The 72,089-nt window shown below is 48.2% G+C and overlaps 2 protein-coding genes across 3 annotated transcripts; both read left to right on the forward strand.

Annotated features, from left to right (window-relative positions):
• The first annotated feature begins 2,600 nt into the window (after positions 1-2,600).
• Positions 2,601-9,727, forward strand: LOC119453567 (protein TsetseEP-like). Of its 2 annotated transcripts, none has more exons than XM_037715615.2 (3): positions 2,601-2,732; positions 5,447-5,635; positions 9,492-9,727. In XM_037715615.2, the coding sequence occupies exons 1-3, from the start codon at positions 2,666-2,668 to the stop codon at positions 9,650-9,652; spliced, it is 417 nt and encodes a 138-aa protein (XP_037571543.1). In that variant the 5' UTR covers positions 2,601-2,665; the 3' UTR covers positions 9,653-9,727. The 2 variants fall into 2 exon arrangements, with proteins under 2 accessions (XP_037571543.1, XP_049524206.1); XM_049668249.1 differs by having other exon boundaries at positions 2,605-2,732; positions 5,450-5,635.
• A 7,703-nt stretch (positions 9,728-17,430) lies between these two features.
• LOC125945883 (uncharacterized) lies at positions 17,431-56,780 on the forward strand. Its single transcript, XM_049668247.1, has 3 exons — positions 17,431-17,681; positions 52,710-54,597; positions 56,360-56,780. Exons 2-3 carry the CDS (start codon positions 52,763-52,765, stop codon positions 56,664-56,666), a joined length of 2,142 nt encoding a protein of 713 aa, XP_049524204.1. The 5' UTR covers positions 17,431-17,681; positions 52,710-52,762; the 3' UTR covers positions 56,667-56,780.
• Positions 56,781-72,089: the final 15,309 nt, after the last annotated feature.

Genomic DNA, 72,089 nt, shown 5'->3' on the forward strand with positions numbered 1-72,089 from the left:
TCAGATGATAAGTTAATTATGGAGCAGGAAAGCTGCTTATTCACAGCAATAAAAACACCTCCCGCCCTCCCCCCCTCCCCCTAGACCCCTGCCTATCTTTGGGGAACACGTCAAAATAAGGAAGGTCAGCAAGAATTTCTGCGACAGAAACGTCGTAAAAAAGCCATGTTTCGGTGAGTACCAGAAGATTGCTTTCAGAGGAGGAGAGAAGGTTTGATATGATATTACGTTTAGGAAGAAAACTGCGTATGTTAGAAAAATAACTGATAAAGAAAAGGGCGGTTTAGGAAACGGTGTAGAACTTGTAACTCGGTGTTGGCTGTTACGTGGTAGCTATAATTATTTAACTTCTTGCGACGAATCATCGAAGAAGAATCGCCAAACTCCGGTATGTAATGCTCTATACCGAAGTTAAAAAGGCACAGATTTGCCTTTATCGTGTGTGATAGGATGCCTGCGCGCGCCCTTCGTCGTTCTATCGACGTCATTCCTTCTTCGTCACTGCATCGTAACCTTGCTGTCGTCAATAATAGCGATTGTTCCGGCGTTGCCATGTCATCGTCATCATTGCGTTGTCGTCATACAGACATCGTTATGCAATCCCTATTGACAAATCTGTATGCCCCATAACTCCAATATCCGATAGTCCGATATGAAACATACAGGATTCCATACAGAAACTCGTTTTTCCCATAAGTCATATGATGTTATGGGATAAAGGAGTTAGGGGAATACGGTGTTCTTTTACAGTAGGAATGGTTCTCATAACGTCGTTATTATGCCACCATATTCGTTCGATCGTCGTCACTCAAGCTTCGCCATATGATTCCTGTCGTATCGTCATCGACAGGACATTGTCGTCATATAGTCGCTGTCATACAGTCGTCGCCATCGTAGAGTCGTCGTCATCCTATTGTCCCCATGCGGTCACCTCAGGCTGTCATCATCGTAATACTGTCTTCACCATTTCGCAATCGTCATCCCATTCTCATGCCGTCTCTGTCATAGCGTCTTCGGCTGCTCCAGTGTATGCTTATAAAGCTGGCGAGTGTTCGATCACCATATCGATGAGTGCAGCAGTTTAATCTAGAATGCTATATTTTGAGCATTTTAGAATGACCATTTTGAGTTTTCCAGAATTTAAAAAAAATGTCCTATGGCAAAGAGCATAATTCTTGTCCATGAACTGGGTCATTCGAAGCGGTGGACCTTACTAGCACGAGAAATTAAAACACATATTCAACTAATTGCCGAAAAATTGAGGAAATTGATTCGAAGTGGATAAGTCTTGCAAACTCTTGCAATTGATTGCTTCATTTACGTGTAAACCATTGTTTCTGTTTAACATTTCACCACAGCTCAGTCCGCTTGTTTCCTTATGTCCGTACTTGTTAAAACTCTGCCCCTTGGCTACATTTCACTTCCCCTGATTTGTTTTGTTTTGAATTCATTACAAGATATAATTGTGTACACCGTTATGCCATGTTTTCAGTTTACTTGTTTTCCTGCATTAATACATGTTAACAATTCTACCTCTTCGTTGCATTTGCATTAACTTGAATTGCTTTGTTACTTTTTATTTGTTAAAAGCGTAATTCTGTATACTATTATATAATGTTTCAATTCTTTTTGTGTCGTATGTAATTATTTGTAGGAAACTTTACGACTTTGCTGCATTTGCTCTAACCTAATTTGTTTTGTGCTTATTAATTAGAACAGGAGGTCCCCTTACAGCCTTGAGCGTTATTTGGGACCTCCTTCTGTATATTCTGTTACTGTTCTTTTCTTTTCGTGAATGAATAAAAATTCTTCTTCTTCTATTTATATGTATATGTGCTGTAAAGTGAATAAGGGAGAAGTTAATTAGTGATGTTTTTAATTAGTGAAATATGTGTTTCGATTTCTAGTGCAAGTATGTACGCCTCTGGCAATAATTCAGCTCATGGACTGCAATTGTCTTATCTGGAACCAGCGATCTTTAAAATTTCCGGAAAACTAAAAAAAATATCACCACGTACTTCAACCTTTGCACTGAAATATTATTGAAGAAGCCGGACCTTCAAACCCCAAAGCGATTCGGCGAGCCCGATATCGGCAGAAAGAACGCCTAGCCCACATCACAGCTAACGCTTAAACATTCACGGTACACATTCGTAATGGTCCTGTGAGTTTTTTTTTTTTAGCTAGGACACTACATGATGAACACTACATACAAAAATTGCATAGAATGAAGTTGCTGGAAAGAATTATATACTTCTGCAAATTATTGACGTAATCAGCCTGTGAACAGCCAGTGAAATATACGCTTGCACGTAGACTTTAGGCACAGACGTCTCTAAATTCTTTAGGGTGGCCAAGTTGGATCTTCAATGATTCTCCGGAAAACACTACACGAGCCTCATATCACCCACGCGCGGTCACCGGGAATTCCAGAGGCTAATAATGCGGCGAGACAATGGCCCATTGTTGGAAGCACGTGTATCAGGAGCCATCTCCCACTACTGGAGATCAATTTCAGCTATTGACAGCATAAGTACATTATTATTTGCGTCGCGGCCACGGTGTACAGTGCTATCTGGTCACTGCGATCTGATAAGAAAGCGCTGTGTATTTAAAGAGTGCGAAAGTAACCCATTGCAGCAGACGCAGGCCAAACGGAGCGACCATGAAGTCCTTTTCCGTCATCGCCATCACTTTGGCGCTTGTCGTCCAGTGCAGCTGTGCCGATGAAGGTGAGTTTTTCAGTAATATGACGCGAATTTTGTTACTACATTTTGTGAGCCTAAGGAAGAAACAAAAGTATTGCCTCAAATGCCCCTATAAATATCGTCGGCTTGTCTAGCAGTAATACTGCAGTATCAATATCAATATTATATTATCAAATCCCACTGACACGTGGTAAAGTGTATGGAGAAAAAACTAGGCGCCGCCTAAATGGAAGAGCTGCCGGACATAAAAGGTGAACGGAGAACCAGTTACGCGTCGTGAATCTTGCAAATGTGTAACAAAGCTAACAGACATCACCGAAATACTAGAACGAAGCGCTATGTCAAGGCTAGAGAACTGTTAGAAGCCCGCTTCATCAAGGAAACAGGAAACTGGCGCATCCGTGATACTTCTGTAGTTCTACACGGCATAGAAATGATGTTCATGTCCGATGCGATGTCAAGGAAGGCGTCCTGTTTGGTCATTTCGTGCTTTCTTGTTTCTCTTATTTAGATTTTGTGCATATATATATATATATATATATATATATATATATATATTGGTGCTGTTCAACCAGCCGTAAAATTTGTTGGTGGTTGCGCACTGTTACTCACCTCTTCTTCCTGGCGATGTCTTCTCCGCGACATGTTAATTTCTGAAGGTCGCCAACGAGCCCAGCACCAAATCGTGTTTGCAGTAATGCACTGAGTCGGGTGATATGGCTTAAGTATCCGCATACAGGACAGATGCTTCAGAAATGAAGCCTCTGGCTGTGTTGCATTCCGACTGTGTTGCAGGGGCACTAACCGCCCGTACGCGTTATTCTGTTTCTGGCTCAATATGATATTTTTCTCGCAGCTTCTCTGTGACTCTCCTCACTACAATTTACCGAGACGGTCGCTCGCAATCGCGATAGCACGCTTTGACCAAAGACTTCGAACAGAGGAACTTCTTTTAGAATGCCGACATCTCAAGCCATCGCAGCGGAGGGCGACGAGGGCACAGTTACATTTTTAAGGACAACAGACTTGCACAAGCGGGTATAGCCTGAACAGTTGTGTCTATTCCTGCAAGTGCTACTGTGCTGTACGGTGGCAGTATGCGGTGACAGTGACAGACTGTAATTGTGTGTCTGTGCTCGTTTCTTTATCTCTACTTTCCGGTCACTTTACCTTTTCCTCCCCCTTCGCCCCAACGTAGGGTAGCAAACCGGATCTTCCCATCTGGTTAGCCTCCCTGCCTTTCCCCTTTCTTCTGTCTCTCTCCCTCTCTTTCGCTCATTCTGATATCCATTCTGGCGGCCGCGTGAGCCACTTCGGCTTGTCAACCGCTTACGTCACTATTTTGCTGTGACGTCTACGTCGGAGCCAACACCAATGGTTTGAGGAAACCCCTCGAAAGCTGGTGCGCGGGGCGAGTATGATTGCTAATGATGACACGTTATCAGACAATTGCGGATATTCTTGAAGTCAAGACGTAAACGAATATTGCTCTAAACCTACGTCCGCAATTTCCTGCAAGGTTTAGGAAATACGGCTAGTCTTCTAATATAAATGCCACCTTCTCTCTGAGTGTCCTCGCTTCAGTGCGCCCAGGAAATAACTTTCACGAGTGTTAGATGGACTTGATAAACGCCCTTTGTCAGACGAAAGTGTCATGGGACACTGGCCGAGACCGTCCTCAGCGCAGAAGGCTTTGAAAGCGTTGTTACGCTGCTTGCGGAGAACTGGTGTCAGAGACAGATTTGAAGCAGTGCCGTATTCTCCATTTTGTTGTGCTCTTCCTAACACTTCATTTTCTGCATCTCTTTTCTATTATCTCTTGTTCCCCTTGCTCCCTTTCCCCAGCACATTGTAGCCGGCCGGTCTGAGAAGTGGCTGACCTCCCTGTCTTTCCGTCTATTCCTCCTTCCTAATTTATAGCATGTTTACATCAGCAAAGTTTATCCGCACGCATTTGCAGGACAGCAGCAAACGGGTTGTAACTGAGATGAAATGAGTGAGCTCTGTACAAGCCCTTAATGCACATGCCACTATGGGACAGCCTAAAATGAGTTCTCGACACTAGATGGAAAGGAATATGGTTTCTTCGTTTCAAAATATGAGTGATGCATCACTGTTATTTATAAATACGTACTGTATATGCAATAATAAACACAGCAGACTAAAGTTCATTATTTTTTTTACCTTTGACGAATTTCTTTACCCAGGGAATGTGTGTTGAATAGTGAAACCATTGTATTCAAAATAAAATGGCTGATTCTGAAGTGCATTTCTAATTTCGTGTGAACAACTCAGCTCTGCCAGCAATGCCTGGTAATGGGCGCGTTGGCGCCCAAATGCCATGGTATGGCTGGTGCGAAGAATTCACTGCGCAGGTTATAACATACAATTAAGCCCTGCTGCACACAAAAAACCCGCACCTGTTGATTCAGCACATTTCACCCTTGATTTGCATGCTAGGGAAAGCCTGCAGAGTTCCTGTCCACGCTGTTTCACCAACTTCTTGTTTTCTCCCTTTTTGTGGGTGTTTTTTTCCTTGCACGATTCGTGCAGTTGCACGATTTTTTACCCACGTTAGTTAGGTTTACCGTCAATCTTTCTTTCGACAATGGTGTTTCATTTTTGAGCGCCAATAACCCGTAAACAACAAACCCATATAAACAAGGCGCATTCTCACGCACGACGTTGAAGTGTACACGCATACAGCATGTAGCCTCGTTACTGATCTCATGACGCAGCAGCCGAGCCCGCGGAAAACGTCAACCAGCTTCGCGAGCTCTACCCGGCCCCTTGGCTTCCTCGGCCATGGCCCTACCCCCGGCCCTATCCCCTTCCTCGGCCATGGCCACAACCTTGGCCACAACCTGAGCCTCTGCCTTGGCCTCAGCCCAGGCCTTTGCCTGTTCCGATGGATTTCGCGCTGAAAGGTAAATAGATGGAACTGCCGTGCTATGTGCATCATGTTATGCGCCCTAAATGATTGAACCACGAAAAGATCATGCACGCCAGGTAGTCGAAATAAATAAGTCTGGGCGTATATTTTCTAATGTTTCTTCCAATTTTCCATTCGTATGATAGATGCCCCGAATGGTCGAAAACCTAGCAAAGATAGCGGCGCGGTCTAAGGCGATGACGAATGGCGAAAAAAGCGAAAAATGAAATCTAGCTTTACAAAATAGAGTCCCTGCACACTAAATTCCCAGCGTTTCAATTTATTGTGCCTGTATTTATATTGAGTCACGCCGCGTAGCCAATCATATAAGTAGCATCTTCGCAACGGCGGTATGGTGCACATGTTGGCAAATATTCCACCTATTGCCTTGGATTCGTTTAGAATAGATACGCCCATGTTATAATAGATAAATATGCTCGCACTGCCAGTGTGACGAGGAGATGACTCATGGCCATCGATACTTCATAATGATAAACAGGACTTCGAGTCTCGTTTTTCACGTAATTAGCTTCACAACCTGGGTGATCACCTGTCAACCAGCCGAAATGTCTTTACCTTAATTCCCACTGCACTAATTTTATTTGCATGATATTTTCCTGAAGAACCGCCGACAGTAGAGCCACCTTGTTTCTTGTATTGTTGCCATCGTAAAATAATCAGTGTTGAGGACTACATATTGAAGGAGCTTGAAGCATTGATGACCAGTAGTCGACCACGGCATGTTGCTAGAGCAAATGTTACAGCTGGACTTGTCTCCGTCAGGATTCAACTGCTTTCCTTAGCAGCGTTTTACGCACGGGTAGCTAACTCTGACCCACCATCAATTGAAGAAGAGTAGAATAAGCAGATGCGTAGTGTGGGTAGCTGCAAAGTACATTTTTAAGGCGACTAGCATTGTTTGCCTACTTTAGGAACTCTGAGTATATTTGTCTAGCGTCTTACGGCTACCGAGTGATCCAAATTGTCAACTAGTTTGGGCCACTAGGACCTCATACCATCGACGACAGGCTTTCGTCGGTACACTAACGTATCCAGAGCGGAAGTGGCACCCCTTGGTCGTCATGCCTTCGTCGTTCCAGACACATCGCTCCTTATTCGTTAGGGCCTCGTCGTCGTATAGTTATCGTCATGCTGTTCTTGTTGTTCATGGGGTTTTACTTGCGAAAACGACGATATGATAATGAGGCACGCCGTAATGGGGGGCTACGGATTAATTTAGACCACCTGGGGTTCCTTAACGTGCACTGTATGCACGGTACATGGGCATTTTAACAATTCGTCCCCATCGCAATGCGGACGCCGTCGCCGGGTTTTAATCCCGTGACCTCAGGCTTAGCAACACAATGTCAAAGCCACTACGCCACCACGGCGGGTATCGGGATGCTTTCATGGACATGGCTGACTAAGGCGAGCGAGTGTCATAGCATAGTGGGCCGATACCGGAGACGGCGCATGTCGCATAAGCGGAAGAAATGAAAATCTCAATGACTACAGATTCTAACCAAAGGTGGCTTCAGCTCGCTACGTTGTTTTTTTGCTTGAATGCTAGCTCGTATTAACGTCGGCAGTGAGATTGCTTGTGCCGGAATTCACTTTTAGTGCGATAATAATTATATTGTTACGTGTATAATTACAGTATTACGGTATAGACGATATTGATTATATTGTTAGCACCCCGCACCTCCACCAAATAATGCTACGTGTAGCCTGATGCCCAAGGCTATTTACTGATTTATTTACACGGAAGCTAACCGAGCCAAGATGGCGACGCTATATCAACCAGGCACGCGTCGTCTTCCTCCTCTTCAGTGCAGCCACACTGTGGCGGCAGTTCCTTATCAATATGGACATTCCAGGCAAATTTTCGCCATCAGCGTGATGTTCCATATATAATTATGTATGTGTATGTTTTATGTTTATCTATGCTAGATATGCGAGGTAGCTGCTACGCTATTCAACAGCCAAAGTTGCTCGGGCCGGTTTTTATGTTTTCTGACTGAATTTTAGACGTTTGCAGCATGCGAGCCAAAAAAATCACCGCCCCTTCCACTCCGTGAAGGTGGACCAACAGTGAGCTGTTGGACCATCTTCACGGAATGGAACATGGACGCTCGGACGCTCGCTCCCACCAATGGGAGCGAGCGTCCGAGCCGTAGTTGCATTCGCGGCCGCTTGGCTCGCCCGAACGGCGCTACTTGCGGGGGGGTGGGACGCGTCGGCGTCCACGGGCGACGGCGTTCCTAGCGCGTTCCTCACCCTTTTTCTTCTATGACGTTCCCAGACAAGAGTCCTTGGCCAAAGCTCTATATATACAGTCAGCGCTAACGCAAACTCCTCTCCCACCCCAATCCTCCGTTGACCTACTTTTTTCCTACACCGCCATTGTTTGGCTTGCCTCACGTTCACACCCTCCAACACTAGTATTGGACGGCGCGACTTACGTCAGCCCCCATTCCCGTTATTCTTTCCACCTGCACCCCCTCACAGCATTCTCACAGGGGGAAAGGGGTCCCGCCAGCCCCTTTCCCCCTTTTGAGCTCTTCTTTTCCTCTCCTCTCCCGCAAGGTCACGTGGCCCCTCTCTAGCGGATTCCGACAAAGACGGCACAGGGTCCGCATAAACAGCTTCGATGCAAAAGTCCTGAAACATCTCATTCACACCGCATGCTTTTTATCTGAACTCCTTTGAGACTGTTAAACACTGCAAAACAATATTAATGCTGGACAATCTGAAACATATATTTCAACGGTGCCGCATTTTACGTGCAGTGCAGTGGCGTCTGTGGGATGCCATTACAGGCCCTACGCGGCGTGTTGACGCTTTTAAGAATGCAGGAAATTTAGCGCGTCTGCGTGTAGTCGCACCCGCGTATAGAGAGAAAACTTTTCGAGAAATTCATCGGTACTGTAAACGTTGCTATCGCAGTCAGCTTCGTCTTTTCTGGCGAAATTTCCATTGTTTTAGTACTTTTACATCAGTTGCCGCACATTGCGCAACGGCTGATTCTCCTTCTCCTCCCCCATTGAGGGTGAAGGAGAGAGTGAGCTACGGGCACATAAAAACGCTGCTGAGGAAATTACTTGGTAAACTGACGAAGACGAGTGCTTGTGTGGAAACGTTGACTCCAGCGGCATTTTTTGTTCGGCTACTGCCAATCACTTCGAGCACCCATATTCTTATGAACTTCTGTCCTGCTTGGAGTGAAGGCATTGAGTATCACGGAAATCACTAGAGGGAACTATGCTGCTCTCATCACTCAGCTACTATGGAATGAATGCTATTGCATGGATATGCCTACTCTTCATGCTTGTGGCCACAAACGCTTTTTGTGACGTTAGTCTCGGCGGATGCGTAATTTTTTGCTAATTACTTCAATTATAACGAAACATTTTTAGCAATGATAAATTGGCCAAGTCCCGAAGCCAGAAGGACGAAGTTTATGCAAATCGATGTACAACCCATCATTTAAATTCTGGCTGAACCGCCATGCTGGCAACTCCCGTTGACGCTAATGCTTGAGTTCTGTTTAGTAATTGCTTGTGGAAAACTGTGTGGCTGAAATTGATGTGTTACTTTTTACTTTGTTTCATCGCTCTTGTTTCGAAACTATCTGGCACCCAAGTCTCCTATAATGCCATATCCGAGCCTCGAGTGTAGAACACTTATATTTAGGCTCAGGTGCCTCCTATACGCCACTCTTGCAGCTTTCGAACATCCAAATCAACGAGCCAATTATTCAACTTACCTAAATATCGAACATTTTCTGTTTATTACATTGTTGGCGACGTCAAATGAAGTGTCCGTGTGTGGGTCGATCTTCTTTCATGCAGACCTGCCCGAAGTGGACATTTCTGCCGAGGAAGAGCCAAAGGCGAGGCAGCGTCGAGCTATCTTGCCTAGGCCTAAGCCTTGGCCCCGCCCCTGGCCCAAGCCCTTTCCTCGTCCCGGGCCTAAGCCCTGGCCTAGGCCTTTCCCCAGACCTTGGGCTTAATGAGCACGAATAGCATATCGCCAGTAAATTAAATTAAACGCTGAGATAAGCGTTACATTCGCTTCGTCTCCTGAATTTTGTGTGTTGTCTATTTACTCGCTTAATCGAGGACCCTTCCGTGGGTATAAAGGGTGACAATTTGTTAAAGTGGTCTTTATGTCGCCGTGCAGCATTATTTTCCCGAGGAGAGAGAGAGGCAGAATAATTCAGGAAGAGCGCAGGGGTTGGCCTGAGGCAAAAGTCATCCAGGCTACCAATCTTCTTCTATGGAAGGGAAAGGTCAGCAAAAAGTGGCATTATGAGTGATGGGGAGGACAGACACAAGGATCGGAGCACACTCGTGCCTCAAGGTCACACTGACAGCCGTGCATCGTGTTCTATCAAAAAGCTTCTAGGAGAGTCTTCATGAGTCTGCATGAATCAATGTTAATGTGTTAGCACTAGGAGTGTCACAGTGGCAAGTGTAGGTGTGTGAGAAGCCGGTCAAATTCTAGAAGTGTGTGTATATTTATTTATTTATTTATTTATTTATTTACCTTCAGGGTCTTTCGGAAATAGAGTGGGTTTCATATGCACAATAAGCCGGAAATATAAGCCGATGAAAACAATTCCTACGGTCCCATGTCTTCAGGGAGAAGCTTCCGGGGTAAAGCGCTGTCTTTTAAGAGGACGCTTAAGCTCGGGCCAAACTCCGATGCCGCCTACTCAAATACATAAATAATGAAGAAATGCTCTTCTGAAATGACGCCTGGGCCGATTTCGAAGACATTTGTTGCATTTCAGAGAAAAGTTACATTCTAGTGAGTGTTGGAAGCAAAATTTGTATGTATGGACTGAATTTCTTACAGGGGCTTTTATATATTGTAAGTAAAAAAAATGGAAGCCCGAAGTTTGCGAGTTCGTCCCTCAGCATCAAAAACAGATATCGTACTTTCGTAAACTGCATCTGTTGAAGCATCTGAAGTGGACAAATTTCATATACTTGCACAGCTTACGTGAATTGTTACTGTCTTTACAATGGTTTTGCAAAATCATTCTCTCAATTACACTATACTGTAGAGCGGTGTATAATACATGAACTTTGTAAATTTTAGGTGCACTAATATATGCAACTTACAGAAATGTGAAATTTTATTGCTGAGTTACAAAAGTGTAAACTTGATAGTTTCATTTTCTGTAAATTTACGATTTTTTAACAATCTTTATAAGCAAATCGAGAGCCTCAATCAAAATCCCCTATACAGTCACTAGAATAACCTTTTGTTTTAAGAAAAACCTCGCTATACTTGGTGCTCGCTATACTTGGTGCAGTGGCTCCCAAGGAAAATAATTTATCCTTCACCATGTATTTAGATTGGAGCCTACGAGCCAAAGCATCCCCTAAAATGGAAGCATTAGATCGGGGCCAACTCTGATGCCACCCATTCAAGGAAGTGTAAAATGCCGAACAGCGTCTATCAAACACGTCCTAGACCAACATCAATAAAATTTGTTGCATTTCAGAGACAATGTTATATTATAATAACTCGATTTCGAAGAATTTGAATTTGCAGCCTCCGATGTTGGAAAACATTGCCAAATGTCGGTAAGTTGAGAAAATATAAAAGCACGAAGTTTACAAATCTCTAACTCTGCAACAATAGCAGAGATTTCAGTTCTGTAAACTGCATGCGTTAGAGCATATTAAGCGGCCGGATTTATTATGTGAATTTAGAGGTTGCAAGAATTTCTTATGATGTTTACAAAAGTTTTTTTTGCCATACGCACACAATAATGGCATGTTTCAGAGCGATCTTTAATACACAAGCTATAGACGCTGTAAATGAATTATTGGGTTCAGTTAACAGAACTACGATATTATTTTTCATTGCTGAGTCATGGAGTTGTACACAGGATAACTTTGCTTTTTGAAAGTTAGTAATATTTAACGAACTTTATTTAAAGATTGAAGGCCTACATTGAAATTATTCTTCCTACAGTAACTGTACTTGTGAAAGTAACAAATCGCATCAGATTCGGGGCAGCGGTTGCAGAGAGAAACAATTTTTCCGTTCCCATATATTTTTATAAGAGCACCTGAGTCAATTCTTTCTCTCTATAGTATACCCGAGCAAGGGCGGTGTGGACGGTAGCAGCAGCGCAGATAGTGACATCTTGTGCCAATTTGCTGAATTTAAACGTGTCAGAAATGTGTTATTGACACTTTTTGTGAATAATTATGAAAAAAAGAAGAAAACAATCCGTTTCCATTGCACCCCGTGAAAGTGGATGTGCAGTGTAACTAGTTCGGACGTTAGACAAGCACGACCGCTCCAAGTGACGTCAGACGACGATTCACAGCACCACCACCACCACAAGCGACGTAGGCCGCGTGCGCACGCACGTGAGCGGAAGTGCAGCATACATCCTCATTCTTCTAGGCCTTCTGTCAAGCGCATGTGCCTTATTGATCTAAATTAATGTTTGAAAGTAAATTGCGTCAAGAAAATGCGTAAAGCACGACATACACGCAAGCTACAGACGTGACAGCTTCCGACTGTTACTCGGATATACGAGAAAACATAAATCTCTTACGGGGAAACTGAAAGACAAAACCTCTTTTCCAGCTACCGCCGAAGGTCCGTCTGAGTGGTCGCGGCCGGTACACGGCGGTAATGTTAGCACAGCATACAACCTCATTCTTGTAGGCCTTCCGCTTACGCAAGTGGGTGATTGAACGAAATGAATTTCTCAAGGTAAAATGGGTGAGAAGACTCACACACAAGCTGCAAACATGATAACATAGGATTGTAAATCGAACGTACGAGTAAGCATGATTATGTTATGCGGACACTCAAACATAAACCGCTTCTTCAGCTGCCATTTCTTTTTTTGGTGTGGACGCCCCGAAAAATCCTGACCAAGTAGAGGTTAACAGCTTCACTGTAAAAAAAATAATCGCGATATTCTTTAGGGATTCTGCTAGTGCCGGCGCCTTTACGCCAACCGCTGACGAGCAAGTAGTCAGTCATTGCAACAATATCTGCATAGGTTGTAGGTGAACTGAGCGCCAAGAGATGGCGCCTTCAACGCTGCTCCTTTTTTTTTTCGTTTACTACGAATGAAGGCGGCAACATCTTCGAATGAGACTACACTCTGCAGTATACATCAGGGACATCATTAATAATAACTTTGGTCAAAAAGAGAGCGTAGCCCAGACTCAACCGCAGGAACCGGGAATCCTAACAGATGAAAATTTAACGTAATGTTTTACTGAAAAGAAAAAAGGTCCTTATACCACGGCATAAGGATCAGAAGAAATCCTAATACAGGTAATCAAACAGCTGCGTCCTAAGAGCATGGCGCAGCTGACTAGTGCCATAGAGGAACGTAATATTGCGAAGGACATTTCAACTAGGACGCGCTGAAAGCAGGGTGAACCTTACCTATAAAGACAAACATTATAAGTATAAGATGAGCTCGTACAGTGCAGTTACAGTAACATTGGTGATATTAAAGTGGCAATGCATGACAATAAACTAGAGCTGTCGATGTGGGTAGGAAACACATCCAGTATCACCTATCTCAGGATAAATCTCGACGTTAAAGCGACTAACATTCAATTCATTGTAGCGACTCACTATATTGCTGCATCTTCCGGCGGCGCCGCCGTTAAGTCCGCGCGTGGCGCGTGTGTGAATGTTAAAATATTCACACACGCATAACATTTATGTACCGGGTGCTCAAAATTAAGCTTTACGGAGTTTTTAAAAATTGCCTGCGGCAGGTAGCATAATTTTTATCGTTTAGCTGGATTATTCTAAGAGGCGAACATTGGCAGCACAAGAAATCGAAAGGCATCTTCAACTAATTAAGAGAAATTCAGTAATTAACTTCTTACTTAATTACTTTACGACACATATTGCAATTTACGAATTGCAGCCAGTGAGCTTGCAAAACGCAACCACTTGAAATGAATTTCCAGGATGACAGCAGTTTCGAGATATTATTTCCCAAAGTGTCGGACGAAGTACATGGGCGTTCCAGTTACTTTTGTGCTTCAATGTGTAAAACAGTATTTCGGTAAAAAGTGTAGGTGGAACAACAACGCATTTTTAAGGCGAGTTTCATGGCGCCCATCTCTAAACTGGTGTCATTCTGGAAATTCATTCCAAGTGGATACGCCTGACAAGCTCACCGGCTAAAATTCGTAAACTGCAATATGTGTCGTAAAGTAATTAACTAAGAAGTTAATTGGTTATTTTTTGTTAATTTATGAATATGTGTCTCGGTTTCTCGTGCTACTAATGTCCGCCTCATCGAATAACGGAGCTCAATGATAACACTTATGCTACTTCCCAGAGGCCATTTACAAAAATTCCATAAAGCTTGAAAATGATCACCCTGTATATTCAGAAAAGAATGTCTCCACATGCATGATGTGGGTTCCAGTTCATTTACTTCTCTCAACTGTCTTCTTTTTTAGGCAATTTCGAACGCATTTCGTGATACACCCGGTAAATCAGGCGCGCTTGTTAACCGTAAGCCAATTCGATTTGCTTGAAGTAACATATTTGTTTTTACCTTTATTACGAATTAATTATGGCACACAGACAGCCTATATTTTTAGCATAACATTTCGGAATCATCGGCCGCCCTAATTTAAGCAACCATCTACACTACCTATATTTAAAACGAGACCTATATTTAAACGAGAACAGACGGCGGCTGTTTCGTACCCTACATGACACACATGTCATAACATTGTCATGACTTATCATTTATGTTCGTCACACACTCTTGACATACTATGCCAATATTCGAACATACCAAGTAAACGAAACGACCATGAGAGCACCAAGACCTAGGTGGCTAGATAGATAGATAGATAGATAGATAGATAGATAGATAGATAGATAGATAGATTGATAGATAGATACTGATAGATAGATAGATAGATAGATAGATAGATAGATATATAGATAAATAGATAGATAGATAGATACTGATAGATAGATAGATAGATAGATAGATAGATAGATAGATAGATAGATAGATAGATAGATAGATAGATAGATAGATAGATAGATAGATAGATAGATAGATAGATAGATACTGATAGAGCAAGCGAACGACAACGCAGGTATGACTACCGGAGCGTAGCAGCCTACAAATCCGTGTCTCCCAGCTGACGTCATCGGTGTGCGGTTTGCAGCACCGCCATCGGTCGCACACGGGTACAATGAGCGTTTCACTTCGTTTTCCATTTTGGCCTTCGTAGTTGGTTCAGTAAAAAATTACGCCATCGTTGACACCGTGATCGGCGAATTGGCGCGAGAAATGACCACAGTCGTGCGGTGTCTGGTATCAGCCCCGATATCTATGAGCGACGCGCTCTGTCGCGTGACGTCAGTGAGTTGATTCCCGTGCCGCGCGGCACACGCTCTCGCTACTCTCGCTACGTGAAGGCAACTTGAAGCTGGCGGCCGAGCTGCTCTGCTCGAGTTTTTGAAATGCTAGTCTTCAGGTTCGTTCCACGTATTAAGCGAAATGTTCACAGGCATTTCTGCGTTTGATAAGATATTATTTTTAGTACTACGCCGATAATGTAACATTTTTTGGGTGGTTTCCGATATTCTGAAAGTGCGTTGAACAGAAATAGTTTTATGCTAACCTAAACAAACATGTTTGTTTTTTCTTCATTATATAGAAAGTGGTGGTGAGGTTTATTTGCGAGAAATTAGTGCAGAGCATGTTTGAAAACTGGAAACGATAGCGCGTCGTGCCCCACTAATGTTCAAGGTAAACCGCTTCTCAGTAAAATAACGATACTTTTGTTGTCAGGAAAAGTGTTATACTTGCAACCCCAAGTGACTAGAAGTACGAGCGTACTGTGAAATTCGCATTCAGCTGCAATATTGCTTTGTCAACGCAAAATTTGCGCATGAGCACTGTTATTGGGCTTAATTTTCAAAGCTTCGTAGACTCTGATTTGCTCGCTCGCCGCGATGTTTTAAGACTTATCAACGAGATCGCGGCTCTGTCCGCGGAAAGTGAGGCCATAATAAAAACAAAAACAAAATAATATATCAAAATTAAATTAACAAATTTTACGCGCCAAAACCACAATGTGACTATCAGGCACGTAGTATATCTAAGTACACACGAGCGTGTTTGCATTTCGTCCCCTTCGAAATGCGGGCGCCGCGGAAGAGGTCGAGTCAGTGACCTTGAGCTAAGCAACAAAACTCCAGAGCCACTGGCTGATCATATCGGGTGTTTATATGGAAGATACTTTTAATATGTGCGGTTCGTTGGCCTCATAATGTGGGCAATAATAAAACTAACACTAGGAAAAAAAATTCACCATCTTCCCGAAGGGGAACCCTGAGTAGTATACGAAGCAGCCATGGGGTCGACTGAAGTTCCCATTACGTGAGCCCTCGTTGCATCAGTAGCAGCTTGTCGGCGGCGTTGACGTTTCCTTTCGGCTTCGCGAGCCGGAAATTCGGGATCGGCCTGTCGCCTCTGCCGTTTCGTGGCAGCGGCTCGAGCCCTCTTCTCAACACCGCATATCCACGAAGTGAATGATGACGAGTGGGCGAAGCACCGGGGTATCATTCGGGCAAAACGCCGGAAGCGTCCTTCGGAAGCCGGAAGCTGGCTTCCGGAACCAGAAGCGGAACCGGAAGTGCAACCGGAATTGGAAGCGGAACCGGCTTGCAGTTCCGGCTTCCGGAAGCCGGAGCTTGGCGTACATGAGCAGTAGGGGTGTGGACGCCGCACGGCGGAGGGAGGGAGTGACAAAGCCCCAAGCATAAGCTGCTTCGCATCTAAAATGCAGATAGTAATTGGAGAGCGCCGTGCCACGCGAGCACGCAGTCAGAACGCGAGCAAACGCATGAAAATTAAGCTATTCCAGCCGGAGCGGAGCAGACGACAAAGGTGCGTCCTCCCTATGACGTCACGAAAGCGCAGTTCGCAGCGCCGCCATCGGTAGCGCACGAGGCCAATAACCACAAAGTTACCGATCGTATTGCAAATGTACAGGGAAAAAATTCAGGGCGCGCGACAGCGCGCATCCAAACAAGCACACATACCTATGTAAACCACAATCATCGCTTTAATAGAGCCACTAAGGCGCCTCAATGTCCTCCTTGCTCGCCACTTGCATGTAGGCTCCCTATCGCCGCTCCATACAGGGTGAAGATATGGTGGCTAGCCATAGTGGAGACTAATGCCCCGAAAAAAAAGCTTTAGTGCAGACAACCACCGCCATTCTCATGCCCGCGGAACGCTGCAAGCGTTCGCGTTTCGACACGCGAGCTCGGCATAGCAATGGCGGTTTTGGTGGCGAGAGCTCCGTCACAGAATGTCTACACCCTGTACGGAGCAGAGGGCGAGGATGACATCCAGGCACCCTAACAGCCACCTCGATACAGCGCTATCTAGTATAGATCATTGTGTAACCAACCGCGAACGCCGCCCATCCACAAGCGACAACGCCGCCTCTCCTGCAGCTGTGAGGAAGTGCCTCCCTCAACCAGATTTTTTCTTTATTACGCGCGCAGACATATCGGCGCCAAAAAACCACGCGCCAAAAGCAGGCGGACTCGGTGGTCGTACATAATCGATAGTTTTTTTTTCTAATCGGAGAAACCGGACACTGTAGGATGAGATTGGAAGTGTTTTATTAAATGTTGTTATGCGAAAGCGTCAAACGGTCCATTGTGCGCGTTGGCTCATATAGACGCCGCGAGCGTCCCTGCTCCATCGGTGGTGATTTTGACGCCACCGAGGAAGGCTGCGGGAAGCGTTCGTTGTCGAGGTCGGAATAGGGCGAAGAAACGTGCGTGAGACGCTGTAGCGTCTCCTGTAGACGCTAGAGCTGCGAATCTCACGTCCGCACCCGGGGGTAGCTGGCCGTTCTCCCCTACCGAGCGAGACCGCATGTCCGGACGCCAGCGGCAACCCGAGTAGAATTCAGTGCTGAATTCGCCCGTCACAAGAGGACTGCAAGATCCTGGCAACGTGGAACACCGCGGAAAGTGTGAGCAGTATTCGGTCTTCTAGAGTGGATGTTAAGACGTGCTCGTGTTTCGCGTTGGCTCTTAGGCATGCTTAGGAAATAATCATCGCTGGTGTTTGAAGCTTTCTCCTTTTGGGAAGGCAGTTGGCTTCGTATTTCTTTTCGGGCTGATACAGTCGCCGCCTATAGCCCTGCCTTAATGAGGTCTCACTTCTGCGATTTTATAATAGTGTACAGAAGCATAACTCGCCTCCTACGTGATAATCAAGAGTTGCCGGGTATCGGTACAAAGCTTTAGAGTCGAGAAAAAAATAAAGTGTGGCCGAGTTCAGCATGAAGGCCGAAGCACTGAAAGACACATCAAGGTTTATCGTTGCGCTGAGGCCGCTTAGACGGAGTTCTAAACTATTCGGATGGTGTTCTTACTGTACGCGGGTGTTACCTGTTGGCGCAACGCAGCACGGAACACAACTGCTGCTTGGTAGTTGGAACAACGTCTACCTGGCCTCTCACAACGCTGGCATGATGAGGAACGCAGCCAATGGCAAAGCACCGCGATGGTGTACGAGACGAGGCCGACATGAAACTGTCGACGTTACTCAGCACACAGTGAAAGGTTAGATGCCGTTAGCTCGACGGTTAGGGCTCTGTTATACTCCGACGTTCACAACGCGCGCGCGCGCCGGGGTTCGTTTCGTCGCGTCACGTCGGCGATGCCCCGCCAGGCGCAAATCCGCCTCCCCTATAGTCCAACGCGACGCGGCCCGACGCAGCAGCCGTAGCCAAAGCAGCGCATGCTCCGTAGAGCAGAGCGCCGCGCGGAAAGTGAGCGCCGCGTGGAAAGAAACACGGACGCGGTGCAGTCTGGGTAACGTTGTCGGCGCGAAATGCAGCATGCTGCATTTCGCGCCGACGGACGCTGGTCGCGTCGGTCGCGCCGCGCGTCAGAGTATAGAGTGCTCGCGTTTTGCTAGCGTAGCGTCGCTGTGCCCAGCGTGCGCGCGCGTCGACGTTACGTCGGAGTATAACAGAGCCCTTACTGTTCATTCCGCTCAGCTCGTACACACTGCAGCGCAGCAGGAAGACTAGTCTGCTTCATGGCGGCAGCGCGAGCGTGCCTCAGCGTTCGTAAAATTGCTATCGCGATAGTAACCATGCCTGGGGGTCATGCGTTGGCGCGGCGTACCAAAGCAAGGCAGCAGAAACGATGGCCTGGCAGCTACTATACTGCATTTCACACTTAGCGTGCAACGCTGTAGACGCTACGCACGCTGGGGAAGCCAGGCAAGAAGAACGACAACCAAAAACATTTGCCGTCATCCCGCCCTGCGAACGTGAATGTCCAACGAAGCTGTATCAAACACCACACATGGTCGAGCATTCTATTCCCGCAGTGCTTCTGGTGTCTTTAATTTCCGACATCTACTCATGGCAGCCTTAAAATGAACTGAATGAGCGGCTAGACATGTCTCCCTTTTATGTATGCAAGCGTGGTTTCCTCACCAAAGTATATATATATATATATATATATATATATATATATATATATATTGCAAAGAAAGATATACCGTTTGCCCTCAATTGGTTAACTAGGCGTTTTGTGATTACGCCACGAAATTGTCAGACCAACGAGAGGTATGCATATTCGCTGTACAAGTTATGCGTGGGTCTGCTACCGCAAACACGACATACCAGCTGAGCTGGAGAAAGCTTGCTAAAGTAGTGGCAAGCCACACACTTAGTTGCCTGGCGCTCAGGATTTCTCGGCAATGTTCTGTGTAGTACCGCGATGAATTCAACCGGCCACGCTCACAAGCCTCCGGATCTTAATTTCTTCGCCTACGCGAACACTCAGCCTTCCTCAATCTAAACTCGGGATGTTCTCTTTTGTGACGCTTGGTTTCAGCTTCGCTAGCTCTCACTTCAGCGGGCCTCTTCGATTATCAGTCCCTGACAGTCCCGGACTGCTTGGGACTGCTGTGCCGCATTCGATTTTGCTCGGACAGCTTCCGAAGCTCCGCCCACTAGTCCGAATGTTGTCAGAAGCGCGTTCGTTTTTTCACGGACCGGAAGTTCCGGACTGCCCGCGGACTGTTGGAGCTGTCAGCAGATGTTTGCTCGGACAAGCGCAAGTAGCTAGCAGACGACGGCAGCGCGCGTGGTGTTTGACGCCATGTTGCGAAAGATTCCGTGTGCTTCTGCGTACTTTGCGCGCTCCAGACGGCAACTACTGTGCATTGAGTTATCGCTTCTGTTACATCGGTGCTTTGTGTGCCATCATGCAAGTTTTTTACGAGCCGTCTAATTGCTGTAGCTTTAGTCTTCGCGTTTTTTTTTTTTTTTTAAGAAAGAAGCACAGCAATCAGGCGCACATGCTTGCTTTTCTTACTGTGGTTCACGAAATCTGTGATGCTCATTGCAGGTAAACTTTGCTTTTCAGGTAAGTGAAACTAGCGTACGTGCAAGGAATCATATATTACATGTGGCTATTTCATGCCGGTAGCTGGGGTGATATTCGCGGATTGCTGTTGACATATATGTTGATCCCTTCTGCTACCAAGTTCGAGCGTTTGATTTTTGACGTGCAGGATTAGTAGACGGTGTACACGCGCTCTCTCAGGCGTCGGGCCTTTAATTAGCAGACGGTCTCGCGAGCTTTGAGGATGTAGGCGGGTGCTTTCTGTATGAACAGTGACGTGGCACGACCATGATTTCGGAGTCTCTCCACAGCAATTTTGGGGCCAATAAATATATTTCACCACCACCACGATTTTTCTTACGTCCGTGTGGGAATTCCACTTAAATTTCTCAGGCAATGAGCTGGCTAGCGCGATCGACGTAATAAACTGCGCTTTGCGAAAACGTTCTACGCGCCCAGGCTACGATTACACTGTGCTAGCTTCATGGTTGCGTCGGCGACGCGTACGCCTCTGAGACTGCACCATTGCGGAGGCCACGCTAATAAAAAAATGTCACAGTTTCGCCCTAAGGGCGAAGCAATGAATGCGATAGCAACACAGCAATGTCATACGAAGTAAGGTGAGCGGCTTTGGTAGCAATATGAATTGTAGTAAACATGAGCTGATTAAGTAAGCAGGTGTGCTGCGGCGTAAGTAGACCGACATGAAGAGAGATTCGATGACCACGAGAAGGCGCGTGTGAAACGGTGGTGTTGATGAGAAGCGCTTCCCGTGGGCAGCGCGTGCGAAGGGACACACCTGTAGCGCTGCACTGCCGATCCGGGCAGCATTGCGTGTGTAGCGTGCGTTGGAAAATGTGGCCCGACTATTACGAACTGAATGAACAAGCGTGGTGTGAGCGCGCACAAACACGAAGAGATCACACTGAATGACAGCAGACAACGACTGTCAAAACGCTGGCAGCAAGCATAGCCGCAGCGGGCGAAGGTACGTGCGGTCTATCGCTTCAACGCAAACTGAGCGGCGAATGCACGCTGGGTAGGGGGCTATCTACGAGTAGCAAAGAGCAGACGACAGCAGCCAGGAGAGTGACTTCCGGTCGCGATGCTTCGACCGAAATCTCGGACAGTCCCCGACAGCTGGGTCACGTGACTGTGACGCGCTCTTTTGTCAGGGCTAGTCAGACCGGAAGCCGCGGACGGTTTGCGGACAGTCCGGGATTGCATAATCGAAGAGGCCCAGTCTTTCGGAAGCCACTAGTGTCCAGTTCTCTGGTCGAAACCTGCCGAGCCACACAGGGACACCAGGCACGTTCGGCGCGAACGCGGGAAAACGCGATAGGCGTCGGCAGCAGCTTTACTCGTCCCACTACCACTTGCCTCACTCCTCCTCTCCACCTGGCTTACGCTATGCTGCGCGATGCTATTGTTATACTCTGCTTTCACTCTCTCTCAGCTCTCTCTTCCCCAGCTCGGCGAAGCTATCGCACAGCTGGTATGGGGTGAGGAGTTTTGAATTTACGCCACGAAATTTTCCGACCAACGACAGGTATACAGCTTCACTGTAAAATGCAGTACTCTGCGCACTTCGTGGTCAAGCTGTACGCTACACGTTCGCGCGAGCCTAGGGAGCCTACATGCAAGCGCTGTATTTGCATGTAGGCTCCCTACGCGAGCCCAGCGTGAAACGCCATGACGGGTCGCAGACGAACAATCGGGAAAGGAAAGCATAACATAGTACGTTCATATCTATGGTATATTTTTTTTCTTTTACTTAGTGTTAGCGTATATATAGAACAATTTCACATCTCTGAAAAAAAAAAACACGAAACTGTCTCTTGATGCAGGTATTGCAAAATTTGGAGGACGCTTACGCATCGCTTTTAAAATGAAACGCGATAGCATTCAAAGATTCCTGGCTGCTTCTCACGCTTCCCGGCAACTGCAGCTTATGTAACCGTAATGTTTACTGGGAAAAGCGGGCTGCAAACGCTATGCACGAAGGCGAGCTTTCTGGTAGAAACGCGGCCTCTTGCATGTGCCGATCTTGTGTTATTGTTTCACACTTCTAATACTTGAGTCTGACAAGATTTACAATAAAAGGCACGCGCTTTCGGCGTTTTGTTTGATGACATTTGTTTGTGGGCCGTCATTTGCACGATCCCGAGGAATTACTGCTGTATTTCCTCGATTCGTGTTGCTCATACAGAAGTTTGTGTCTATACAGTTTCGCAGAAGTTTGTGTCTATACAGTTTCGAATTCCTGTTGATTGATCGCTGGAGGATGTAGCAGTGGATATGGCTTGGCCATGTCCCCGCAAAGAAGGGTCGTCGTCTGTCTGCGATGTCGTGACGCAGTGCTCAGTCGTGTAAAGCATGCACTGCGGAGAACAGTCGTATCCGCGCATTCGAGACGAGCGATGGAATGCGTCAGATGGTTCAGGGACATGATTCCTCCGGCGTGTCGAGAGCGTAGATGGTGAAGATGGCTCTGTGGTAGTCATCATCATGCTATGCTTGCGTTTCTGCGTCCTCTTCTCGCGAGGATCATGACATGGTAAACTCATCGATGATCTCCCCATACGAGGCCTTGTTCGCCACTGATGATGATAGTTACGTTGAATCTGTGGGTGACTGCAGTGCCACAGTTTAAATGCCTCTAGCTGTTGAGTAATGAAGGGGTCTGCGACGTATACGCTAAATCGGCTGATCACCTCTTCTTTGATTTTCGTCCACGATTCGTCGTTTTCGAAGATGTGCGTGAGGTAAAATCGAAATGCCTCACCGGTGACGTAGTCATTGAAGTTGGAGATCATATTCCGTTCCGACCATGATGCAGCGGATGCATGTAGCTCGAATAGACGGAACCAATCTTCCACGGGCCCATCGTCCACTGATCGGGTGTACTTGGGTATCTCTAAGGCTTGCGATGTTGCGGTCATGATGCTGGTCTGTTTTGGTGGTGGATCTGGGCGCTGAGATTTCACAGTGTGGCGTGGAAGACTTCTTTGTTGATGTGCGGCTAATAAGGTGGCTGCCAGGTCTTCATCCTGTCGACTTGTGTGACGCGAGCAGGAGGTTGCGGTTGGAGACAAACATGTTGTTGTTGTTGTTGTTGCCTCAAGACATGGCTCGTACCCACCAGGGGGATTGGCCACACGGGATAAAATAAAACATACACCCAACAACGAACAAAAGGGTTAAAGGTGAACAATTAAAATTGAGATTTTGGCAGCTCCTTAACACAGATTTTGAGAGGTCCTACACATAAACTAGCTAAATAAAAAATTAAGAGAGACAAACATTGGTCGCTCGAACATTGCCTTTATTCTTCATCTTCCTCCTTCACCACTAATGCACCGCACCATCCTTGTGTCGTTCGTTACATATATATTGTCACGAGCAATTGCAAAGACAAAGACGTTTAATGGGGCTGGGTCACAGGTTCTCTTGTCGGACTGAAACCTGCTCGAAACTGTGCGCTCTGTGCAGTGGTGAAGAAGTCGATGAGTGCGAACGTGGGAAATTCATGTTCCTACGCAAGAAGAAGCAGCCGCAAGAAGAAGAAGAGCTCGCGACCGTTCCTGCTATTTTTACACTATTTTTTAATATGTCGTCGGTATAAATTACAAAGAGAAAGACTTCTTGAAATACCACTTGCTAAATTAGAGGTAAATTTAACATCAGAAACAGTACTCACTATCGGTGCCTCGGTATTGGGCTTTAGCCACAGGGACGTATTTGATGCCGTTTGTGGTTTGATTCAATCAACAAAACGAATAAAATTTTAAATCCCCACTTTTACAATTCTCTGAGAGATATTTCAGTTTTAATTCATCGCATTATTATTATAAATTATGCAGTTCAGGAAAATTAATCTGTCTGTTGTTCTGATTACTAAATTGCACATTAACTGTAGTTTCAGAATCCATATCTAAAATTTCAGGCGCTCAATTCTTGGCCAATCCCCCGAAGTGGGTAAGAGCCATGTGCTGAGGACATCATCATCATCATCATCGTTCCTGCGGCGTTCCGGTGCCTCTCCAAGCTTCGTTGGCCTGCAGTGGTATTTTGACTGTGTATCGGGTGGTTTCAGGTTTCTAACTACCTTTATTTAATCCCTGATTTACTCACATTCCTTGCATCAGCCATCTTGGGCGGATGTCGACCAATTCTCCTGGCCAGGCGCGATCCGCCTGGTCAGCATTCCTGCCTTCTAATGAATTACCTTTAGATATATTTTTTCGCAGTGGCGTAAGCACCATTCCTGTTGCGCTCGTGCGTACCAATGGAGGTTCCATCAGGCTGACGAACCCACAAACTCTCCAGAAGGAACTTAAGACCATGTCCAACCACTTCCAGACCATCACTGACGTGCGAGCGTTCGGACGCGGAGGTATATTGTGTCGGTCACCGGACCAGACCTGTGTTGAAGATCTACTGAAATGCACTTCATTCGCTTCCATCCCGGTGAGAACTTTTATCCCGCCTCACCTTGCGTTCACCAAGGGCCTCGTACGGGGTTTAGACTCCCACTTAAGTCCCACTGAAACCCTAGACAAACTCTTGTAAATATTGAGAGGATTCCGACTGAGTCAGTAATTGCCACGTTTGTGGGCACATCATGTCTGTCCGAAATCAAAGTGTGGCCTCTTGTGTTCCGTGTAGAACCACTCGCGTCACGTCACGTCCAATCCAATGTCACAATTGTCGGAGATTCGGGCACAGCGCAGCAGGTTGTAAGTCGAGCCTATACGCTGCCGCACCTGTGGAGATGGTCATTCCTCAAGTGAATGCTCTGCGCAATTTGAAAACTGCTGCCTCTGCGGGGGAACACACCCAGCAGACTATTCGAATTGCTCAGCTCGCGCCCAAGAAACTTAAATTCTTGAAATAATCGACCGCCGTTCGCTGCTCCCGAAGAGATGCAATTGCAGTCGTTAAAGACAGGGCCTTCGGATACTCTGGTGTTTCAGCCCGTAACACTCCAAGTATGAATATTAATCTCTCGGAAGCAATTGACGCTGCAGTGGAAAAGGCCATGACTAAAGCTATGGATAAATTGGTATCCAGCCTATCAGAATGCTTAGCCCAAATCATTTCCAGTCAGATGATTCAAATGTTGCAAGCCACTAAGGCACCGCTACAGTCCTCAGTACTTAACGCCACACCTCTAATGCCTAGCAACGACGTAGAAGCGCCTTCTACATTTAAAAATCACTCGACGGACACTACTCCGCCAATTCAACCAGGCGAGGGTGAGTCCTCTTCCTCAGACTCCCTTACTGTCACAGATATGGAACTTGACGCTCGAGCTCCCAAACGCATGGGATCTCCAATTTCCAAGATTATGAAACCAAAACCAAAAAAGAGTAAACCATCGCCTATGAATAAAGAAAGCTTTCTTAAGGCGGCAGTTGCCGCTGCTGTGCGATCCACACCATTGGACAGTTGAAAGTATTGCAGTCGAACTGTCGCTCTATCTTCTCATCTTTAACAGATTTGTTTTACCTATCTCATAAGCTTAATCCAGATGTTATACTTCTTCAGGAAACTTGGCTATCACCAGAGAAAAGTTTTCATTTGAAAGGTTTTCGTTCGTTCCGATTAGATCGTAACCCGCGAGGCGGAGGACTATTGATACTTGTTTCAAATAAAATTTGTCATAAGGCAAACCTTTCTTTTAAATTCATGGACTCCGACTGCGAAATTTCGGCGATAGACTTATGTCTCCCAGGGTATCAACCATTTTCAATTATTAATACCTATTTCCCCACCGGTGTGCAAAGTACGCGTCAACTTGATAGGGCTGTAGCTGCTTGTAGAAAAGAAATTTTGTTCGCAGGACATTTTAATTCGCATCATGTGTCGTGTGGTCTAAAAACAGATTTGTGTGGTAAGCGACTGTGGGAATGGGCTATTGATAGTAACCTTTCATGTTCAGAACACAGGACATGTGACATTTGTTAGAGGTCACTGTCGGTCAGTGTTAGACTTACCATTTTGTAGTGCTGGCCTCAATGTTTCTTCGTGGTTAACGGTTGACTCAGCAACCAACAGCGATCATCTTCCTGTGTCATTTGAAATCATGTGTCCAATAACATCTTTAGAATGCCAGGCGTGCACATTTGTCAACCGCAATAAATTTAAGACTGTCTTACTTCCATCCGTTTCGAAACTTGCCAATGTCAATGACGAGGAAATCGCTTCAACGATTTGTTTGGTTCTTGAGGGTTCCCGGAAGCAACCTGAATTTGTCATCCCTTCGGCTAAACGCATTGCTTGTTCATGGACTGATGAGTGTACGCGTGATTATAGGAAAATAAAAGCAGCCTGGAAAACACTTCTCCATTATCAGTGCCCGACAAAGTGGAAAAATTATCAGTTTCACTCTGGTGCATTTAAGCGTACTGTTAACCGAGCCAAAGATGAATATGATATTAGGCATTACGATTATCTATCAAAATCAAAAAACAGGCGAGCTCTGTTCGCATTTCTTCTTACTAGAAAGGTGCTACCAACGCCGATAACATTAGACTCCATCGTTTTGACCCCGCAAGAAATGAGCTCCTCTTTAGAAGCGATTGCCAAAGGTTTAGAAAATCCATTTGCAGCCCGGCTTCCAACTATTCATTATGCTTTAGACTCTTCGGATGGCTTCACGTCAATTTCATTATCTGAGCTCAATCAGACTGCAGCATGCTTGCCAAATACAGCACCTGGTCCTGACGGAATCACAAATGAAATGCTAAAAATATTGTTAAAGGAATCGCCGAACATTTTTTTTAGGCGTGGTAAATTATTCGATTAAAAATGCTTGGATTCCTTTGCAGTGGAAGCTTGCCAACGTAATAATGATACTTAAGAAACAAGGGGGAGGGTATACATTAGAGAACATCAGGCCTATAGCACTTACGTCAAATGTAGTAAAATTAATTCAGAGGCTTATTCACCTTCGTATCATGAAATTTGTAAACGATAATTCAATTGTTAGTCCATGTCAGATTGGTTTCAGGGCTGGCTGCTCTATCTGGCATGCCCATGTCGACTTAGAAAGCCGGATACAACTTGCTCGACGTCATAAGCAATATGCTGCCTTAGTGACGCTTGATATCGCTAAAACATATGATACCGTGGAACACACAGTTTTGATAAATCGGCTAACATCTTGTGGTGTTCCTGGTTATATAATAGCGTGGATTCATTCATTTTTAAGTGAAAGAGAATTCTACTGCTGCAAAAGCGGCTTTTCGTCTTCTAGGTGCAAACAAACGAGAGGAGTACCGCAAGGCTCAGTCCTTTCCCCGGCGCTTTTTAATATTCTCATGAGCGCAATGCCCCATCATGAAGAAGTCACAACTTATGTTTATGCAAATTATATTGCGTTTTTCGCATCTGCGAATGAGATTCATACGTTATATCAATGACTGCAAACTTACCTTTGTGCCCTGGAGAGCTGGTTAGATGTTAACCAGTTTTTACTCAATACCAGCAAATGTGCCATTCTCGTTTTTCCGATAAATGACCCAGTGCATATCTCTCTCTCTCGTACCACCTACAAGACATACCACAGGTAGGATCGGTTAAGTACCTTGGAATAAATTATAACTCCTTTCTCAACTGGCGGCCACACATAGATCATGTGACTGGAAAAGGTACCCGTGCAATTTCCATTTTGCGTAGGCTGAGCAATCGTCGAAGAGGATTGAGAAGAGATACACTTTTAATGATATATCGCATGTACGTTCGCCCTGTATTAGAATTTGGTTGCGCACTCTTCGTTGGAGATCCAGCTTACACTTCCCGCCTTTTGATCCTCTTAGAAAGAGAAGCATTACGTTTGTGCCTAGGGCTTCCTAAATTTCTTGCAAATTCGGTTATTTATCTCGAATCCCGTGTTCCTCCTCTTTCGTGTAGATTCCGTCTTTTGACAGTACAGACGTTTTTGAGAATTTACGAATCACCGGTGCGACGTTCTCGAACAATATTCATTTCCCAACCTGATTGGTTTTTTCGTGTAAACTCGCCGCGTTCACATACTCCCCAAATTACGTTCACGCAACATCTACTTGACCCTTTAGACGTGCGCATCTGTGATGTACTTCCGATTCCCGACAGATCTGTTGCCACTGATATTCAATTCGATGACATATTTCCTAATAATTCAAAATTACTTCCACATAACATTCTATATGGTCTATTACAAGATCATCTGCAGAGCCTGCTAACAAACATCGTTATTGCGACAGATGCCTCACAATGTGAGGAAAAATCAGGTGTGGTATATTTTACCCCTATTCTCGATTCGATATTTTCTCTTCGGCTGCCAGATTTTATACCCATATTTTTAGCCGAATTCATGGCGGTGGTGCTGACTCTACCGAAATTAGACCCATCAATTACGTCTGCCGTGATAGTCACTGATTAATTATCATTGTGCTCATCCCTCACTGCTTCTTGTGACTCTCGCGTATTGAGGACGTTTCATTCATTGATACCTGGTTATTTGAGAAGTTTGCATTTAATTTGGGTGCCTGCCCATGAAGGACTTATTATAAATGAAATAGCAGATTCACTAGCCAAGGCATCGATAACCGGACCAATTTTTCCGTATTGTCAATTGACTTCTCATGTCACTGCTGCTAGATTTCGCAGGAGTGTCATTATGCAGGCAGTGTCAGGCTCTGCTCTAACTAATTCTTTGGAATACAGACATCTTCTATACCCTTGGCACAGAGACTTTTGCCAAAGCCGGAAAATTGAAGTGGCCATCACGAGGCTGCGCTGCCGTATCCCTACGTTAAACCTTTACTTACACAGGTCTGGTCTGGTCCCCTCACGATTATGCTAATTCTGTGGCGAAGCGGAGACAATAGACCATTTCTTGTTGTCTTGTAGGCGTTTTTCTGCAATAAGGAAAAGACTACTGGGAATCCCGCTTCTCATTATTGGCCTAGATTTATCGGAACCTGTAATTCTATCTTTGGGAGCCTCTATTATTGGGTTCAGCCACAGAATTGCTTGGAGAGGCCCTGGAGCGTCGAAGTGAGCGGACGCACTGGCATCGGCTCCGTCTTTTCCGAATGTTTCCGCGGGTACTTGTTTATATTGTGGCGCAGATTTGATATCATCGGATCTGTGAAGACGAGAGGATTCGGAGGATACCTGATTTCAAGGTGGGCCACCCATTTTTTGGACTTTATTGGAACTTTTGTGCTCACGCCACGCTGGCCGAGAGCTAGCGTCTGGTAGACCTAGCGCGGCGGGACGCGCGCGTCCGGCATGGCAGCAACGCAAGTCGAAGGGGAAACGCTCCTGGAGGAGGACTTTACTGAAGACCTGGGATGGCGGACAGTGTCCAGCCGAAAATCTAGAGCTACCACGAAGCCTGGATTGGGTGATGGCGGTGCACGAAGCGAGATGCCTGAACGAAGGGGCGCAGGTGAATGGCGCAAAGGCTTGGTAATCAAGAATCGCATTGTGAAGGCATCGCGCATGCCACCGATGCCAGAAGAGCACATCAAAATAGTCATTCGCCCACGGGGTGGATTAAATTTGGAGAAAGTTAGCCCTCCAACGGTGGGCAGGGCTATCGTAAAGGCAGCAGGCCTCAGTACTGAGCAGATCAAGGAAGATGTTATCTGCCCTAACTTTATGCAAAATATCTTGGTGGCTAGTACGCCAGAAAGGAGCAACGCTGAACAATATGTGAGGCTCGGTCAATCAGAGTGGCGGACAAGGATTTTGAAGTGAGTGCGTACGAGACGGCCCCACACACTACGTGTAAAGGAGTCATTCGCAATGTGGACATTATGGATGGCCCTGCGGCACTTGAGCGGAACATTGTTAACGATCGCAATCCGCTGGCTATGGCGGTCAAAAGAATCAAGAATACAGGATCTGTTATCATTGTTTTCGACGGGTTAAGAGTGCCCAATTTTCTCAGATATGGGCCAACCCTGGTCCGGTGTTACCTGTATCGAAAGCAGGTGGATGTATGCTATGTGTGTGGCAAGCTTGGACATCGGGCGGATGTCTGTCCTGCGCCCGATTGTCTTCAGTGCCGAGGATGTGGGGCTCGGAACCCCGAAGAGGATCATAACTGTGTGCCTTGTTGCAAGCTTTGTGGCGGCCGACACCTGACGGCGGATAAACAATGCAGACAACGGTACCAGCTTCCCTACGTGGTGCGTGTTCGACGACAGGAAAGAGCCTGGGCGGAGCTAGCGACGGCGGCAGCCGAGGCATCGCAGCTGGCGAGCGCCCCCCAAGGAAGCCCCAGGAGGCGCTCGCGCTCTCGGAGCCGTTCAAGGTCGAAGCAGCGGCCCTCGTCTGGGACTCCAGCCACCGGGAGTCGCTCCGTGTCTAGGGAGGCGCGGGTGCGCTTTCCTGCAGCTGGTGGAGGCGGCGGCGCAGCCGGAGGCCAGACCACCTGGGCTGACAAGGCTAAGGGCAGCATCAGCACCGGCCGAGCGCGTGAGCAGTCTCAGGAGCATGTGTGTGGTAATAGGGATAAGGATAGGATTGCGCAATTGGAGAGAGAGAATCGTAGCTTAAAAGCAGCCGTTGACGGGCTTGTAAAAGAGATAGCTGAACTTAGGAGGGGCTTACCGTCCGGTAACAGCGGTAGCATAGGACAGGCTAGCAAACATGATGACCGGGTTGAGGTACCGACGTCTGTGGAAGCTGCAGAAGGGAACATGGATGACGAGGAGACGCCGGCTCCGAAAAAGAGGGCCCTCTCCTCGATGGTGCAGCCTCAGGGCAAGGTCCGTTCCGAGCTTAAAGAAATGATGGTGACATTGCAAGAAAGTGTAAATCAGGTCATTAGTAGACTGGAGTGGATAGAAGAGAGGGAAAATATCACGGATCAAAGATTATGCAAAATTGAAGTATACCTAAACGAGACGGTGGTCTCTGTTATGGAGCGGGAGTGCTCTCGGACGCTGGCCCAGCAGGGTAAGTCGTCGAGTGCAATCAAGCTCAAATTAAGTGAACCGACCTTACATAGCCAAGATGGCTCTGTTAAATAGTCAATTTTGTATTTGGCAGTGGAATTGTAGGGGGTTCAATCATAAGAAGGCGTCCCTGCAGCAGTGTGTTAGAAGCCATGATGTGAAACCTCAGGTTATCATGTTACAGGAAACTCTGACGTCTAGCGTGACCTTAACGGGTTTCAAAGCAGAGGTTAAGGGTAATGAGCAGGGCAGAGGACTCGTAACTCTCATTAATAGGAGGTTGGCGTATGTTAGGCATGATCTTCACATGGCGGACTGCAGGATTGAATATATTATGGTGGAGGTAATTTTAGGTCGGCAAGGGGCATGTCAGAGGAGCGTTTACCTGCTTAACCTGTACAGTAGCCCCCGGGACACGAAGCAGAGTTTCAAATCTCTCTTGACCAAGGCAGCCAATCTGGCTAAGGATGCGCCGTTGCTTATTGGAGGAGACTTTAATGCACCCTATCATGTGTGGAAGTATGTTTGTAGCACTACTAAAGGAGAGAGACTATGGCAGCAGGTACTAGACTTGAATTTATCTCTGATTACAGACCCTGCGTATCCCACTAGATGCGGCACGTTGGCATGTAGAGATTCGACGCCGGACCTCACTTTTGTTCGGGGGGTGGTGGATTCGTCCTGGTCTAATTCTAACATAGATTTTGGTAGCGATCATTACATTCTTATGATTACTTTGGTAGTGGCTAATAAAAAGGAGCGCACATTCAGGGTAGTTGACTGGGATGCATTTAGGAAACGAAGAATGGAGCGAATCGAAGATAAGAGGAGTGAGTTGACCTTGGAACAGTGGACTAGTCAGCTTAAAAGTGACGTTGAGGCGACCACTAAGGAGGTGAAGACCGATATTGACACAGACCGAATGGATAGTCGCCTAGCGCATTTGTTGGAAGCCAAGCAGTCAATGTTAGTGAGATGGAAGGGTCAGAGGTTGAATAGAAGGCTCAGAAAGCGCATAGCAATGATTAATCGAGAAATTGAAGACCATTGTCGGGTACTGTGCAAGCAGCAATGGGATGAAGTATGTAATTCTATTGATGGTCGCATTAAAAGGGGAGGTGGCTGGAGTTTGCTCAGACATTTACTAGATGAGACAAACACTAAATCTAATCAGAGGACGGTGATAGGTAAGCTAGTCCATCAGGCGTGTCGGGACTCCACGGAGGAAGAGTTGCTGAAGGTATTAGCTGACAGATACCTTCCATTGGAGACCTCGCACGATACACCTGACGTAGTTTTGGAATATCGTGGGGACGAGAATAGCGATATGGATGAGGAATTTACTGAAAGTGATATAAGGGTGGCGCTGCAGGATCTCAATGGTCGATCGGCATCAGGGCCGGATGGAATCACGAATAAAATGTTACGGAATTTAGATGAGGGGTCCATTGAGTTCCTAACTCGGGAGATAAACAGCCGATGGAAGGAAGGCTCTTTCCCGGAAGAGTGGAAGCTTGCAACTACTGTTCTGATACCCAAACCGGGGAAAGTTATAGGGCTTGAAAATCTCAGACCCATTTCCCTGACATCGTGTTTGGGGAACGTCGCTGAGCATGTCATTTTAAATAGGCTAACGCGCTATGTTGACTGCAATGGGGTCTTTCCGCACTCGATGATAGGATTTCGGCCCGGCCTCTCGACTCAGGATGCTATGATCAGGATTAAGCATCAGCTACTTCGATCGGCGGACAAGGGGTACTAAGGTACTACTTGGACTTGATGTAGAAAAAGCTTTCGATAATATCCGACATTCTTTCATTCTACGGGTGCTATCGGATTTGAATCTGGGGCAGCGGCTTTTCCATTTTGTCAAGGCTTTCCTTAGGGGTAGAAGGACCTGTCTTAGGTTAGGGGAGATCAAGTCGGAAGTCTATAAATTGGGTTGCCGTGGTACGCCACAGGGATCCGTACTATCGCCTATGTTATTCAATCTTGCGATGTCAAAGTTGGCTAATATACTGGACACTGTCCAGGGTATTGGCTATACTATCTACGCGGATGACGTTACTATATGGAGTGTCGGTGGTAGTGACGGAGAGCTTGAGGCTAGGTTGCAGGAGGTGGTAACACTTACGGAAGAGTATTTAGGTCTTATGGGGCTCAAGTGCTCCACTATAAAGTCGGAGTTGTTGATCTTCAAATCTAAGAAGCTGGGTCGTAGGCCGAAGGATTGGGTACCGGAAGTTGAGACTTGCATTAGAATCCACACTAGGGATGGGTCGTTGATACCGAAAGTTGAGGCTATCAGGGTTCTGGGTTTGGTAGTTGAAGCGAATGGATCGAATAACAGAACCATTCAGCGTATTACCAAGAAGACGGAGGCGGCCATAAGACTTATCCGAAGGATCTCTAATAGGCATAGGGGTTTAGGCGAAGAGGGCGCGATGCGGCTAGTTCACGCATTTATTTTGTGTCATTTCTCGTATGTGGCAGCTATGCTAAATTGGAATAGGGGGGAGAAAGATAAGTTGGAATCTTTAATTAGAAAAGCCGTTAAAGCGGCGCTGGGTCTGCCTGTGAGTACGTCAAACGATATGTTGTTGCGACTGAGTTTGCATAATACTTTAGATGAAATTGCCGAGGCTCAGCGTACGGCACAGAGAGAGCGGTTGCTTGGTACACCAGCGGGTAGGCATATCTTAGAGTCAATCGGAGAATCGGTGGCTGTGTCGCGCGATGGGGCACGGCTACACGAGTTGAACGTTAACCTTCGGACCAATATCATGGTTCGTCCGTTTCCGCGGAATGTGCACCCTGTGCACAATGTAGGGAGGCGGATGGCAAGAGCTAAGGCTTTGTTGCGAGAAGCAAAGGATCAGGAGGAGGAGTCTGCGTTCGTTGACGCGGCATGGATTAATGGGAAAGATGGTTATTCGGTGGTGGTGGTAGATGGAAAAGGGAGCGTTCGAAATGCCGCTTCCATTTATACAAAGGATCCGGGGGTTGCTGAGCAGGTGGCTATTGCTTTAGCACTACTTGATTCAGGAAGAGTTTCGGTGTTCAGTGACTCGCGATCTGCGATTAAAGCCTTCTCGAGGGGACTTGTTGCGGAACCGGCTTACAGACTGCTGCAGGATAGGGATATCACTCCGCATACAGTTACTTGGTTTCCGGCGCACATGGGGTCAGTAGAGAGAGCCCCGCGTAACCTCAACGAGGTGGCGCACAGGGAGGCACGAGGATTAGTGTGCCGTGCCCTCCCTGATGGGGCTGTATCTCCCGCTCCTGAGTTCAGGGACCAGATGTTAACCTACAACGAGATCACCAAGCACTATTACTTAGAACGCAGGGCATTCCCCCTGCCACATTCTAAATTAAATAGGCCACAGGCGGTTACATTGAGGCTTTTGCAGACACGGACGTACCCTAACCCGGTAGTCATGAATAAAATTAATCCGGACTGTGGGGTTTCAGTCTATTGCAGTAAGTGTGGGGGTTTGGTCGATTTAGAACACATGCTCTGGCGCTGCTCGGCGTTGGCCGGTGATGGTTCTCAAGGTGAACGGTGGTGGCAGCGCATGCTGCACAGTGAAGTGCTGGCGGACCAACTCGGGGCTGTCCAGAGGGCCCGTGTGGCGGCAGAGGGGCTCGGCCTCTCTGTCCCGACATGGGAGCGGCCCGCATAAGTCCCAGACTGATTCCTCAGGACCCAAATAAAGTTCTTCATACCATACAGAATTGCTTGCTTGGCAATCCAAAATTATCTCATTGAATCAAATGGATTACCATGCTAAACTTATTGTCACCTTTCCCACCATAGTTTTCTTTGATTCATTTATTTCTTTTTAACCTAATATTAATTAGCTTTTTCTTCTCCTCTCACAATATATTCCTTTCTAATCTCCAGTATTCTATTCGTTAATTCCCTTGTTTTTATGCACCGAATATAACCACCCGATTCATTGCCAATCCCCCACTGTGGGTATGCGCCACAACCACTCAGTTAAACAACAACAACAACTTCATGTTTTGAGGCAACAACAACAACAATAACTTCGGCTACCGCTTTTTGACATGTTTTCGATCGGATATTTTGCTCACCGCCTCGAAAAGTTGGCGTCACTCGACGCCTAACCTTCTCAGGATCACGCCGATACCAAGTTTGCCACTGTGGGTGGACTTATCCCCATTCTCAAGCACCTGCTCGACGCAACCAATGCTAGATCCAACCAAAGTAAAGTACTGGAGAAGTACTGGAGAGAATCGTACATGAGACCACTCGCCCAGAAGACGTGTCGAAAGCCCTGGATAACCTCGCTTGTCGGTATTTCCCACTGGGCTTGGCCAACCCAGACGACTACCCAACGTATAGGGGCGGTTCGTGCTCCGAGTTGGACGCCCCCTTCAAAGTCTACGAGGTCAGGGAGGCCCTACACTGCCTCAATGCCAGGTCCGCGCCAGGGCCCGATCAAATCGCCAATAAGGCTCCTAGAAACCTTGACGACGACTCCATAGCGTGGCTTACAGAAGAAATCAACAAGGCCTGGCCGACAGGTTAAGTCCCACGAGGTTGTAAAGAGGCTTTGGTAATCCTCATTCCGAAGCCCGGCAAAGCTCCAAACCTGTCCAACCTCAAACTGATATCCCTTACATCCTGCGTAGGAAAGGTAGCGGAACACGTAATTCACAATCGCATTACTAAGCACGTCGAACGGAGCGGTCTCCTGCTCTACAACATGGTGGGCTTCAGAACAGGTTTCTCGACACAAGATGCAATGAAACTAATCAAGACTCAAATCATAGACCAAGATACGAGAGACGCGCGGGGCATTCTCGGGCTTGACCTAGAGAAGGCCTTAGACAACATATCACACCGACATATTCTGGAATCCATCTCGGATCTTAACTTAGGACAAGCCTTTCCCGGTTACCTAAGATCATTCCTGGAGAACCGCAAAGCTACGTTAAAGCTTGGAGACCACAAATCAGAAGGGTATTCACTCGGACCTAAAGGCGCGCCTCAAGAGGCAGTGATATCGCCCTTGTTGTTCAACCTAGCCCTCAGATAACTGTCGGTATGCCTGTCGGGAATCAAAAGAGCTCACCACACGATATACGCCGACGACCTCACCATCTGGTGCACCGCCGGCAGCGAAGGGGAAGTGGAATAGACACTGCAAGAAGCAGTCGGCCGTACTGAAACCTTCCTCGATGGCACAGGCCTACGATGCTCGACAACCAAGTCTGAGCTACTTCTCTAGAGACCGTTCCCCGAAGGTCCTAAACCCAGTGGTTGGAAGCCCCTGGACGAAGTCGACATAGAACTACACACCGAAGGCGGGGCGAGCATTCCCAGGGTCGATACCCTAAGGGTGCTGGGAATGTTCATCGAGTCTACCGGAGGTAACACCACGACGCTCAGAAAAATCACGACCAGGACGGAGTGCACGATTGGATTAATCAATAGAATATCCAACAAGAGGAGCGGTCTAAAGGAGGACAATCTCCTACGGCTATTCCGTGCATTGTTAATGAGTTACATAATTTTTGTGGCTGCAATGCACAAGTGGTACGCTATTGAAAGGCACAAGCTGGACACGCTCATCCGTAAAAGCATCAAAAAAGTGATAGGAGTACCAGTAAACGCCAGCACGGACCGCCTTCTTCAACTAGGTGTATATAATACACTCAACGAAATCATCGAAGCTCAGGAATTGGCTCAAGCATCACGACTCTCTAGCACCCCTGCGGGGAGGGAGATGCTCGCGGTCTTAGGAATCGGCTCCACTGTAGCGATGGAACGTGCATGTGAAATGTCAGATTACCTGCGGGACAAAATTATGGTTGCTCCTTTTCCCAAAAACGTGCACCCAGAACACAATGCGAGCAGGCGCAAAGCTAGGGCTGTGGCATTTCTCCGGAGGATAAAAGCCTCGCCTCACACGGTCACTTTCGTTGACGCGGTCCAGTACGGGCACACATCGGACTTCGTCGCAATAGTAGTTAACCACGACGGACACGTCACTTGTGCGGCCTCCATCAGAGACAGCGCCCCGGCTAGGGCAGAGCAGGCTGCGATCGCTCTGGCACTTCTCGACGATGAGAGAGCTGAAATATTTACTGACTCGAGGGCGGCGGTTCGGGCATCTGCCTCTGGTAGCTTTGCCGAGGAAGCTCACCCAATTCTCAAAGGCAAAGTCACCCAGCCACATACAATCACGTGGTACCCGGCACATTTCGAACCCCAACTCGACTCCCTCCCCAACCTCAATGACATCGCACACGTCCAAGCTCCCGAACTAACCTTCCGCGCTGACGCCACTGCGAGTCGAGGCTCCGTCGATTCTAGGCTCGTCGAGTTCCGTGACACTCTCTCCACCTTCAACGAGGTTACAAAACACTATAGTATACCTTGGTAGGAGACCATACCCTCCCCCTCACAGCACACTATCCAGACCTCAAGCTGTCACACTACGCATGCTTCAGACGGGATCATATCACAACCTGAATTTATTTCACTACATCAATCCAGACTGCTTTAGTCCAGACTGCCCTAGCTGCGGATAACGTAGTACTTTAGACCACATGCTCTGGGGACGCCCCTCGTTACAGAGGGTCCCGCATCGATGCACTGCAGAGGAGTGGAGCTCTGCTCTTCGGAGCTCCGACCAGTCACGCCAATTTTGGGCTGTCCAGAGAGCCCACGATGCGGCGCGGGAGCTCGGTCTCCCCGTCCCGACGTGGGTGCGGTCCACGGCTTCGTCGCCTCCCTGGGAGGGGGCAACGGAGCTTCTCAGGACCTTCATTAAAGTGCTTTGTCTGTCTGTCTGTCTCTGTGCAGTCTTAACTAGACAAGCGCTAGCCCTTTACTATTAAATAAATACTCCCCGTAACTATATATATATATATATATATATATATATATATATATATATATATATATATATTGTTACGGGGAAAAGAAGTAAGTAATGTATTTACAGTGTATTTACAAGACTGGCAGCGGCTGACAAGATCATAGTAAGCATGCGAAGTCCCGAGCTTGTCACATGACCCCCGGCGGCTGAAGCACCGACCCGGTGCTGGTTAGGAGGCGGTCGAGTGATACGGCTTAAGACGCGCGACGAGGACTACGTCGGAACGAGGCTGAGCCACGGTGGGGTCAAGAGGGGCGATTTCGTAGGTGACGTCGGTTACTTGTCGCAAGACGCGGTAAGGACCAGAGTATCGTGAAAGCAACTTCTCCGAGAGGCCAATGCGTCGCGACGGAGACCAAAGGAGAACCAGGGCGCCCGGTGTGTAGTGGGCGTCACGATGGCGGGTGTCATATAAGCGCCGCTGATTTTCCTGCGAGTCCACAAGTCGACGTCGGGCAATATGGCGTGCCTGGATTATGGCGTCCCGGGCGTACTCTGATGTGAAATGCAGCTATCCGGCAGGAGGGTGTCGAAAGGTAGCGTAGGGTCGCGGCCAAACAAGAGGAAGAATGGAGAGAAGCCTGCGGTATCGTGGCGTCACAATATCATAATATGATCATAAGAAGCTAAGGTTTTGAGAGTGGTGGCGCTGGCAAACACTTCCAGGGTTAATTCTAGTTGTAACACTTAAATACCCCAGAAAGTGTGTTGGAAAACGGCGCCGCGGTAGCTCAATGGTCAGAGCATCGCACGCGTAATGCGAATACGTGGGTTCGTTCCCCACCTGCGGCCAGTTGTTTATTCATCCATTTCATTTTTTAATTTATCATTTCTTTAATTCAATTAGGAAGTACAAGTAATTTCCCCCATGGTGTCCTTGGTATCACTCTTGGTTAGTTTCTTATGATATATGTATATATATATATATATATATATATATATATATATGCTGTGGCGACGAGCGACCACGTAGACCGGTACAATCGCGGGCTCTCACGGGAGAGGAAAACCGGCACCCGATCTCTTAGCGTAGCATTTATAATCTTTTTCGGAACGCGAGCGCGTGCCGGAGCGTGCCGACCGCTCCTGCCTCCTGTAGACGCGCGCGTCTACGTAATTCTCATACGACGCCGATGATGCTGCCGCTACAGATGGCTCCCCCCTAGAGAGGACGACAGTTCGACGAAAGTCCACGTAACGCGCCGTGTCTTGGCGTTCATCTTGGGTGTCACGTGTCTATGGATGCAGCAGAGTTGCATCGAACATTCGTGGGGCCGATGGCGCGGGTGCTTCTATGTAGGCGGTTTTGAGATGTTCCAGGGCAATTCTGTATGATCGGCCGTTGACATTCACGACAAAAGTCATCGGACGACGCTCGAGAACACAATATTGGCGCGTACTCTATCTAGACGTTTAAACGACGATGACAATATGTGCTTTAACTGGCTCCGAGTGGTAGGACAGGGTAATTCGGAGACGAAGAAGATGTCTTTGTTCTGGTGATTCTAAAGCTGTTCCGCCGTCTTGTTCAACGTGTTATCTCTTGTTCGCGTTGACTCGTGACAATATGGTTCGGAGTAGTGTGGCTGCAAAGGCACACTACTCCGAACGGCACAGCACAGCACGGCACGGCACAGTTGCGCACAAAAACGTGGGTAGCAGAGGTGAGTGCGGGAGAAACGTAAGGAGCCCTTGCTTCTTGCGAACGTGAAGGCACGGGGTGTATCGGACTGAAGGAAGCTTGCAGTTCGGCAACGTAGTCGGCAGGCGATGGCATAGGCTTTTGCTAAGAAATCGCATGGAGGGCGTAGGTGAGCGCCTTAGACTAGCTCAGCACAGGAGCAACCTAGGTCGCTCTTGAGTGCAGCTCTGATGCCAAGTAAGACGAGAGGCAAATGTAGACCCCACTTCTCCGGCAATCCATGCGCCATGATGGAGGCCTTGAGATGCCGGTGAAAACGTTCAACAAGTCCATTGGACTGCGGGTGGTAAGCAGTCGTGCGAAAACGTGTAGTTCCGAGTAGTTTGAGTAGCTCGTTGAAGAGTGCTGAGTCAAATTGCCGACCGCGATCGGTGACTATTGTGGATGGTCAGCGGAACCTTGCAATCCATGTAGACACGAAAGCTGCTGCAACAGTGGGCGCTGAGGTGTCAGATATAGGTGTAGCTTCTGGCCACCGTGTATAGCGGTCGATGCATGTCAGTATGTAACAGTAACCTTTCCAAGGTGCGAGTGGGCCGACGAGCTCCAGGTATACGGTGTCAAAACAAGCATCCGGTGAAAGAAAAGACTTGGCAGGCGGAATGAGGTGACTCTGGATCTTGGAGCGCTGACACGACAAACAGCAGCGATCCCAATCGCGAACTTGCGCGTTTAGACGAGGCCAAACGAAACGAGTGGAAAGAAGCTTCTGTGTCGCGCGTATGCCAGGATGCGACAGGCCGTGCACAGTTTCGAATAGACGTCTCCGAAGGGATGCCGGAATGTATGGTCTAGGTGTGTCGGTAGAAGTGTCGCAGACGACGGACGTATCATCAGGAGTCACAGCAACGTCCTCCAATTTCAGGGACGTTGACGAATTCCGGAGTGTACGAAGTTCGGTGTCGTCGCGCTGTTGACTGGCGAATAAGTCGACATCGATGATGAAAGGCTCCGACGTAAACATGAAAATTGCATTGACGCGACTCAGAACGTCAGCTGGAACGTTGTCGGTGCCCTTGATGTGGTGGAACGCTGTTGTAAACTCGGAGATGTAGAAAAGGTGCCGACTCTCGCGGGGCGAGGAACTGGCCACCGAACGGTTCATTGCGTGCGCAAGGGGCTTGTGGTCTGTCAGGACAGTAAACGCACGGCCTTCTAGGAAATGGAGAAAATGTCTGATAGCCAGGTAAACGGCGAGTAATTCACAGCCGAACACGCTGTAGCGGGACTGCGCAGGCTTCAATTTCTTGGAGAAAATGGCGAGTGGATGCCACGCATTGTCGATGAATTGCTCGAGAACGGCACCAACGGCGGTATTTGAAGCGTCGGTCATGATGGCATTGGGCGCGTCTGGCTTTTGGTGTCTAAGCAGCGTTGCATCGGCGAGGGCAGACTTGATTTTTGTGAAAGCGTCGGTGGCCTCTTCAGTCCACTGAACCGCTCGTTTACGGTTGTTCACGAGCAGAGCGTCTTGCGGAGCCATAAGTCGTGCGCAATCGGGAATGTATCGGTGGCAGAAATTGACGAACCCGAGGCTTAATGAGTGTGGTTGGTCGGGGAAGGTCATTGATGACGCGAATCTGGGACGGTGGTGGTCGAATGCCGTGAGTGTCGACGATATGACCGAGGAACTCGAGATCGGGCTGATTTAATTCGCTCTTGACGTCGTTGATGACAACTACTTTACTGGTAAGGCAGGAAAATAACAACCGCAAGTGGTGAAGAGGTTCATCTGCGGAAGAGCTTGAGATGAGAAAGTCATCAATGTATGCAAAAATGAAAGGCAGGCCTCGGGTGACGGAATTGATGAAACGCTGAGAACGATTGGCCCTCGTTCCGTAAGCCGAAAGGCATGCAGAGAAATTCAAAGAGACCGAAGAGTGTGGTGATGGCGGTCTTGGGAATGTCTTCTTTAGCAACCGGTAGATGATGATAGGCGCGAATAAGATCGATCTTAGAAAAGATCGTCGCACCGTGCAACGCTACCGCGAAGTCCTGAATGTTCGGGAAAGGGTGCGATCAGGCACTGTAACGTTGTTTAGTGCCCGGTAATCATCGCATGGGCGTCAGTCTCCCGTCTTCTTAGGCACTGTGTGAAGTGGTGAAGCCCAATTACTGGAGGAAGGGCGGATGATGCCAAGTTGCAGCATGTGTTCGAACTCCGCGCGAGCGATCTTGAATTTCTCCGGGGATAAACGCCAGGGTCCGAAAACGACTGGTGGGACGGAGGTGACGATGTCATGGCACACGTCATGTTGCGCCGGTTGCGTCCAGTCCGGCAGGTGCGTCAAAGTGGGGAAACTCACGTAGAAGCGCGGCGAAAGGTTCGTTCAACATGGCACAAATAGGCGCGATCGGCGATGTGCCCGATGACGGGATGCGGGGAACGGATAGCTGGGTCACGGAGTCGATGAGACGGCGTCGTTGAACGTCGACAAGTAGTCCGTACTTGTGCAAGAAGTCAACTCTAATGACTGCACGACGGACGTCTGCAACCAGGCAAATCCAGCGGAACACTCATCGAAGGCCAACGTTTAACATGGCGGAGCGTGACAAGAAAACTGGAATCCTGGTGCCGTTGACGGCTTGCAAAAACGACACAGGGGTGCTATGCAGGATGCCCCGAGTTTGGCGAAACTCGGGATCTTCACGAGCTCTGGCGACGCCCCAAGATCAAAGAACAAATGGTAACCAGACGAAGTTTGTCCATCGGCACGCCTCCAGTTTCATTGGTTAATCTAGATTCACTCTGGGTGGCTATTATCCCTTGGGCGCTGCCATATGGACGGTCGACAAACTGGGGCTCACGTGATCATACGGTCGGTGCATGGTCGTGCCTTCTTTCACTTGTTTGTCGTTCCACCGAGTGCAATACAGGCACAAGCAAGTTATAAAATAAATTCATTTAGTACAATATTATTAGTCACATTAACGTTGGTTGTAAGCATTTTAATGTTTCCACGATGTACACGGAATGTGTATTAGACTAATTTGTATTTAAATACGTTTCGCGTTATGCCACGAGGGGATGCTCGCCCCCCTATTTTTTTTCTGGATTCGATTGGCACGGCTCGATACGTGCTTGCTCTAGCATTTCCGAGCGCCGATTGGTGTGCGCTTGCTTTTCTCACTGGGTTTCCAACAGATCGCTCGTTGCTCCTTTGCTCTAGATTGGATTGGTGCGGCTCGCTACGTGCTTGGGCTCCCATTTCCGAGCAGAGATTGGTGTGCGGCTGGTTTTCACACTGGGCTTTTAACAGATCGCTCGTTGCTCGCGCTAAAGAAAAGCTGCGAGTAGCGCGCGCATCCAGCTACAAGACGAAGTGAGCGTCGGCTAGCGCATTAGTGGTTTGCCGCGCGCTTACCGTGTAAGCACACAGGAATGCCGGAAAGCACACATACAAGGGTCAGAAAACTACGCTTTATTTTCTTTTACTTTGCGATACACCTCCATACTGGCAAGCGTCGAGTGATGGCTTCTAACAACCGCAGGAAAGAGTCTTTGTAGTGGCTAGCCCGAGCGATCCGTGTCTTCTAACAAACGCAAGAAAGGGTCTTTGCAGCGCACGTAGATGTTGACTGCCACCACATGCATCCCAGGTGGGACTCCAGCATCTGTGCAGTTACCCTGTATCCATCGCTGACGAGGGAGCGCTTCACTTTTTGACAATAACTTTCTTTTTTTTTTGCGTGTGAACGCCCGTGATGGGGTCCACAAAGTTCACGCTTTGGTTGACTGTCTACCAATGTGAATTGAGGCATAGCCCCGTTAGCATCCACTAAATTTGGGATACATTTGTATGCGGCCAATTCGTCACTATGAATAATGGTCCCCGGTTGAACATTGGCTGCAATAATGGCGCCTAGCGTCGCCGCCTTTCGTCGGTCGACTTTGAAAGTCGCAGCACCCCTCTGGTCGCGCAGAACATGCCGAAGACCCATGGGCCCCCAACTTTAACACCGCCGTAATTTTGGCGGCTGGCGGAAAGTTGTCGCCCGTCATTAGATGGCCTCGATTGTATACTTTTGCTCGCCGCGAAGAAGGCACTCATCAATTTGCGCTATCTACCCGGGGTGCCAAGTGGAGGTCGCGCCAGCAGCTCGTCCCTCGCGACCTTACGGGGGTAGTTCGTCCTGTCGGCGATGGTGTGCTCCTATAGCGGAAACAAGTCGCCGGTCATCTCCTTCAACAGCCATATGTCTACGCTTTTGATAACGCAGTACGTGAGCCAAATCATTTGCCGCCTGGAGAGGTGGTCGTTCGGACGGCCGAGGCGGTCCGTGTTGGCGAAGTAACGTCCTTCGCCTCTCTGAACCTGCAGTGCAGCTTTACCGTGTAACTGCGAAAACTGATTTCGGCACCTGTTACATCGGAAGGCAGCCCGGCTTCCATTCTGAGTCTTCCAATATAATGTGACCACTTCGCCTACGTAGGTTGCTTGGCCCGGGTTGAACCCCAGGGGCTCGAAGGTGCCCCAGTACTCCGATGACGACGCCGGACCTGGCCTGGGGCTAGGGCGCGGTCGACGAGCAGCGCTTGAAACAGGAGAGAGCCGAAGCGATCGCACGAACTTTTCCTCCGCAGCCTAGTCACATCAGTCTGTGCTCGGAAAGCATAATATGCCCGCCACGCAGTCTCCGCAGACAAGGGCGTTCGCCTAACTCGTCACACAGCCAGCGCACTGACGTTTTGGAAAGGCAAAAACGACGCTGAAACTCTACGTCGGTCATGTAGCTGAACGGGTCCAGATGCTCATATTGACGCTTGCCGCCGCTGGATGCGATGACACAGGCTGCTGCTGCCGCCGCCATGCTCCCGAGTTTAACTCGAGGGGGTTTCGCGATGTACGAGTTTGGCACGAGTTCGCCTGTTAATCAAAACCATAGGTCACGCCCCGAGCGAAGCATGTAACTCTTGTGCGCGCCCACCACGGTTGGGCCACGCCCAACTTATTTTTCGGCAACAGCGACGTGGTGCGGAACTGAGAGGCATTAACAATCTTGACCGGCGAAATAAAACACGCACAACGCACTGTCATCGGTGATGTACTAAGCACCACTATATAAAAAAAAAAGCGTCGACTTTCGCTGCCTTATGCATATGTCTTCTTGGGCTGTGATGACCCCAGAACACGGTTCATTGCCTGCGTTGTGGCTACGTAGCGCACAGCAAATAATTATCCGCACGTCACTGTAGCTGCTTGCAGGGCGGCGATGCGCCGTGGTGGACGACGATCTTGAGCAGTGCGTACTGTTTTCCAACGACAACGAATCGCAGCTGTCATTTGAGATGGCTGCTCTGTCAATGATATAGTGCAGCAAACACGGTCAGCGGTCAGCACAAACACACCCAGTGCAATGGCATTTTGTCATCACAAGCACTGCACACTAAACAATTGCAACACCTTCCTGCGTTCGAAGTCTAATTTCCTAACTGCACACAAGAGCCCTCACCCACCAAAATGCGATTGCTGCGCTGTCGTTACGATATCCATCTGCGATCGCTGTTAACCCAGCAGCAGAGGCAATCGGCAAGCACATTGGAGTGAACAACACACTCAAATTCTGCGCACATGCGCACGGAGGCACCTTCAATGGGCAAGCGGTGACAAGCGACGAACTGTGTCGCTGGGCAGCACGCTCGTGTTCGCAATGCATCGCGGAGACTTCGCGCACGCAGATAAACTGGTGCATTTTCATTGTGCTGCGTCACTACGGACCCAGAATACCGCACAGCCATTTTGCAGCGACAGCCGTTGCTCCCGTCTCTATGGCTAAAGTGTCGTTTCAGTTGGTAAAGCGGCGGCCTTAATAGCCGCCGCAGTGAAGCACCTGCGGTGAACAGCCATGCCGCAGCGCTGCGTTGCCATTCCCCTATTAGACAGGGAATGGGCAGATCGTTATCATGACTGACGTTATCGAACATAGCACTGCAGCGCTCCTGGCGACTGCTCACCGCATGAACTCCCTCGTGCGTGTCACCCTCTAGAATGTATCCGCTTGTAAGCTTTCGCCTCACTGTCGCCACTCGCGGCAAAAAAGTACAAAATTTAATAATTCATTATATGTCCGTTTGTCATCACAAACTTACAGCATTCAAAACAAAAAACCGATACTTTAAGAAGTAAAATGTTGGTTATTTTATGTGTTGTATTTCAACGTATTCGACTGAGGGAAAGTGTAGGTGCAAGAATGCACCGCATGTGCCCTGTTCGCATTCGACGGAGGATAGAAAGATAATGCCCGAAAAAGGAGGCACGCCCTTGACGCGCCCGAGAAAGGCGTGGCAAGCGGATCACGGCAAGTGTGCAGATAGACAGCGGGACAGTGACGGTATTGCTAAATTGCGATAATACGTTGATAACAATACGCGGCGCTGGCGCGTTTTGTTGCGCAGTCCTCTGCGCTTGAAGCCCGGCAGCACTGTGCCGCGCAGGGTGCGCTCATGTTGTCATACGCGGCTTTATCTCGACATTTCTTTTTGCCTGCTGTTATTGCACATTCCTTGCTATCTTCGTTCACTGACTGCCATCGAGCAAACTCGGGTAAAACTCGGGTGAACGAGAAACTCGGCGCATCCTGCATAGCACCCCAAGTGTCGCTTTTCGGTCAGAGTGGTGGGCGGGGAAAATGCTAACGTCACCTCCTGTATTGACTAAGAACCGTTGTCCCGTAACTCTGTCCGCCACGTAGAAAAGGCGACTTGTGTGTTGGACCGGGCCAGTCGTCGCCGTTACAGGTAGGCAGGCCTGTTTCTCTGCCAAGCGCAGGAACGCCGACAATGACAAGCGTCGTTTCCAAAACGGCGGTGATAGTAGCTAACGCCTAACGTTGTAGTTGATGTTTCATTGCGGGTGCGCGTGCGTCTTGATTTCCTGGAACTACGGCTGCGTGGGCATCGAGATGACGTAAGACAATGTTCTGCTGCAGATGATGCGGTACAGGAGCTATCACAAGGAGTCGAGCGGAGATTCCGCTACCCGCCGCGATGGCTAAGTCAGCTAACCCGTTGCGCTGCTGAGCACGAGATCGCGGGATCAAATCCCGGCCGCATTTCGATGGAGGCAAAATGCAAAAACGCCCGTGTGCTTGCGTTGTAGTGCAGGTTAAAGAACCCCAGGTGCTCAAAATTATTCAGGAGCCTTCCACTACGGCGTGCCTCATGATCAGAACTGGTTTTGGCACCTAAAACCCCAGAAAGAAGAAGAAGAAGGAGATTGCGCTGTTGAAGAGCAGGGAAGGGTTTGCAGGGCGGTTGTATTGGCACCCGGAGACGATGTGGTGGCGGCGATGGTTGGGGTGGCTACTTCCATGACTTTGTCAGCCAAAGCGCCAAGCTCGGTAAGATCCATGGAAGAAGCTGTGGCCAGGACCATCTGCACGTTAGCGGGGAGTCGTTGCAAGAACAATTCGCGCAACAGCGCGTCGTCGATGGTTCTCGCGTCGTTTCCGAGCAGCAGTCTCATTCGGCGAAGAAGTTGACTAGGGCGTCGGTCGCCGAGTTCTTCAGTGGACAGAAGCTTCTGGATGCGAGAATGCTGTGAAGCTGCTGTGCGCTGTAGCAGGGCTGCCTTGAGATCGTCACGGGCGGTGGTAGACAAATCTACTTCGTCAATGGCAGCGGATAAGAGCTCTGCAACGGCGTAATGAAACTTTGACGCTCGAGAGCGGATACCAGCGACTTGAAATTGCAATTCGGCCTGAGGAAACCACGCCGAGGGATGCTGGTCCCAGTACTGTGGGAGGCGGACGGCGATGGCCGAACATGAGGGTTCACCGCGTTCCTCTGAAGGGTCCTGGCCTTGAGCTCTCGTTGCGTTCGTCTGGTCCATCGCCGGAGCGTATGGCAGTATCACGTTTCCAGGTCACCAAACTGTGGCAACGAGCGACCACGTAGGCCGGTAAAGTCGCGGGCTCTCCCGGGGGAGGAAAAACCGACACCCGATCTCTTAGCGCAGCAATTTTAATCTTTATCGGAACGCTAGCCCGTGCCGCAGCGTGCCAGCCGCTCGTGCCTCGTGTAGACGCGAGTACAGTGTACTAGCCCTTCTAGTACACTGTAACGCGAGCGTCTACGTAATTCTCATGCGACGCCGATGCTGCTGCCGCTACAAGGGGCAGTAGTCGCTCACGGGACGCCAACGCCGGCTACGGCGCCGACAGCGCATTTTGATACGGGGCCCTGAAGAGGAAGCTTTAGCTTGGTCTATAGTGTTGCTTGGGCTCAACTCCGACGCGGGTTACTCACATACATGTAAAACGCAGAAACGCTTTTCTGAGACAACTCCTGGACCGATTTTAATGAAATTAGTTGCAATTGAGAGAGAAAGCTAAACGCTGGTGACTGTTGAAAGCGGAATTTCGATTTATAGTCTAAACTTTTCCAGTCTTTCTAGACTAGCCGATCGTCGGTCCATGGAGCTTGTACAAAAAACCTCGCTGAACGATGACGTGAGGGCGCGTTGCCTAGCAACGATCTCGCGGAGCGGCGTGTGCTTCGCCTCCTCTCCGTGCCGTGCACGAGTTGCCTTGACATGCGACGCTAAGGAGACGGAAGGAGAGCATGCGCGCGGCGCGCGCTTGGCTCGGCAGAGAGAAAGAGAAAATGAGAGCAAGAGAGAAAGAAAGAAATTGTAGCAGCACCAACGAGGCAACGCGCAGAGCTGCTGCCGACGCCGTTCGCGTTTCCCCGTTGCCTCGCGTTGGCGCCGAACGCGCGGGGTGTCCGTGACTGCAGCAGGCGCCTCTGGCGGCAACTCGGCAGGTTTCGACCAGCCACGCCCGGCAAGTGTGAAGGTGAAGCTTCGCCGGGACGTCACCGGAGAGGTGAAGCTCAAAGCGGCCGTGACGGCTGCAGAACTCTCGTTGACTCTTTGGCGAGTACATGTAGCCTTGACATGGGAAGACCAAAAAAGATCAGGACACGCGAAGAAGCCGCTCATATTGAAGCGTGTCGCGCGGCCAAGCCAAAATATACGCGTCAGCGGCGAGCCGATTCGCAATACCGTACCCAGCAGTACTTAGCATTTCCTAGCAAAACTTATCCGAGCCTAGTATATCCTCGAAGAAGCTAGGTAGATCACCAGCTCCGCAGTTTTCTCCAGCCTTCCACCACTAGTGCAAGCAGCCCATATTTTTTTCCTTATTACTAAACTGTTTTCAGATTCATGTGTGAAATATCAATTTTGTTCGCTTTAGATGTACTATTAGATGCAATTCACGGAATCGTGATAACGTTTTTCATTCCAGAGTTAGAGTTGTAAACTTGCTTCGTTTTCTGAAAGTTTTCGATTTTTGACAATTTTTAAAGAAAAAATTTACGACCTAGATTTAAAAGCCGCAGTTTCGCCCGAAAGGCGAAGCATCAATTGCGATAGCCATTTATTGGAGAGCTATACAAAGCAAGGATAGTAGTTTTATCAGCCGTATAAACTTGTCAACATAGGCATACTAACTAAATTAACAAGCATGATGTCACGCGCGCACAAGCAAACATGAACGCATCTCACTCGATGACCGCGGAAACTGGCTGTCAAAACGCTGGAGTGAGTCAGCACCGCAGCAACAGGAGCGAGCGAATTGAGCTTCGTACCGGCGTTCTCATCAACGCGATCTTAGCCGTGAAACACAGGGAGGGCGGACTGTGCCCCGCCGCTGATGGCTTTCAAGATACAGCCGCGCGGGCGGGCGCTCGCGGCGCGTATTTTCGAAATGGCACTCACCTCGTCGGCAGCCGCGCGGGGAGGCGAAGTTGGACAAAAACTTGGAGGACGCTTAAACTACGCCTTTAAGAGTGGAACACGATAGCATTCAAAGATCCCTGGCTGCTTATCAGGCATTTTTCTCGTTTATTCAAATAATCTGATGCTATCACGTCTACAGGTTGTGGTTAAGTCGTACTTTACAATTTTTCTGACGGATTCTACTTTGAGAAATTCAATTTTTGTTCACTAATGCCTTGCGCCACGCGAAGGGCCTGTGCGGTCGGGGTGGTTTGGGATGATGTGGTTCGGCGTGCTTATTTCCGACAACGACGACGGCTCTTGCAGCCGAGACCGACGCCAGATTTTCTGCGACACGGGGCCCTCAACACTATCAAGTTAAAAAGCTGGAGTTGATGGTAATCCAGGGATCTTTGAATGCTACCGCGTTCCACTCTTAAAGGCGATGCTTAATCGTCCTCCAATTTTTTTTCTAATGTCGAGAGTTAACGCACACTGCTTATTGTTTGCCCGCATATTACCTATAACGTACTTATTAGGTCCTCCAAATGTATACCTTGTGCCAGATTCATTTCTTTAAGGTGCCGGGCAGATATTTTACGCGTTTAAAAAAACGCGTCTCTGTTCTATTAAAGAGCAAGGTCGCAGTATACCGAATGACTATAAATTACTAATTGGTTGTCACATGTTAGTAAATGTAGTTGTAAAGTTAGAGTTAGTGAATACTGCAAACCAGAAAAGGTAGTAATCAGTGTGACTGAGGTACCAACTCGAAAATGGTAACCGTTATTAACGCGTCTGAATTATCATCATCAGGAGGGCACTAGGGTCTCTCGTGTGTAAAAGCGCCAATATCAGGCAGGTATTATATCGCTTCTGATTTAAAATTATGCGAAGGTAAAATAAGTGAGCTGAAGAAAAAACAGCCACTGTGTTCGCACTTCATCACATCATTATTAGTAATTAGGGAATATTAGGATCCGGCATATTGAATACACTGCAAAGAAGTACGCACAATATATAAGAAAAAGTCACAATGGGTATTTAACGTCCCGAGAAACTACACAGGAGGTTATTGGAGCCCTCCGGATTAATATCGACCACCAGGGATTCTCCTACGTGCACCCAACGCACGAAACACGGGCGTTTATTATTATTATTTTTTGTATTTCGCCCTAATCGAAATGCCACCACCGGAAAAACGGTCACGAGGCATTGTGCTTGGCAGCGGGAACTCCCTAGCCTTTGATACACCACCGCGGGTAACACGCGATAAGACAGGGCAAAACAACGAATGGACAACTACACGACCCGCATTGAATTACCACAAACATGCACAGAGCCACAGCTTGCGGGACCGCTGTTGGTGCCGGCGAGCACCTGTGTATGGATGGGTAAATGAGTACTGTCATGGACACAAGTATTCCTAACTTTGTGCGTGCACGATTCTGCGCCACAAAATGCCACACAAGTGGTAATTTTCATTTGCCGCTATTTATTCACCATCAACCTTTTCCCGCACCTTGCCGTAATGCCCGCATAATTTAAATTTGACCGGTTATCTGTCCTATGCATTACAATGCCTGACCAGCTCCATTTTTTTTCTCTTAATGTCACTTAGAATATCGGCTATCCCCGTTTGCTCTCTGATGCTGACCGCGCTCTCCCCGTCTCTTAACGTTAGGCCTAACATTTTTTGTTTCATCCCTCTTTGTACTGTCGTTTACTTGTTCTCGGGCTTCTTTGTTTTCCACGTTTCTGCCCCATATATTGGCACCGGTAGAATGCAATGATTGTACACTTTTCTTTTCAAAGACAGGGGTAAGCTCCCAGTGAGGATTTGGCGATGCCTGCCATATGCACTCCAAACCAATTTTATTCTTCTGTAAATTTCCTTCTCATGATCAGTATCCCCTGTCAGTAATTTACCTAGATAAACGTACTCTTTTACAGATTCTAGAGGCTGACTGGCCATCCTGAATACTTGTTCTCTTGCCAGGCTATTGAATATTGTCTTTGTCTTCTCCATATTATTCTTCAGCCCCACTCTTACACTTAGTCGGTTAAGGTCTTCAATCGTTTGTTGTAATTAGTCCCCATTGTTGCTGAATAGGACTAGGACGATGTCATCTGCAAACAGGAGGTTGCTGAGATATTCGCCGTTGATCCTCACTCCTAAGCCGTCCCAGTCAAACTTGAACACTTCTTCAAAGAATGCAGTGAATATCATTGCATAGATTCTGTCTCCTTGCCTGTCCCCATGCTGACAGGTAACTTTCTACTTTTCTTGTGTACAACCAAGATAGCTGCGGAAGCTTCGTAGATATTTCCTAAGAAATTCACGTATGCTTCCTGTTCTCCTTGATTACGCAGTGCCTCTATGCCTACTGGTATCTCCACTGAAACAAATGCCTTTTCATAATCTATGAAAGCCATATAGAGAGGTAGATTGTACTCCTCCTTTTGGTACTCCGCAAATTGTACTTCTCGATTACATGATTGATGACACGGATATGGTCCATCGTAGAATGTCCCTCCAGCAGCTTTTCCCCTGGTGTTTCCTTGCAAGGACCTTCTAACTTCATCGCTAGTTATACAAGGATACTCTGTATCATGTTCATCACTACTTCGAATGAGAGTAGCTTCGCTGCTCTGAGTACTCACTGTACAGGTCAGAGTAGAATTCTTCCGCAGCTTTTGCTGTGTCATCGAAATTGCTGATGATATTACTCTGCTTATATTTGAGTGCACACATCGTGCCTTGCCCCATGCCAAGTTGTCTTAACTGATTTCATGCCGCGCCAATATTTTACGGCTTCCTCAATCTTTCCCACGTTATAATTTAGAATATCTCTCACTTTCTTCTTGTTGATCAGTCTCGACAGCTCAGCGAATTCTATCTGATCTCTTGAGTTTGACACTTTCATGCTTTGTCGTTTCTTAATTAGGTACTTTGTTACTTGGGAGAGCTTACTGACTAGTTGCTTTGGTGCCTTACCTCCCACTTCATTTGCTTCTTCTGAGATCAACATAGTTAGGGTTTCTCTCTTTACCTCTATGGTATCTTTATCTTCCTGTTCTAAAGCTGCATATTTGTTGGCGAGCACCAGCCTGAATTCGTCTGCTTTTACCCTTACTGCGTCTAGGTTAGCCGGTTTCTTCTTGACTAATGTTACTCTTTCTTTCTTCGAATTGAGAGAAATTCTAGACTTCACCAACCTATGGTCACTGCACTTTACCCTACCTGACACTTCTACATCCTCCACTGTGCTACGTTTGGCCCGTAAAACCCCATAATTTAATTTTTCTTTTGGTTTTACTCGTTACGCAGGGGACAAGGGAAGGGCTGAATCAAGTGAAAGGGGCCTACAGCCGGATTCGAAGATGGAGCACGCAGCTACCTCTGGCCTCCTCTTGGCCGACATGAGCCCCTTCGCTGTTACTTTCTCCGAAGCTACCACCAATTGCTACTTACCGCTCTGTTCAATGACCCAAGAATGCACATGCGTAATTTTCAATTATTTGTCCACGATTAACCGACTGCTATTTACTGTCAAACTGGAACTGCGGGAAATGACAGGAAGATTTGGCCAGCTGTACCTTATGGGCTTGGAAGAAGAGGGGATGTACTCTTCAGTCTGTCCAGACATGGAATTGCGTCAAGCTGCTCAGCTTATGCGCTGGCTGCTCAAGAGCCACGCTTGCATACAACATATATTCATTCATCCTTTCGTTTGGCATTCGCATGGGGCGCTTTTGTGCGATGGCCTGAACCGCAACCCGTCTATTAAGACTATGAAGGTCGGCATCTTCGAGTTCACGAGCACGGACCTCCACGCGGTCATAGGCTCCCTCAGAAACCTGGAAGAATTCGAATGCGTCACCTACATAAGGACCTGCCGACACTTTGCGCCGACAGTTGTGACACTTTTACGGCTGAGCACTTTGAGAACCCTAAATGTATCCAAAGCCTGTCTGAATGACAGCAGAGCCAGGTTATTTGTTGATGCCCTAAAAGAGAATGCAACTCTGCGACAGCTGGGGATACACAGTTCCGTCATATATCACGCTGGCCAGGGAAACTTCTCAGAATATCTCATGACTACCAAGTCACTTATGACACTAAGTGTTGAATCAGGTCACCGAAATAGGCGGAAGTGTTTCAGGTGGATGGCGGCTGGCCTTATCGTAAACAATACCATTCAGAACCTCAGCTTTTACGGCATTGCGCTGGATGCCGGCACCGCCCAGCTAGTAGCGAGGATGCTCACAGAAAACAAGGTAATACGCAACTTTACCATCGTGTGCGATCACGCAGAACTAGTAGTTCCTCCCGGTACTGATTTAGCCTGTTTGCACACTGCGCTCACTAAGAACGACACATTGGAAAGACTCGAGCTTCCTTTCTCATTCCTGGAGCCGGCACAGTGGGTCCAGTTCTTCTGGACTGTGTCGAGTAAGCAATTCTTCCAAAGGCTGACCGTACACATGCCTAACTATTGCTATACGTACAGGTATTTGCCAAGATTCTGCAAAGCGCTTAAGGAAAGTGGCGCTGAAACAAAAGTCTCTCTCGGCACTCTAGAAAATGTCTTCGACTTGGAGTTACTCGAATCCAAGTCATTTTCAGATGTCAACTTCAGTTGTCCCGATGGTAGTCAAGGGCAACAGTTAGCCTTGCTGCAGCTTTCCCTCCCAATGAAGAGCCTAGGTTTGTACGTCAACTCAAGTGACGCTGAGCTGTGCTCGGCCATCGCAAAATACATTAGGAAAGTATCACTTCTTGAAACTCTGCGGCTCAGATGTTCTTTCAATGACCCTGACTTCATGGACACCACACGCAGAGCGTGGAGAGAAATTTTCGAGTCGCTCGCTGCAAGCACGAGCCTAAAAAAGCTGCGATTAGACTTCGTACATGGCATGTGGGTCCGAAACCCTGTGTACGAGCGGGAAGTGGAGCTGCTGGCTGACGTCATCAACGCGAGTCAGAGCATACGAAGAGTGTCCTTCAACTCCCACGTTACGATGATCAACAGGGGCTTTTTTCGGCGCCTCTGTTTTGGCATCGCAGAGAACTACATTCTGGTGAGCATAGACACGTGGCCGTACCTAGATAAGAGAGTGACTCAAGAATCCTTCGCCGTCTGGGACACAGTGCGTCGAAACGCCAGCTTTGTGACACTCGCTGCAGATTTCACAGACGGCAGGACACTGGACAGGTATGTGGACTCTTATCTTCAGCCCTCTCATTCTATCCGGCACATCACATCTCAATACTGTAATTTTAGTTCAATGAACTTGTACAATAATGCACGAATCCGGCAAAGTATTATTCGATTTACCTCGCTATCGGCGAACATAGCCGGCTGAGATATCGTGTGACTTTCGGGGCTGAAATGGCAATGTGTTCATAAGAAATCTGAGTTAACTGGTGTTTCCTATATTTCCTATTTCCTATCAAGGTGTCGTAGGGCCGGGTCAATGCCTATAAAGTCCATAACGAGTTGAAGCTTGAGACAGCATCCGACATTGGTCCCATTCGCCGAATCATGAAGAAAATACAGCGGAACAGAGGGTACCTTTAAAATACCTTGTGCATGTCCTAGTTTGTGCATGATTAACACAGAAAGGAAACGCACGCAAAAACACTACTGTTCCCTGTCTGTTTTTATTCTTCTGTGGGGTTGCGTGCGTGCGTGTATATGTGTTCACTTTTTCTCCGGACATCGAGCTTCCGCCTTTTGCATGAAACACAGATATAAGGATGCAGTGAAATACTTTAGCCCTGTGGAAATGCAGCTTCTCTACACCTTCTTTCGGTATGAGAATATGCGCTCGCTTTAGATTTTGTTTAGCGTAACACTAGCGTAACATATTTACATATATGTTTGTGTGAACCGATATGCGTAACTGATTGTCCTCCACAATCTCTCAATGACTAAGCAGTGAATTTTATTTGTATATTATTTATAATCGGAGTCATGAGGCAGGTACAATCATTGCATTCTACCGGTGCTAACATATGGGTCAGGAACTTGGAGGTTAACAAAGAAGCTCGAGAACAAGTTAAGGACCGCACAAAGAGCGATGGAACGAAAAATCTTAGGACTAACGTTAAGAGACAGGAAGAGAGCGGTGTGGATCAGAGAGCAAACGGGGATAGCCGATATTCTAGTTGACATTAAGCGGAAGAAATGGAGCTGGGCAGGCCATGTAATGCGTAGGATGGATAACCGGTGGACCATTAGGGTTACAGAATGGATACCAAGAGAAGGGAAGCGCAGTCGAGGTCGGCAGAAAACCAGATGGGATGATGACGTTAGGAAATTTGCAGGCGCAAGTTGGAATACGCTAGGGCAAGACAGGGGTGATTGCGGATCGCAGGGAGAGGCCTTCGTCTTGCAGTGGACATAAAATAGGCTGATGATGATGATTATGATGATGATGATGATGATTTATAATACGGTAAGTGATCCCTTCGTACCCTTATCTCTGTCACTACATTACGCTCTGTCCGAATGTTATTCTGCCCTTAAGTCCTCAAATAGTTGTTTACGGCTGATTTAGCTGCGTTCGCACAAGCACTCCTAAATCATACAGGCCAGTATCTCTAGCTGCGGTGACACTGTTCAGCTTACCTCAGTGGCGTATTCCTAACATATTGAGGCCAAGTACGAGTGTGTTCCTAACCTCTCAAATCACTCTACATTTGAACGCATCGTACTATAAATTCTCGAGAAAAAAAGCTACCCGTCCTCTCTTTTGCGAAGGCGTTACAGAAGCTGCGGAGCTGCTGTTTCTGAGATAATTTTCTTTCTCTAAAGCTCAACATCGCGGGGACGCATTACGGGCACTAAAATATTTCGTGCCGTCAGTTACAGCGGCGTTCGGTGTCGCGTCCAACCTATCTGCCAGAACGTGACTGCATATTTGTAAGCCCGAAAACATCGGTACATGAAAAACCCTGACAACGTTTCGCAGACGCTGCGTTCGAGCCTTGGAGCGAGTGCTGCGCCATCCTCCCCTCCTTGAGGAGCTCGCCGAACAAGAGTCCCTGAACGTGGCCGAGGCCTCTGCGATGGTTCGACGAAAGTTCAGCAGAGCCGAAGGCCTGCACGACTTCATGCGGCTCGCCGGTGTCGTCAAAGAGCGTGTGGAGTGCAACTCGCGTGCAGGCGGACGACTTCAACTGGACGATCTGGATGAATACTGCTGGAGGAAGGTGCGGAGCTACCTCATGATAGACGACATCAAGGACCCTGGAGCGACCACGCCGGTATATCGCTAGTGACGGCGGCCAGTTTGGAACATCGCCAACACGTGACACAGGTTATTGAGCGGAACTGCTCTACTACAACACAGCTCTATTTTACAGCGGCCTCGTTGTCTGAGTACTTGAACACCTGCAATATGAATATCGTCCTGCTGTGACGTGTGAGGTTGAAAGGATGCCAAATGGACAAAATTAAATTAGGAGGGCGGAGAGCGTCCTCTCGTTAGTGAGCTGCGTACTTTGGCGGTCCAATATCTTAACTACCCGTGACCTGAGATTAGATAGAGTCATCACAGATCACCATCGACATGGGTTGCGATTACCCGTTTATGTGCCCCTAGCACGCTAACAGAGGCCTGCGTCTGGCGCTGGTATTATTTTACGATAACCATTTTCTAGGGTCTGACCGTCTTGTATTTTTAGTACCCTCACATTCTACACATTTGATTGATGACTGCAGCCCCATATATTTTGTTACTTAGAATTTCTGATTTAGAATCGAGTATGCTCAAAAAGAAAACTTTCGTGCAATTTTGAGCGTTTAATGCGGATGACCGATCTCTCATGATACCGCCCTACAACCACAGACATTCTTCCATAATGAATTCACGCCCTCTGAAGAACATCCGGTAAACCAATACTGATGCAAAGCACAACTGTAGGTGCAAATTAAATTATTGATAGATTCGAAGAGGCAAGCGCAAATGACTTTAGAGTGGTTTTATGCAGACGTGAAACCTGCCCATGTTGCGTCGACAACCGCGTCGAGGGATCCGCGCATGCGCATCACAGTAGGTGTCCGGCGGGCTTGCCCACGTTTAAACCGCTGCTGTTTGACCGGGGCTCAATTCACTGTTTGCCATTGCTATATAACGGGTTTCCTTTGTCAATTTACGTGAGTCGTTTGTGGAATTCATTATTTCCCTGTTCTTTGCGATAGTTTGCGTTTGAGCTTTCTACGAAATAAATAAAGTGTTAATGTTTATATCCCGGCCTACCATTGTTGTTTATCGCTGTCAAAACTTAGGTTACCTTGACTGGTAAGCACAGATTTAATTCTCATCACCGATTTCGTCTGCAAACATCAAGCCTGTTACCTAACCCTCTCAGCTTCGAAGACACCGTCTCCGAACGTAACAGTGACTCTGGCCATATCTTTTATGCTCGCAATGAGATAATCATTAATCACGCCAACCGCTGACGAGCAAGTGGTCGGTCATTGCAACAATATCTGCATGTGTTGTAGTTGAACTGAGCGCCATGAGATGGCGCCTTCAACGCTGCTCCTTTTTTGCTTTATTAAGAATGAAGGTGGCAACATCTTCGAAGGAGACTACGCGCTGCCGTACATGAGGGACATAATTAATAATAACTTTAGCCATAAAGAGAGCGTAGCCCAGACTTAACCAGATGCAGCAACCGGGAATCCTAACAGTTGAAAATTTAACGTAATGTTTTACTGAAAAGAAAGAACCTCCACAAAAATTACTCCATCTCCCGCTTCGCAACCATGTGTGGATGCGAAGCAGCGGGGAGATGGTTAGCTTGAGCGGGAGATGGTTTCGCGGCAGCGGCCCGAGCGCTCATCGCGGAGCTGCACAGCAGGCGCGTAGCCAGGGGGGGGGGGGGGGGGGGGGGGGGGGGGGGGGGGGGGGGCTTCAGCCCCTCCCCGAAATTTTTTCGTGCTGGCATGCACCGCCGACCAAAACTACCACCGACGACGGCAATCATGCTGGATTTTGTCTACAATGTCCTTTTCACGCTCGAAAAGACATTTCGGCACGAACATTGCGAACTCGGGCTGGATTTCGTCGAAACGCCCAAGCATCTGGAGTCACATAACGTAAGGAGCCCAGCCAAGCAGAAAGTTTCAAGGGCTTTTCGATATCGAGCGGGCGCGTCGTGGCATCTCGCAGCGGCCGCGGAATAAACGGAGCGCATGGATTTCAATTACGAAAGTTTATGGGTATAAAGTTCTCATAAACTTTTGGCACGAAAGGTGCGCTGACATTTCCAAAGGCATGCCATAGAGAAAGGAATTCAACAAGAGGGGACACTCCCATGGGGCCCAGCGGCCGAATTGACTGCAGCGTGCCAAGCGGTCGGTGTCGATCACTTGCATCACTTCCGGTTTCGGTTTTGGGCGCGCGTATTTTGAACGCAAGCTAGCACGCCGGCTGCGCCCCCCCCCCCCCCTTTTTTCCTTTTTTTTTTTGCTCTTCGTGCAGAATCGGTTTGTTATTTAGTAAAAATGATTGCGAACGATCTCGTAATGTCCCATCGAATCTGTGCCACGTGCAATTTCACAAAGTAGACGCAAGACCTTTTGTGCAATGAGGAAATATTTATTTTGCTCTATATAAAAGCTCGTTCCGCGCTTTTTGTGCGTTCATCCAACGTTGCGACACCAGCAGGTAAGGCATTAGTTCCTGTATGAAGCTCCACCGGACGGTACCAGCTGAAAAAAAAAGTAAATTACAAGCATGTTACATTTCCAAGCACGTAACAGCAGGTTACAAGCATGAGTCATTTTGGTATTTAGACATAGGAATACTGCGAGGCGAAACGTGCGAAAGCGGTGAATGGGCGGCATTACAAACAAAAGCAATTCGCTTTTACATACATGGCGTAGAAAATACCCGACTCATCCCAAACATATATGAAAACATCTGATTTCCAAGCGTTCCCCAATTTCCGGGCATTATTTCCTGCACTTAGGCGGCACAAATACACGAGCGACTTCGCGTTTCCAAAACTTGGCCTCGGGCGACGCGACGGTACGCGACATCCACAGAGACGGACGCAACAGGCACTCAAGACAAATGCGTGGGTGCAATGCCTTTTTTCAGTCCTTTAGAAGACGTAATTTTCGAATTACAAGTTTCTCATATGTTCGTCCGCGTTATCTTTCGCGCGTTCTGCCGGCGCCAGCAGCACACCCGATGTTATCACTCTTGGCAATCGCCCATCGCGTTTTCAACAGGCGTGAGTACCGAAAGAAGGTATATGTTGCGGAGCCACAAAAAATGTCACAGACTTGTCCCTCTAAGATTCATTACACGCCAAACTAACTTTATCACCACGGCCGAGCTGCTTATCGCTAACTGCGTCACAGCGCGCTGTGCGGCCAGCGTGCCTCAAAAGTACCCCAGAAAGTAACGAAATTACTTTTCAGTAATGTTTGGCGTCAGAGAAAGCGGCACAAACTTCTCCTAGCAAGATGCACTAGACTAAACACCACGGCTGAGTTCTCGCTAACTGCGACACGGCGCCCTGTGCGGCCAGTGTGGCTCAAAAACCGAAATAAGCTACAATAGTCCCCTAGGAAGCGTCGGAAACATGTCTCAGCACGATTCATTTACTCAAATTAACTGCGCCAGGATGGCCGAGCTGTTTTTCGCTAACTGCGTCTTAAGTCTCGGTCCCGTGCCGTAAGCCTAATTGCGTCGTAGACTGTGAAACAAGAGTTCTCACCTTGCCGTAGTCCAATAGTGCAGTGGTGTCTTGTCCCAGTGCAGAATGAACGCAAGAATACGCCGAGAGACCAATAAACCAGGTTACATTTAAAAAAGAAAAAAAGAATGAGACAGACGGGTCGCCGCGCGCGAGCGCTCAAACGCGCGCGCAGCCATCCTCGCTGGCTTCGGGGGAGTGTCTGGCGGATGACGCATGTAACTGGCGCGTCATCGACCTGTGGCTAGGTAAGGCAAGCAAAATATGTCGCAAAGCTTAAGTTCATTTATACGCAAAACGTTTTAATTTTCGCGGCAAAGAATTTTAAAAATAAATCAATGCCTGTTAACTCAAGTTCATTTTCTTTTTTTTTTTTTTCGATGCTCGCGGCAGCTAACGTTCGGTGTCAAAAGTATAGCGTGACGTATGGCGACGTGTTTCCTGTTGCCAGTTTTTGCCGAGTGTCCCCTCTTGTTGAATTTCTTTCTCTATGGGCATGCTTTAATATATTTTCAATTCTAGAACTTTATGGGGTTAATAAACTTGGGCCAACATGCGTGCACTGGAACGCTCGTGTCCAAGCCGTTCCATAAATGGAAGCGCACGCTCGCAATCTCCCACACACACGAAAATACTAAATATCACCGTGACTGTCAGCTAGCAGCTGATAATTTTCTCCAAACATTTTCAGGAAGCACGCCCAATGTGATTGATCAGCTGGACCAGGGCAGGCAAAGTAAAATATGAGAAAACAGAAGAAAGTGAATGGTCTATTATTGAGGATTTCTTTTTTTTTTTTGCGGGCGACAAGGTCTGACTCTCCGTGGCCACAGGGACAGGGGCCCTATGGATTTAAGCAATGCCCCTGCTGAAAATACAGGCATTTTCAGAGTGCTTCTTCGCATGCGAGCTGATTGCGGAGATACATATCTGAAGAACCATTTGTAATGTTGCCCCATGCAGTATTGCCTCGTATTTAAGCCCACATGCACAAGACCAAATTATAGAAATTTGTGGTGAGATTATCAAAGAAAGCTTAGATTCAAAAGCAGGCGGCTTCACCATACTTCCTGACAAAACGACGTACATCGCTGGAATCGAACAGCCTACTGTTTCTGCAAGGTACCTAAACAAGTATGCCAACGACATGAAGGGAGTATTTTAGGTTTTAGCACCGGAATAGATTCCCATCTCTCACTGCGACAGCAGGTTCTATGTAAATGTGTAAATACTGCTGCAGCTTCTAGTCACCCTTCCAGTGACCACTGCCAGCAAAGAGAGAATATTTTGTTAACCATAGTTTACTAAAAAACTACTCGCGCTCTACAATGTCTGTGGAACGCATGGTTAGGCTGGCGCTTCTATGGACCCACAGAGACGTCGGCATCAGCGTGTCCGAAGTCATTGACCGCTTCGCTCAACTTTCCCGCCGTGAGAAGTTTGTCCTTTAGATAGCGAAGCAGCAAAAATCAATGCAAGTAAAAAGCACTGTTCCTTCAGGTCCATAACTTCTTAATTATTAAAACGTATGACCGTTCAATAGCTTTTAAAACCGCAGAAATTTCCGCCGTTTATTCTAGCAGTTAACATCATGATCACAATTATCACGCGAATACAAAAATTACGAGGATACCAATAACCAATTTTGACCGACCTTGCTGATTGAAAGCCCGGCCCACGCGCCGTTCGCCAAAAACACACTCGGATATTGGGTAGTTCAACTCACCGCATCATGTGTGGCCTTCGTTTGTCCTTTTCTTTCCTTTTCAGCTACCTGCTTTTATTTCTTTTTTGAAACGAAGGAATACCTCCTTTAATTTTGGGTGCAGAATAATTGTTGGCGTTACACAATTACACAAAGATTACACATTTTCGTACTGATTTATGCATTATTCCTCTATTATTCTACCCACATGGCACTGTCGCGACCGCTGCATGGCCCAAGTATACATATCACGATTTCTGCGATCGTAGTTATGTTCTTGCCTAGATCATCTGTCTTTCTGTGCGCAAAGTTTACTATCTGTCACTGAGCAACATGTTTATTTGTCTTATTTGACGCATTATATACACTGACGTTTGCTTAAATACGTATATTTATTGGAGACTCATACGTATTCTTAAATATCTTATTGCGAGGTTTTGTGTATACAAGCAGTGAACTTTGTTTCCAGCGACTCTTTTTTTTTTGCCCTTTAGCGAGTTGTATCTTCGCATTTCTATATTCCATTCTATCTTCGCATTTCTAATATATATTTTGCAGAACTCCCACTTTTTATTTGTACTCACTGCTGCGAGTATTATCTCGGTGTAATTACAATACACGACGAATTACAGCTGCTCCTGCGCAATCGACTGCAACGAGGGATAGCATCATTGAGGTTTCTTCCTGGCCGTTGCATATGTAGAAAAATGTAAACAAGGTTCTTGAATGACAAAGATTCATCAAAATATTTGTCCTCAACTTATTCATTTCATGGCCTTTACGTTTTTCATATAAGCTGCATGCAGTGCTTTGCTGGTTTAGAACTGATATTGGCCCTTTTCGCGGCGAAACCGTGGGCGCTGCCATATTTTATCACGTGATGACGCGTCCATTGCATGCCTCAACTGCCTCCGTTGCCTCGTTGTTTACAATGGAAGTGTATGACGCCGGCGCGGCTTAGAAAACCTCTTTTTTTCGGAGATAACGTAGACGGTGACTAGGTGGACGACACGAAGCTTTGATCACCTGCAGCTTCAGAGAACATGCAAAAGCGCTTTCGGAGCTGATTAAGCTATGTCCAAACGGCGCAAGCAGTGTATATGGTGCTTCTTCTAAAAGCGGGGCTAAATATGCATTTCAAGCTTTGCGATTATGAATTCAGTCAGGATTAGTGTGTTTTGCTCTTTGTTCTTTATTCGGCAAATATTTTGAAGCAGTGGCTTGTCAGTTTCTGACTCAGTGAAGTTCCTCGTTGCGGCCACTATCTGATTATTTTCTGCCTAATCGCTCGCGGGTGTGCTCAGTTCTGAATCCGATAGATTTGTTCTTGCTGCGCACAAGGCTTGCAACGTAGCTGTTTTGTACATTGTAATACCTTGTAGCAAATATATATTACAGCTAGTAACTTGCTTACTCTTGTGCACCGTCACGAAACATTCAGCTTCGACCATTGGTGCGCCATAGGTGTAGTCCGTCATTTATTGTGTGTATACATGCGCATATATTCAAGTGTGCGTCCATTCACTTATTCTTGATACATCGGTGATAGAGTGGGCGTAAGTGTTCCTGCCATTTGGACAGATGTGTATAGATAACGTGCGCGAAACTTACTATGACAGGAAGCGGCGCTACTCCCTTTGTCATTGTTTAACGAGTGGTACTCACTCTTGCCGACGTTCTGGGGATGACGCCCTTTCTTTGAAGGTTAGCGATAGAAGGCTGGCGGATGAGTAAATTTCTGTATCCTCGAGTAAATCCGTACATCACGAAGTGCCGGTAACACGTTCGGACAATTGCAGCAGCGGTCAGCGAACTTCGCCACATAGATTCATTCTATTCCTTAACATGCCAGTCACTATTTTTGCAGCCAACTACTGCACACGTCTTCAATCCACATTATTCAATCTAGAATGATTGGAGCACAGTGTGTTAGTGAAAACTCAGTTGCATTTCCGACAGCTGATCGCACAGAAGCAAGGTAGAAGCGGTAATGGTTTCGTTTTCGTGCGCGGTCGCTGAGGAGAGGTATGGCGCGCCGCCGTGAGCGCCATCTCGTTTCTCTAAAACAAACTGCTCCGCGAAAAGGGTCAATAGTTCTAAAGTTCATGTAATGTTTTCTTTACTGATTAATTAGGCAAAAAAAACGCGGAAGCATTGATAGCAGTTATTTCTGCCACAATTTTTGGGGCATACGAATATATTCGTTTATGAAAACATACATATTTTAATGGACAGTGCATAGCGTTCAATAATTCGTTTGCAGCATCTAATATACAATGAAATTGGCAATGCAGTTATTATTCATGCATTTGATCCCACGACAAATTCTATAAGAAGGAGGCCGCGCTGAAACCTGAGCCCCCCCCCCCCCTTCGAACAAAATTGCTGGCTACGCCACCGCTGCACAGGAGAGAGAATTAAAGATCAAGGGGCTGTAGAGAGAATGAGGCGCGTGCGCTCTGTCATTTTCAAACCGCGGAACTACCGTGGCGCCCCCAGCGGAGTATGCAGCTTGAGCGGGAGATGGTTTCGCGGTGGTGGTGGTGAATTCCTTATTTCGCCCAAAAAGAGGGGACCAGTCCAAGGACCGGTTGCGCTGGCTTAGAGGAGGTCGGCGGGGATCCCTTGGGATTCCGCGGCCTCCACCGCACGCTGGAAGAGCCGGCGTTGGTCTGCTGGCTCGGAGCTACGCAGGAGGGACTCCCACGACTCTGGGGTGTTTGTTTTGTCTGTGTTGTAATGCGTACAAGTCCACGCCATGTGTATGAGAGTGGCCGGAGATGAGCAGTGTTTGCACCAAGGCGTTATTTGTTGCGGAAATATTTTACTGTATAAGAGGGGGTGTGGGAAGCTGCCTGTTTGTAGTTTGCGCCATTGGACGGCCTCACGTCTTGTTAGATCACGTTGTGCGGGAGAATATATGCATCTTCCGAGTCAGTAGTACTGGAGGATGTCCGTGTAAGTGGTGAGTAGAGAATCGTGTGAGATAGTGGTGTCAGGGGAACCGGTCGGCAGCTAAGATCTCTAGCAAGTCCGAGCGCTCATCGCGGCGCTGCACAGGAGAGAGAATGAGGCGCGCGCGCTCCGTCATTTTCATACCGCGGAACTACCGTGGCGCCCCCAGCGGAGTATGCAGCTGTCGCACCACCTGTCGTGCACGCCGCTCCAGACTCCTAGAGGAGAGAAAGGGGGGAGCGTATTTCCTAGGTGAACTTGTCTGTGGCGCGAAATGCATTTTGTGAAAAGGGGACAGAAGAGAAGAGACAGTGAAGCGCCAGTGGGAGCGTAGAAGAGGAGAGGGGGAGGGAACGCGCATGCGCTGTGGTGGTGTGGCACGCGGGCGCCGCTCCTACAGGATTCCTAGAGAGAAAGGGAGCGTACGAGAGGAGAGAGAGGGGGAGGGGACGCGCATGCGCGTGGGGCTGTGTGCGCGGGCGTCGTTCGTACAGGATTCCTAGAGGGGGGGGGGACGCGCATGCGCTGTGGGGGTGTGTGCACGCGGGCGCCGCTCCGTACAGGATTCCTAGAGGAGAGAAAGGAGGAGCGTAGGAAAGGAGAGAGAGGGGGAGGGGACGCGCATGCGCTGTGGGGGTGTGGCACGCGGGCACCCCTCCGTACAGGATTCCTAGAAGGGGAGCGTAGAAGAGGAGAGAGAGGGGGAGGGAACGCACATGCGCTGTGGGGGTGTGGCACGCGGGCGCTCCGTACAGGATTCCTAGAGGAAAGGGTGGAGCGTAAAAGAGGAGAGAGAGGGGGAAGGGACGCGCAAGCGCTGTGGGGGTGTGGCACGCGGGCGCCCCTCCGTACAGGATTCCTAGAGGAGAGAAAGGGAGGAGCGTAGAAGAGAAGAGAGAGGGGGAGGGAACGCACATGCGCTGTGGGGGTGTGGCACGCGGGCGCCCCTCCGTACAGGATTCCTAGAGGAGAGAAAGGGGGGAGCGTAAAAGAGGAGAGAGAGGGGGAGGGACGCGTATGCGCTGTGGGGGTGTGGCACGTGGGCGCCGCTCCGTACAGGATTCCTAGAGGAGAGAAAGGGGGGAGCGTAGGAGAGGAGCGAGAGGGGGAGGAGACGTGCATGCGCTGTGGGGGTGTGGCTCGCGGGCACCCCTCCGTACAGGATTCCTAGAGGAGAGAAAGGGGGAGTCGTAAAGAGGAGAGGAGAGGGGGAAGGGACCGCGTATGCGCTGTGGGGGTGTGGCACGTGGGCGCCGCTCCGTACAGGATTCCTAGAGGAGAGAAAGGGGGAGAGCGTAGGAGAGGAGCGAGAGGGGGAGGAGACGTGCATGCGCTGTGGTAGGGTGTGGCTCGCGGCACCCTCCGTACAGGATTCCTAGAGGAGAGAAAGGGGGAGCGTAAAAGAGGAGAGAGAGGGGGAAGGGACGCGCTATGCGCTGTGGAGGTGTGGCACGCGGGCGCCGCTCCGCACAGGATTCCTAGAGGAGAGAAAGGAGGAGCGTGGGAAAGGAGAGAGAGGGGGAGGGGACGCGCATGCGCTGTGGGGGTGTGGCACGCGGGCACCCCTCCGTACAGGATTCCTAGAGAGAAAGGGGGAGTGTAGAAGAGGAGAGAGAGGGGGAGGGAACGCACATGCGCTGTGGGGGTGTGGCACGTGGGCGCCGCTCCGTACAGGATTCCTAGAGGAGAGAAAGGGGGGAGCGTAGGAGAGGAGCGAGAGGGGGAGGGGAACGCACATGCGCTGTGGGGTGTGGCACGCGGGCGCCCCTCCGTACAGGATTCCTAGAGGAGAGAAAGGGGGAGCGTAAAAGAGGAGAGAGAGAGGGGGAAGGACGCGTATGCGCTGTGGGGGGTGTGGCACGTGGGCGCCGCTCCGCACAGGATTCCTAGAGGAGAGAAAGGAGGAGCGTAGGAAAGGAGAGAGAGGGGGAGGGGACGCGCATGCGCTGTGGGGGTGTGGCACGCGGGCGCCCCTCCGTACAGGATTCTAGAGGAGAGAAAGGGAGGAGCGTAGAAGAGAAGAGAGAGGGGGAGGGGACGCGCATGCGCTGTGGGGCTGTGTGCACGCGGGCGCCCCTCCGTACAGGATTCCTAGAGGAGAGAAAGGGGGAGCGTAAAAGAGGAGAGAGAGGGGGAGGGGACGCGCATGCGCTGTGGAGGTGTGGCACGCGGGCGCCGCTCCGCACAGGATTCCTAGAGGAGAGAAAGGAGGAGCGTAGGAAAGGAGAGAGAGGGGGAGGGGACGCGCATGCGCTGTGGGGGTGTGGCACGCGGGCACCCCTCCGTACAGGATTCCTAGAGGAGAGAAAGGGGGAGGGAACGCGCATGCGCTGTGGGGGTGTGGCACGCGGGCGCCCCTCCGTACAGGATTCTTAGAGGAGAGAAAGGGGGGAGCGTAGGAGAGGAGAGAGAGGGGGAAGGGACGCGCATGCGCTGTGGGGGTGTGGCACGCGGGCGCCGCTCCGTACAGGATTCCTAGAGGAGAGAGAGGGGGAGGGGACGCGCATGTACTGTGGGGGTGTGGGACGCGGAAGCGACGGACAGAGCCGCCGGCAAGAAATGCTTCGCATTTAAAAGGTCCTTATAACTACGGCAGCAGGACTACAAGAAACCCTAATACAGGTAATACACGTAAACAAATGGGTGCGACGAGCAAGGCGCTGCTAAATAGTGTCATAGAGGAAGGTTATAGTGCAAAGGAACAACTGGGCGGCCTGAAAGAAGGATGAACCTCACCTATAAACGCAAAGAAGATAAGGATAAGACGAACTCGTGCAGGCCAGTTACAGTATCATCGGTGATATTACAGTGGCAATGTACGACAATAAACTAGAGCTGTCGACGAGAGTGGAAAACACATCCAGCATCACCCATCTCATGGTAAATCTCGACGTTAGAATGACAAACATTGAATTCATTGTAGCGACTCACTATATTGCTGCACCTTCTGGCGGCGCCCCCGTGAAGTCCATGCGTGGCTCGTGTCTGAATATTAAAATGTGAATATGTGAATATGTGCGTGTGTGAATATTAAAATATTCACACACGCGCAACACTTATATACCGGGTGCTCAAAATTAAGCTTTACGGAATTTTTTAAAATCGCCTCAGGGAGGTAGCATAATTCTTATCGTTGAGCTAGGTTATTTGAAGAAGCGGGCATTAGCAGGACGAGAAATCGAAACGCATATTTTTTTTTATTTCTTAGGTAATTACTTTACGACACAGACTGTAATTTACGAATTGTAGCCGGTGAGCTTGCAAGACGCATCCACTTGCAATTAATTTCAAAGATGACACCAGTTTCGAGATAATACTTCCCAAAGTGTAGGGCGAAATATGTGGGCGTTCCAGTTACTTTTCTGCTTCAGTGTATACAACAGAATTTTAGTAAAAAAAAAGTAAACGGAACAACAGTGAATTTTTACGGCGAGTTTGATGGCCCATATCTCCAAACTGGTGTCTTTCTGGAAATTCAATCCAAGTGGATACGCCTGACAAGCTCACCGGCTACAATGGATGCTATAATAGGGATGTTGAAACACCGCGAAACAGTCAGTCGTTTTTTTTTTTCAGAAATCTGCTGCTTACATTCGCAATGTGTACGCAGCTCAAGAATCCCGGTGAGACTGAACAACGCCACACTTGAACATTTTGGGAAGAGGGCACAATACTACTGTGTCGACAGTTAGGAGCACTGTTTCATCATCGACACATTCGTGTAACCTCCACTAAGCGGTCGCCTCTCCTGCGTATATATCTTCCGCACTTCAGCCGAACATTTTCCGTCAAGCCTGTTTTCTGTAGGTCTTCGAACGCATTGGAATATCATGAATGACTCCGCTGGTCCTATCGCAATGAGGGCGATATAGAAGTGGACGAGGGGGACATGACCGCACCCGGTGGGCCTCCTCGACCTCCAATCAGGAAAGGCCTTATCTCTAATTTTCAAGACAGCCTTGCAGTCCATCAGAAAATGCAGTCGTGCGTCCTAGCTGTACCGTTTAATGTGTTGAGTTTGGTGAGTATGACGGTACGTTTTACATTGTCGAACGCCCCTTTCAGATCTAATCCAAGGATGGCCGTAGGTGAGTTCCGTGTGGCGGATGTCATTGCCTCTCCTTTCCATTGCAGCAGTATGTCTTGGGGTCGAGAGATACGAGTGACATCTGACCTTCGAGTGTGCCAGTTTGTTTTCTTCTTCCAGCTAGCTTTGTAGCCTTTCCAATAATATGTGCTATGAGCTCTGGAAGTTTCCCCACGCAGGAAGCAAGAAAAATGGGTCGTAAGATTTTCGATGTTGTGGGGATTTCCAGGCTTCTCTATGAATCTGACCTTTTCCATTCTTCTGGGATTGTGCCCGAACTCCAGATGTTGCTGAGATGCTGTGTGAGTTCCAGTATGGCCACGGGGTCGACATTTGCCGGGATGTTGTTAGAAAGTTGGTCTGTTCCCGAGGCCGTGTGCTTGCGGAGCTTCTGTATGGCTGCGGTGACCTCGTACAGTCGGTTATCATCTTCCAACCCTGTTTTAGGCTGGCACGATTACGGTGGAAGGGGCTCCGTGGGTTGTTTCGGTAGACACCTGTGCTTGAGAGCCAGCTGGAGATATTCCGTGCTTCCCGGTAACTGATGTATTACTGTGCCCAAATATGGGATGAGATTGAGTGTTTTGAATTACTGCGATTTATTAACTACCAAAGGAGTCTCGAGGTCTTGGCTGCGCTGAGCGAGCCACGCAGGTTGTCACACAAAGACAGCCACTTCTCCTTACACAGTGATGGTGCATATTTTTTGTCTCCTTCCATGAGCAGCGCTTTCAGCGTTTCAAGCTCTTGTTTTGTTTCTATGTCTTCCACCTACATAGCAATCCCTTTCTAGCTTCCCAGAGGTGGAAGCTAGAAACATCATTCATCATCCATTTCAAACATTAGCAAGAAGCATCATTCGTCATCCATTTTCACAAATTTCATTTCTGGTAGTATCTGTAGTTCTGCCATAGCAACGAGCTAAATTCTGCGCCGTTCGGACGCACATTCATAACGTTCCGGAGCGCTTGCATATGTAATTTATCGAAAAATCAAAATTACCTGACCTATTTTGCACTTTGCCTACACAACTGCCTTTACCTGGCCCTTACTTCGCCAAATATAAACACGTTGTCTCGTTTATTTCATCGAGCACACCACAAGAAGATAATATCGCGCACGGAAATAGCGAAAAGACGGGAGTTCAGTAATTATTTGGGTCAGTTCTCATTAGGATAGCAACGTAAAAGTTTCGCCACACATCACACAAAGTTCCCCGCATTTTCCCAGAACTCCAAGTTGGGGTGAATTGTAGAGGTGTTCTAGGGCTTAAGGAAACATTGCCGATAACGGCAGTACGACAGTCTCGAACACTTGAATATTTATCTTTCTACAAAGGCTGTGATTACCCTACACAGATTAAACATTTATTGTTCGTCATTCACAGCATGCTAAGATCGTGTTCCAGCTCAAAAATTGAGCACACTCGAATTCCTGAAACGTGATTTTTGCGGCTGACGCACGAGATCGTGTCCCTGGCTGCAACGGTTACTGTTTTGAGGAATGAACATAAAATATATAACGTTTCTTGTCGTTATAGTACCGCCATTTAAAAACTTACACAAACATAAAAATCCGGCAGATCCCACGCACAGTGGGAATCGATGTTATGCGAAGCAGTGTGCCGGTTGCCTAGCAAGTTAACAAAACGACCATGAATGCACCAAGGAGTAGGCGGCTGTTGCATTACCTACATGACACGTATGTCATGACATTCATGTCATGAGTCCACAAGCGCCCCTTTAGCTGCGCCTAAGAAACCTTAAGGCGAAAGCCTTAGTCATGCTCATGACTATTACTTCGACCATCAACCTTTAGCCTTTTAGTTCACTTATTACCACATCAGAACCTATTCCATTGGTTTTCGAGTGTTCGTATTATTGCGATAGCAATTATATGGACACTTCCACCGGATTTCTGCCGTCGGCGTCGCCGTCGTCGTCGCCGTCGCCGTCGCCGTGAGGTTCCGTATAGATAAAATCTTCGCCGCGCGCCGTATGCCCGAGCAAAAGCGTGCGGGGACGCACGCTGTCACGGAGAGCGAACGCACTCAATCTTCCACGCGCAAGCAAGGAAGCGAGAAGCGAGCGCCGGAGGGAGCGTAGGGGGGGGGGGGGGGGGGGGGCGCATTTCTACTCTGCCAACAACCGCGCTCGTCGCTCGCTCGCACCGTCTCTTATCTCCACACGGCTCTGACCTTTACATTCGCCGCTCAGTTTTCGTTGAAGCGATAGACCGCACGTACCTTCCCCGTTGCGGCGTATATGCGCTTGCTGCCAGCGTTTTGACAGTCGTTGTCTGCAGTCATTCAGTGTGATCTATTCATGTTTGTTTGTGCGCGCTCACACCACAGTTAGTAATAGTCGGGCCACATTTTCCAACGCACGCTACACATGCAATGCTGCCCGGATCGGCAGTGGAGCGCTACAGGTGTGTCCCTTCGCACGCGCTGCCCACGGGCAGCGCTTCTCATCAACACCACCGTTTCACACGCGCCTTCTCGTGGTCATCGAGTCTCTCTTCATGTCGGTCTACTTGCGCCGCAGCACACCTGCTTACTTAATCAGCTCATGTTTACTACAATTCATATTGCTACCAAAGCCGCTCACCTTACTTCGTATGACATTGCTGTGTTGCTATCGCATTCATTGCTTCGCCCTTAGGGCGAAACTGTGACATTTTTTTTTGCTGTGTCATTGTCAGATTTTTATTGCGATAGCAATTATATGGACGCTTCTACCGGATTTCTGCCGTCGGCGTCGTCGTCGCCGTCGTCGTCGCCGTCGCCGTCGCCGTGAGGTTCCGTATAGATAAAATCTTCGCCGCGCGCCGTATGCCCCAGAGGCAGCGTGCGGGGACGCGCGCTATCACGGAGAGCGAACGCACTCAATCTCCCACGCGCAAGCAAGGAAGCGGAAAGCCAGCGCCGGAGGGAGCAGGGGAGGGGGGGCGGCACTTCTCTGCCAACAACCGCGCTCGTCGCTAGTCCGCACAGTCTCTTATCTCTCCCACGCGCAAGCAAGGAAGCGGGAAGCCAGCGCCGGAAGGAGCGGGGGGGGGGGGGGGGGGGGCGCACTTCTACGCTGCCAACAACCGCGCTCGTCGTTCGTTCGACCGCACCGTCTCTTATCTCCACACGGCTCTGACCTTTATGCGCCGTCCATTCGCCGCTCAGTTTCCGTTGAAGCGATAGACCGCACGTACCTTCGCCCGCTGCTGCGGCGTATATATGCGCTTG

The sequence above is a fragment of the Dermacentor silvarum genome, chromosome 5, assembly GCF_013339745.2.
Source record: "Dermacentor silvarum isolate Dsil-2018 chromosome 5, BIME_Dsil_1.4, whole genome shotgun sequence".
Taxonomy (NCBI): Eukaryota; Metazoa; Arthropoda; class Arachnida; order Ixodida; family Ixodidae; genus Dermacentor; species Dermacentor silvarum.

Excerpts from the sequence above, each read along its gene's own strand:
- LOC119453567 (XM_037715615.2), top strand. The coding sequence starts at position 2,666 with ATGAAGTCCTTTTCCGTCATCGCCATCACTTTGGCGCTTGTCGTCCAG. Across the intron at positions 2,733-5,446 it reads GTGCAGCTGTGCCGATGAAG|CAGCCGAGCCCGCGGAAAAC; the intron begins GTGAGTTTTTCA and ends CTCATGACGCAG. Across the intron at positions 5,636-9,491 it reads GATGGATTTCGCGCTGAAAG|ACCTGCCCGAAGTGGACATT; the intron begins GTAAATAGATGG and ends TCTTTCATGCAG.
- LOC125945883 (XM_049668247.1), top strand. The coding sequence starts at position 52,763 with ATGGAGCACGCAGCTACCTCTGGCCTCCTCTTGGCCGACATGAGCCCC. Across the intron at positions 54,598-56,359 it reads GACGGCAGGACACTGGACAG|ACGCTGCGTTCGAGCCTTGG; the intron begins GTATGTGGACTC and ends AACGTTTCGCAG.